General features: G+C 33.4%; 3 protein-coding genes and 1 long non-coding RNA gene across 4 annotated transcripts; all 4 read right to left on the bottom strand.

Moving 5' to 3' along the window:
* Positions 1 to 34,227: 34,227 nt before the first annotated feature.
* On the bottom strand, positions 34,228 to 35,719 carry LOC116030782 (guanine nucleotide-binding protein subunit beta-1-like). Its single transcript, XM_031273117.1, has 4 exons — positions 35,611 to 35,719; positions 35,384 to 35,526; positions 35,171 to 35,265; positions 34,228 to 34,607 (listed from the first exon to the last, which is right to left on the bottom strand). Exons 2-4 carry the CDS (start codon positions 35,487 to 35,489, stop codon positions 34,260 to 34,262), a joined length of 549 nt encoding a protein of 182 aa, XP_031128977.1. The 5' UTR covers positions 35,490 to 35,526; positions 35,611 to 35,719; the 3' UTR covers positions 34,228 to 34,259.
* Positions 35,720 to 36,106: 387 nt separating this feature from the next.
* On the bottom strand, positions 36,107 to 37,683 carry LOC116029839 (cyclase-associated protein 1-like). The gene is made up of 6 exons (XM_031271879.1): positions 37,675 to 37,683; positions 37,373 to 37,478; positions 37,186 to 37,241; positions 37,051 to 37,107; positions 36,753 to 36,899; positions 36,107 to 36,418 (listed from the first exon to the last, which is right to left on the bottom strand). Exons 1-6 carry the CDS (start codon positions 37,681 to 37,683, stop codon positions 36,329 to 36,331), a joined length of 465 nt encoding a protein of 154 aa, XP_031127739.1. The 3' UTR covers positions 36,107 to 36,328.
* A 317-nt stretch (positions 37,684 to 38,000) lies between these two features.
* LOC116030393 (cyclase-associated protein 1-like) lies at positions 38,001 to 43,249 on the bottom strand. The gene is made up of 12 exons (XM_031272629.1): positions 43,057 to 43,249; positions 42,782 to 42,884; positions 40,710 to 41,244; positions 40,356 to 40,524; positions 40,208 to 40,272; positions 39,673 to 39,940; positions 39,447 to 39,594; positions 39,267 to 39,376; positions 39,080 to 39,135; positions 38,945 to 39,001; positions 38,647 to 38,793; positions 38,001 to 38,312 (listed from the first exon to the last, which is right to left on the bottom strand). The coding sequence occupies exons 3-12, from the start codon at positions 41,127 to 41,129 to the stop codon at positions 38,223 to 38,225; spliced, it is 1,530 nt and encodes a 509-aa protein (XP_031128489.1). The 5' UTR covers positions 41,130 to 41,244; positions 42,782 to 42,884; positions 43,057 to 43,249; the 3' UTR covers positions 38,001 to 38,222.
* A 2,481-nt stretch (positions 43,250 to 45,730) lies between these two features.
* LOC116028363 lies at positions 45,731 to 52,217 on the bottom strand. The gene is made up of 3 exons (XR_004100135.1): positions 52,102 to 52,217; positions 51,826 to 51,929; positions 45,731 to 46,036 (listed from the first exon to the last, which is right to left on the bottom strand). It is a non-coding gene; the product is annotated as an uncharacterized LOC116028363 (long non-coding RNA).
* Between the last annotated feature and the right edge of the window lie 19,872 nt (positions 52,218 to 72,089).

Raw genomic sequence — 72,089 nt, 5'->3', positions numbered from 1 at the left:
TGTGTCTTTTCTTCGTATCAATTCTAGACCAGTAACTAATATTATGAGCGTTATGTGGTGGTTTTTTTTAGGTTTATTGGAACTATTGTTGGCATTGAAGATCGTGATCCCCACATGTGGCAGGAATCAAAATGGAGATGTCTAAAGGTAATACCCTTGTGTTTGAAAGGGAGGGGTTTGGTGATACATTTTTATTTGTGATGCCTAAAGTGATATGTATTGCTATCTTTAGGTGCAGTGGGATGAAACTTCAACGATTCCAAGGCCTGATCGGGTTTCACCTTGAAAAATAGAGCCAACTCTTTCTCCTTCTGCACTAAATCCACTAATTTGTACCAAGTTTTCCCCTCAAAATTTAGAGGCATTTATTATAAATTAATTTCTCTTAAATAATCATACTTTACTATGTGTTTATGTTTATTGGTTATAGTGTTATTTATAAACAAGAAAATTGCAAACTTTATTTGCAAAATTATGATCAAATAATGATTTTAGTCTCTAATTATCCATAATAATAATAATAATAATAATAATAATAATAATAATAATGTTATTACCTTAATTACTTTACTTTCTAAATTTTTGTAATGTCAACCATTTAGACAAAAATATTATTTAGAATTAATAATAATAATAATATTATATATATATATATATATATATATATATATATATATATATATATATATATATATATATATANTATATATATATATATATATATATATATATATATATATATATATATATATATATATATATATAGATATTAATGATAGATATATTTCACAATAATATTTTACATCATCAATTAAAAATGGAACGGAAATTAGGTAAATTGGAAAAGGAAATGAATATTAATAATTGATTGAAAATTAAAAATAGAAAAGAGAATAGAAATTATGTTGGAGGGGGCAGGTTCAAGTCTTAGTGGAGGCGAGGACAGATACTACATTGTAACCGAGTCGTGGCATTTAAATGGTTCATGGATTGTGTGCATGCTGCGACTATGTGGACAAAGCTAGGTATTACTACGACGAACTTTGGTCAAGGTACAGTGAGTGATTGGTTCTTTTATATGCTTACTATTTTGAATGAAGATATGAGATGCAAGTTTGTAATGGTATGTTGGGGGCTGTGGGGGAGCCGTAACAACATTATCTGGAATGGTGCTACCTTTGATTGCGATGATGTGATTCGTTCATGCCTTACCTTTATGAATAATTGGAAGGCAGTGCATACTCACACATTGATTCCGCAAGGCATGAATGAACTTTTAATGAAGTGGAATGCTCCGTTACCAGGACGATTGAAGATGAATACGGACGCTGCATTGGATGCTAATCATAATGTAATGGGCTTAGGCTGGGTTCTTCGAGATCACCTTGGTGTGTTTTTAGCTGCTAAGGCCATTCGTATAAGTGGTAATTACAGTGTCCAGGAGGCTGAGGCTATGTGTGTTCGTGAAGCGATGAGTTGGTTGCAAGGAACCGGGATGGGTAACGTAGATGTTGAAACTGATAGTCAACTCGTTTATTATGCTTTATCTTCGATTCCTTTTATTTCAGCTTTTGGTTTTCTTATTGACGATGTTAGAGAAGTTGCATCTACGATTGAGGGTGTAGACTTCTGTTTTGTTAAGCGATCTGCGAATCGTGCTGCCCACATTATTGCTCGGGAGGCCGTTTCTTTGTCAGGTTGCGGGGAGTGGTTTGATGCTCCTCCCCTTTTTCTTGTTGATTGTCTTTCATCTGATTTAATGAATTAAGTTCTTTTTCTCAAATTAATAATTGACTGGAAATAAAAAAAATATCCATAATTAATTAAAACAAAAAAGGAAATGGTCAAATCATTGCATTTTAATTTTTCACAATAATATTACACAGTAGAATAAATCAAATCACAATTAAATCGTAAATCTTTCACAAATTTAAACAATGGAGTGGAAATTAAAAATGAAACGAAAATATTTGAATTATAATATTCTACATCATCAATAGTAAAAGTAAATTAAAAATGGAAATGAAATATTTCAATAATAATAGTATACATCATCAATAGTAAAGACATATCTTAAATTTTAAACAATATTAAAGGTAAATTTAAAATGGAATGAAAATATTTCAATAATAATATTCTACATCATTAATTAAAAATAGAATAGAAATTAGGTAAAAATACCCGTGGATCTATTATTGTAATACCCCGTATTTTCCTAACATTATTATAAATATTTTCAAAAAGGGATTATTATTATTATTTTATATAAATCTAACTATTTTGTTATGGGCATTGGGTCAACTTATTTTTTTTTTTTTACTACTTAAATCCTTAAGCCCAAATGTGATTATTTCGTAATGTTCTGAACCTAACTTTAGCCCAATTTTATTGGCCCATTTATAATTCTCTAATTTTTCTACCGTAAAAATTTTAGGAGTATGTGTTCTGTCCCGATTTTCCTACGAAGTGGGTTATTAGGCACCATACCATTAACCTTGAATTTCCTATTTAATTAAATTAACCCGTAATAGTGAAAATTTATTTCGACCGTAACATCGCTGTATTTCGCGATGTACCGAACATTGCCCGATTTTAGAATTTAAGGTTAGAATTGAGTTCGGGATAATTTTGGTTTCGAATTTATCCCTACCGAAATTATTTCCTACCGAAACTATATCTGTTTTAACTCTTAACAGTCTAGTTAAAGATATTTTCTTTGAGTTACCATAGGGATTTGACACTTGGCAACTTCCTACACCACATGCTTGTATTAAAATAATTTAATTGTGCTATAAATGGAGACTTGATCTCCAAGTTTCTTCATTCTTATCCCATATGTCTTTCTCTTCAAGATTTGTCTTCCTTTCCCTTTTGCCTATAAATAGAGGGGTGGTGTGGTGAGGAAAAATCAGGAGAAGTGAGGAGAGAAATCATATTAGTGTGGGAGAAGAAGTGATGAAGTGAAAGTGTTGGTTATTAAGTAAGTTTTCTTGATTTCCATAGGAAAATATTTTCATTCTGATTTATAGCTTATTATGACCCGAATGTGTTTTGAATACAAGAGTGGCAGTGGTTTAATGGTAGAAGCTTGAGGTGTTTGATGGGAGTGGAAGGGTTTAAATCCTAGCTTAAGCTTAAATGTTTTAGGCAGTTTCTTTTGAGAAGATTTTGGTCTACAAGGGTAAGATTTCATGTTCACTAAAATTATTATTTACCCCATATATATGTATATTCGTATATGACTATGATATGCTATGAAAATTATGTGTTTTGCAAACTTATGTGCATTATAATGTCCATGTGATGACAAGTACATTTGCATATTGTGTATGATGATTCTTGAAATATCAAGAATTGATTTTTACGGGTCAAACCCGTGTGTTGAGTAAATACTTGGCTTGGAAAATTTTGATGTGATATATATATATATATATATATATATATATATATATATATATATATATATATCCGTACTATGAAATTATTTTATGAATTTATATGTGGAGAAAAATATATTATTTGCGAAATATTGGAGAAAATCGATTTATGAAGAAATGATGTATTTTTGGAAATTATATGTACATATTTGGTCTTGGAGGATAATGATGAAAAATTGGAAATCTCACAACTTACCTTTGGAATTGTACTCATGATGAAAAATTGATTGATTGATATTGGTGTGGGTTGAATCCCCCAATTTGGTTTATGAATTATGAAATTTGAGTATTGGTGTGGGTTGAATCCCCCAATTTGATTTTGGTTTGTCTTATGATGCCTAGTGGTGGACTGGTGGTTATGTAGAGAGCTTAAAGACTCTCCACTATGTATTTAATCCTTCTTGACAAATATGTTATTTTTGGAAGAAAATTATACCTCCAAATTATTTTGGAAAAGTATATTATTATGAAAGATTATGAAATAAATTATATATATACGATTTTGGAAAAGAAGATGAGATTTTGAAAATATAAAATCCAAGCCTATATTTTACGGGGTGAAATGGAACTTACTTAGCTTATGCTAATTTTGGGATATACACCCCTTTGTTTTTGTGTTAAAATGATTTTTGCAGGTGAACATGAATATGATGGAAGTTGAGGTTGAGATCTACTCTATCTTAGAATAGACACCCTGGAAGTTTTAGCATTTGGAGAAATACCCGGTTGTATTAAGTTTGAAATGGGGATGATGTATTAAGTGTTGTAAATTAGCCTTAGCGTTTGGGTATAGGAAAGATACCTGAGCGTGGCGGTAACACCCGTTTTCTTTTGGTTAGATGTATAAGCTTCCGCAATATATTATTAGTGATTTTGTAATAAATTTAAGATGTGAAAATTGGGGTGTTACAATTATTTTAATTGACTAATTAACTGAAAATAAAAAAAAAGAATAATCGACTAAAAATGAATCTGATATTACTAATTGACTGAATATATAAAAGGAAATGAATATTAATAATTGACTGCAAATAAACAATATCCATAATTGACTAAAATGAAAAAGGAAATGGTCAGATCATTGCATTTTAATAAAAAAAAAGGAAAACATTCTACATCATCAATAATAAAGGCATATTTTAAACAATATTAAAGGTACATTAAAAAAGGGAACAAAAATTAAAAATGAAACGGAAATATTTCAATAATAATATTCTACATCATCAATTAAGAATGGGACGAAAATTAGGTAAATATTACTACGTAATTCTTTTCATTTTTCCTAGATAAGGTTGCCTAATATTAATTTACACATAATAATCGGCACTAATAATTAAAAAAAAAAACTGCCGGAGACGTCTGTTTTTATTTTATTTTATTTTATTATTATTATTAGGCAACTATTATTATTATTATTTAATTATTTTAAATAAAATTATTTAAAAATTTTATTTTAAAATTAGTAATCGCCATGTCATCACAATTGTAGGTAAACGGGTCAATTTGGACTTCTTTTATTATTTTTTTTAAACATGTTAATTTTGTACTTCAGGGACTTCTTGTGTTAATTTTTTTTAAAAATTTTATTTTAAAATTAGTAATCGCCATGTCATCACAATTGCATGAGTTTATGTAGTTCAGGGATCCAACTGCAGTTACATTTCAACACAACTGCAGTTACATTTCGATATAACTACAGTTTCATTCGATAATATAAAACACAAATGTGAAACTGTTATTCAGTATCAATTCATATACACTGTAGTTACATTTCAACACAACTACAGTTACATTTCAATATAACTATAATTTCATTCGATAATATAAAAACAAATGTAAGGCAGTATCTTTTGAGATGAACTGTAGTATCAGTGACCACGGTCCACGGTATAACGACGGACCAGAAATTGTTTCACCATCAGCTGAAACACTGTCACCTAAGCTGACACCAATCAGACTTGAACAATGTTGTGTAAGCACATTATCTTTGCAAATCACTTTCAATTCCACTTGATCCTTCTTCATAAGGAAACGGAAAAACATTGACATGCCACGTAAAGATGCTAACTCTCGCAAATTATATGGTGGTCCACAATGCATTGTGGACCATGGTTATGGCTGATAGTGCAGTTGTGTTGAAAGGATATTGCAGTTGTGTTGAACTGATACTGCAGTTGTGTTAAAAGGAAACTGAGTTGCGCGAAACAGAGGTCGTTCATCCGTTCAACACCATAGCAGTATCCGTTCACCACAACTGCAGTATTCGTTCAACACAACTGCAGTTCCAGACGGATTAAACGTTCTCTGTTTCGTCGCAACTGCAGTTTCCTTTCAACACAACTGTAGTATCTGTTCAACACAACTGCAGTATCCTTTCAACACAAATGCAGTATCAGCCATGACCCAAGGTCCACAATGCATTATGGACCATCGTCCACTGTATAAGTACTGGCTAACTCTGGTGGAATAGATTTATTCCCCTACACAGAATGTAAAACCCAAACCAAATCAATAGTTACCAAACAATTTTAGGAAGGCTAGAATAAATACAACTACACACCTTAGGGAACTTAGCCTTTAAATCACCAGTTGACAAACCAACCAATTCTTCACACTCACGATCCCATTTGAGCATTGGAGCATCTCCACTCTCATCCGCAACACGAACTAAAACCTTATACCTAACAACTCCTTCATGCCAAGAACTCTTACAACCACCACAATACATCATTCCACCATTCTCAGTAACCTTTCTCTTGCAAGAGATGTAATGCCAATCAACTACACTCTCGATCTACACCAACAATTTGACCGGCCACCCAATACTCACCAAGCTGCTAAATAAAAAGACACATCAGAAAACATAGATGAAACAGAACACATTTATCTATGCCTGCTCAAAATGAACTTTTTAAAACTATTCTCTGTTCAATATTTCTAAAAATATGCACATTCTTTATATTTTTTTCCTGAAACATAGTTCATTTCTGTTAATTAGTTCAGATATTATTATTACATTGTATAGAATAACTGTAATGACATCCACTCCCTTATATAGATCATATTTTATTATCTGCTTATTTGTGAAATGCATGACTTCAGTGTTTTATATATACATCTAAATTTTCTATTTGACACTTAAATCTACATACATAACACAGTCTGCCAAAAATGATTTTATTTCCTTCTTTTTATGGGATACACAACTGTTACTTGTTTCTTATTAATTTTTTACTCCCATGATATCTTCATTCTTTACTGATTGTTATAATGTGTTCATTTGGTATTCTGATTTATATTTTCACTATGTTATGGTGGAAAATTTGTGTTTTTTGCTGTTTACTATCCCTGGGATGAATACATCCACACTTGTTTCAAATATTCTGCTATTAGGATATGTTATTCACACATCTGAAATGACTAATTCACACATAAATTAAGATACTTAACATAGGCACAAATAAAGATACAATTAATAGGACGGTAGAGAATATAGTTTAAAGAGTAAAGAATAGAAAAATTTGCACCCATTTTTTGGAATAAATTTCCTCAATAGAAGTAATCAGCGCATCATTAACCAGGTTAGCACCAAAGAGTCTAGAGGCAGAATTTATGCACCTTATTGGTGCAAGATTACTGTTATAGCTAGAACCAGAAAACAGGAATTTTTTTTTTCAATCTTCTGGAAAATAAAGAAGCTAACATTTAGAATAATTAAAACAGCAGACAATATTATCTTACCTCTTTTTTAGATCATGAAACTCCGTTGAAAAACAATTGAGTAGCATCAAAAGAGCTGCAGATGCGAACTTCTCCATCTGCAAAAAGGAAAAACATTCCTTACTTAAGACCAACTTTAGAAAAAAGTGAACATAAAGACTGTTCAAATTGTAGGCCAGAATGTGTAACTCACTGTCCATGAATTTAGCTCGGCATAGTTGAATCAATAGTATCAGTGGACGGACTTAGTGAAACCACATGATCATCAGACAGTGTACACTTAAGCTGTCTTTCACTATATAACATTTTAATTCAGCAGAAAATCATCTAAGACACATTTGAAAAACAAACCATAAACGGAAATAGAATAAGGAGACATACCTAATGTCTTCAAGAACAAAGTCAATTAGCCTAGTTAATTTTTCACCTATTAGCTTCTCCATTGGAGAATAAATCTGTACTACACGGCCAATGACATCTGCTTTTAAAAACTGAAGTATATTACTTAACAAATTTAGGTAGTAATCTTCCACCCTATAGTATTTTGAGCTATATTAAACTGTTGTTTACATATCAGTTATGGAAATTCTTACCTATCAACACTTTCTCATCAATTTCTTGTTTTGAAAGTATAGCTTCAAAACTCTTGAAGTGAAACATGGTTTTAGGAAAATTCATACGCTTATACTCCTTCACAAGTGCGTCATGTTTGAATTTGATCATGTAACGAAGCGTGCTTGTTTTGTATTTGAAAAAGTTAGTGATACATAGGAAATTCCTAATACCATATACTTTTCCTCAGGTGAATATGTTATTATATTTGGCCACAATGTCCTTAGGTATATGCACATGGATGAACATACCCTAGATTTAAAACACAAAGGGAAAAACATAATTAGATAGAATTAGATACAATGAATAAAGATAAAAAATCATTGCATGCTAACATATGAATAACCAACATGCTGATCATGGAAAACACACTCTTTGACTTCTAATGACTGTTTCTACCTTTTTTTTTAGTAACTACATAATTTCAGACACAACGCAATCAGATAACCTTACTGGTTTGCTATGGATTAAGCTGCACACCAACTATAAATTGGCCAGATATAGTGGGAACAGGAAGAAGAAAACAGCCACAGCCACTGGTTTTGAAATTTTTGCACAGTCTAATCACTGAAATTTTGAAAAGCTCTCGAACTTGTAACCTATTTCTCTAAGTTTTGTGTTTGTAAATAGTCAAGAAATATGCATGTATTTATAAGGGTAGAATCAGGTCGGTAAGAAATAAAATATTATATAGAAATTGTACTTGGACAACCTCCCATACCCCCAATCACACGCCACCTAAAAGAAATGAGACTGCTAAGTGTACAATAGCCCATGAATCATTACCCGGCCGGACAGGGTAATTTGAATTGGATTCCAAAATGTTGTGAAAAAAATAAACCGGCAAAATAAGCAAAGACAGGTGTAGATGTGGAGTTGTAGTAAAAAAGGTAACACAACTTTTATTATTTTTTAACAAGTGTCTAATGATTTGTCAAATGACTTTCAATGATTAGTTTAACTTTTATTATTTTTTACGGAATGTTGATGATTACTCTAATGATATAATTAATTAGCTTTCAATTATTAGTTAGTTATTAGAATGATTAGTTATTAATGATTAATTGATGATTAGATGGTTAATTGATTAGTTGTATGATTTTTTTAAATTATTTGGATTGATGATAATAAAATTATTATTTTATCATACTTGTGCAATAATTATTGTCGTGAGTTAAAGATAAGTTAGTAACGCTAAAACTTGTACGATAAATTTCGGTTTTAAATTAATACAATTCAACATATTTAATATACATCTGTAAAATAAAATAAAGCACCTGCTTCATCCAAAAATTTAGTGGTGTCCCCTGCAAGTTAAGTTAATGAAGTCTTGTTAAAAACAATAAATTCAATGACAATATAAATTAGGGAAATTGCATATATGTTTGTACCTGGGGTGGTAATGTCGCGAACCAGTTCCACATAATGTCAGGCGGCCGCGCATCGTTGATTGCCGTCGTTGTTGTTCTTGGACCGGCTGAGGGAGAAACTCATCCATTGTCGGTAATTGCAATTGCCTACCACCTTGATCAGATGGCTCTCCTCTGTGAAAGTCCTGTATTGGGTAGCTCGAAGGCATATTGTTGTATGTAGGACGAGGTTCATAATTATGCATGTGAGGTTGGGGTTGTTGATAGGATGACCCAGGTTGGGTGGGGTCGTACACTTCACTTGCTCGGGTCGTATAATTTGGATATTGAAATGAAGATGGAGCGAATGAAACAACCTCATATGGTGAGTACTACCCAAACTGGGTAGTAGTAGGGGTACCATACGAACTACTAGTAGTATGGGTACCATACGAACTACTAGAAGGCCCCGACTCATCCTCGTCAAAAGAGGAACTCATCGTAATAGGCAACAAATTGTCCCTCCTATCACAATCATCCATACCCTCATCCTCATCATCTTCCTCTTCATTAGCTTGACCGGCCCATGCATTTCCCTCAGCTTGTACGCTTGGATGCATAACACGGCCACGCCCACGCCTACCACCTTGTCCCGCACGCCCCCGCCGCTGCTCCATATTGCGACGAATACCCTGAATCGGTTCATCTGAGTTAGGTGCATTGTCAAGCATCTCATCAGGGACATGCTCTAAATATGCGTATGGGGTCGATTGTAACAAGTCGAAAGCCTGTCCGGTCATGTTCACAACGGTTTCATTATTTTCACTATCATCAATTGAGCGCCTCCCGGTAAGACCCAGGCCTCGCAACCCATATATCTACGCCACAAAAAATATATAACACATCAAAATCGTAACATAATAATCTTAAACGCATGAATATTTAAAAATAGCACATACTAACCACTTCAGTAAAATAGGCAGACTGTGACTGATAATCCTCACGTACAGTATAGGCAGGATTATCAATGATGCGGCGCCCACACTGGTGGTACCACCTCTGGTAGGCATTGCATACACTATGTTGACCCTGGGGCACTTGCATTTGGATAACACAGTTCGGTGCATCAGTCCATTGAACCAAATAATCAATATGTTTTTCTAGCCAATTTGAAACATATCTCCCTGACCGTCAGTCCAAATCGAGCAAGTCCTTACGGAATTGCACTGGACGAGGTACGCCTTGAAACCCATGAAATTGTCTGCAGAAGCGGTCATGGAAATGATATTCAACGAAATAATAAAATATTAGCGGTACTTCTGCAGTCCATATTCCTTCACCGCCTTGCAATAGTCGGGCAAAATTGCCATAACTTCGTCGTGCGGGATGAACACAAACTGCAAAAAATCATTTTATATATATATATATATATATATATATATATATATATATATATATATATATATATATATATATATACATACAATTTTATAATGATATTTGTTATGTAATCTAAAATCGTAATATAATGTAATAGTATAAATTAAACGCTATAGAAACTTACGTTGCGTTCGTACGTACGATCTAATTGGTCTCGATATGCTCGGACAACGTGTGTGGTCACATTGGAATAGCCATGTGAAGAGACCCATCTACAATTGCAAATACAAACTTAAGTTAAGGAAACACTAGATTATCAAATATAAATCGATTAACGTATTTAATACAACTAACCTCGCACCGAGCGGCAGATCACCCAACGGGTAAAACACCTTGTGGCCTAACCATGGGCAACCGCTCCCATGCCCATAACTGCAATAGAACCATGTAGCCGCATACTGCTGCAGTGTTGTAGTTAAAACCTCGGCATCTTTTTACTCCAACTGTAGCATGATCGATTGTGTGAGTTTCTCAATGATGCTAATGTCTTAGACGGACGACCGCTTCAAATTATAGTTGGAGATAGAAAGCTACGTATCAACTTCGATAAAACATTCTACATTGAACAATGGAGCAAATAACTGATCATTTTGAGATTAAGGTGGATGATGAGGTTGTATGCTTCAATATAAATGATAACATCGTGCTCATGCTAGTTATTGTTAAACGTTATCTTGAGAATATTTATCCGTGGTCAGTTACGTACATTATTAATGACAATGTGTACGACGAATTTGAACGATTAAATTCGACCAGTGAATAATACATATTATCTTTCACGTAGCTTTCTTGAATTTTGCATGACCAATAGAGATTTTAGAGATATGTTGCCATCAAAAAAGTTGTTCCATTGATAAATAATATGGGGCGTACGATAAAAAAAAATTGGAACATAGTCCATACGCCTTTTTATTTAGGCCACTACATAGAGGATTTTCTCAATTCTTTCTACTTCTTCCTGTTAGTGGAGAAGGCGGTGCTGGACTCGGATTTGCTGTAGGTTGATGAGGCTCGAGTTAGGCCGAAATCAGACGTAGTGAAGTAGATGAATCCTGGTTTTCTTGGAGGAGAGTCATCTCCCGTAGTTAGTGAGTCAGGATGCTCATTCACGGTTTTCTCAGCAGGCTTTGCCGATTCCACCTCTTCTTCAGAAATGCGGACGAGAGGACCACTAGGAGTGTCTCCAACTTCGTGACCTCCATTTGCAGCACGTCTGGCCCTTAGGATTTCTTGCCTTGTTATTTCTGCCAATCTCCTGGACTTGCGTTTTGGTGTGATCTTCCCATCTGGCTTCTTTGAATTCATGGTGTCCTGCAAAATAAACAATGGAGATACTCTAAACGAGTAGAGTGAGGAGATTTCCCAATATATGGATGGGAAAGGATGCCTTGGAACTTGAAGCTGTTGAAAAAGATGACATTAATTGCCTCTTTTTAAGGCTTTGGCGTTTTCCCAAGCTTCAAAAACCAATGCCTTTAATTCTCAAAAGTCATTTTCCTTCTTGCATGGTCAAAATGAGTGATTGACGATTGCATTCTGAACTTTCAAGCCCGCAATTGATGGTTTTCGGTTTTGCATTCCTATTATAGCAGTGTGTAAATATCGAAGGAAAGTCTACGACTTGTTCGACCAAAATCCTACAAATAAAAACTTAATGTTTAAATAATAAAAAAAAAAAAAAGCTACAACGGGTGACCAAGGCCCGTGGTAGCTTTTGTTTTTTTTTAAAAATTATTTAAACATTAAGTTTTTATTTGTAAGATTTCGGTCGAACAAGTCATAGACTTTCATTCGATATTTATACACTACTATAACAGGAATGCAAAATCGAAAACCGTCAATTGCGGGCTTGAAAGTTCAGAATGTAACTGTCAATTACTCCTTTTGACCATGCAAGAAGGAAAATGACTTTTGAGAATTAAAGGCATTGGTTTTTGAAGCTTGGGAAAACGCCAAAGCCTTAAAAAGAGGCAATTAATGTCATCTTTTTCAACAGCTTCAAGTTCCAAGGCATCCTTTCCCATCCATATATTTGGAACTCTCCTCACTCTACTCGTGTAGAGTATCTCCATTGTTTATTTTTCAGGACACCATGAATTCAAAGAAGCTAGATGGAAAAGATCACACCAAAACGCAAGTCCAAGAGATTGACAGAAATAACAAGGCAAGAAATGCTAAGGGCCAGACGTGCTACAAATGGAGGTCACGAAGTTGGAGACACTCCTAGTGATATTCTCGTCCTCATTTCTGAAGAAGAAGCGATGGAATCGGCAAAGCTTGCTGAGAAAACCGTGAATGAGCATCCTGACTCACTGACTACGGGAGATGACTCTCCTCCAAGAGAACCAGGATTCATCTACTTCACTACGTCTGAATCCGGCCCGTCAACTCGAGCCAGTCGAGCCTCATCAACCTACAGCAAATCCGAGTCCAGCACCGCCTTCTCCACCAACAGGAAGAAGTAGAAAGAATTGAGAAAATCCTCTATGTAGTGGCCTAAATAAAAAGGCATATGGACTATGTTCCAATTTTTTTTTATCGTACGCCCCATATTATTTATCAATGGAACAACTTTTCGGATGGCAACATATCTCTAAAATATCTATTGGTCATGCAAAATTCAAGAAAGCTACGTGAAAGATAATATGTATTATTCACTGGTTGAATTTAATCGTTCAAATTCGTCGTACACATTGTCATTAATAGTGTACGTAACTGACCATGGATAAATATTCTCAACATAACGTTTACCAATAACTAGCATGAGCACGACGTTGTCATTTATATTGAAGCATACAACCTCATCATCCACCTTAATCTCAAAATGATCAGTTATTTGCTCCCATTGTTGAATGTAGAATGTTTTATCGAAGTAGAGACGTAACTTTCTATCTCCAACTATAATTTGAAGCGGTCGTCTGTCTAAGACATTAGCATCGTTGAGAAACTTACACAATCGATCATGCTACAGTTGGAGTAAGAAGGTGTCGAGGTTTTAACTACAACACTGCAACAGTATGCGGCTACATGGTTCTATTGTAGTTATGGGCATGGGATCGGTTGCCCATGGTTAGGTCACAAGGTGTTTTACCCGTGGAGTCGTTGGGTGATCTGCCGCTCGGCGCGAGGTTAGTTGTATTAAATACGTTAATCGATTTATATTTGATAATCTAGTGTTTCCTTAACTTAAGTTTGTATTTGCAACTGTAGGTGAGTCTCTTCACATGGCTATTCCAATTTGACCGCACACGTTGTCCGAGCATATCGAGACCAATTAGATCGTACGTACGAACACAACGTAAGTTTCTATAGCATTTAATTTATACTATTACATTATATTACGATTTTAGATTACATAACAAATATCATTATAAAATTGTGATATATATATATATATATATATATATATATATATTACGATTTTTGGCAGTTTGTGTTTATCCTGTACGACGAAGTTATGGCAATTTTGACCAACTATTGTAAGGCACGTGAAGGAATATGGACTGCAGAAGTACCGCTGATATTTTATTATATCGTTGAATATCATTTCCCTGACCTCTTCTGTAGACAATTTCATGGGTTTCAAGACGTACCTCGTCTAGTGCAATTCCGTAAGGACTTGAACGATTTGGACGGACGGTCAGGGAGATATATTTCAAATTGGCTAGAAAAACATATGGATTATGTGGTTCAATGGATTGATGCACCGAACCGTGTCATCCAAATGCAAGTGCCCTAGGGTCACATAGTGTATGCAATGCCTACCAGAGGTGGTACCTGTAACACCCCGGCTCGGCTATACCAAACAACCGGAGTAGTTACCGCTACACCTAGACTGAATCCAATCACATGCAGATAGGATTCATTCTAGATGCACAGGCTAAAGGTAAGGAAACTGTACCATATCATCATAACCATCATGACTTTATATATATTTTATATCATCAGCAAAAGAGTAGCTGAATTAGCTACTAACATGTACCAGGGTTTAATTATAGCCCACCAAAAGAGTTTGAGCTAGACCCGACCTTACTAGCCATCTTAGAACTAGCATGGCTACAAAAGATATATACACAAAAAGGCCAGACTCGACTTTCTTCCCAAAGCACAACTAGTCTAACGAGTGGTACACCGGGCCAGTATACGTGCCCCAGACGAGGTGCCACTCACCCTCGAACCAGGTAATGTGGTCCAGGAACTTGCAAGTGTTGATGTACATCATCCACTCCTCATGATAATCCGGGGGACTCGGGTCCCACGGATAGGGATAGTGTACGACAAACTCAAGGGGGTCACTCTCAGGTAAAACCTCCATGGGATAAAACCCATAGCTCGCCTGAATGACATCCATAGGACACCACGGATCAACGGGGGCAGGAGACCAAACAGGTACCACTGGTGAGACAAGAATGGGAACGGGGTCAGGAGTACAAGCCAGAACTGGAGGGTCTGGAGCATAGACTGGAGCATACAGGTCACCATCTGATAGGTACTGTACATAGCTGTCATAGTATAAGACAGGGAACACGAACTCTGAAGGGTCATCAGAGTCCCCGGGGCTGCACGAGCCCACGCTAGATTGCATCTGATAAAGGACACAGTGAAGTGTAGTTAGCACGACGACTAAGTAAGGAAATCCATTGTCACTCAAAAGTAAACAAAGGTTTCGAAAAGCATAGTACTCAGAAAACTGTAAGCTTTACCCATAAGTTGAAATCTACCTGCAACCAGATTATCAACAAAGGAAAGTATAACATAGTATATGAGTGACATCAGCATATAATACTTTCATTTCCGAGAATTTCCATCATTTAACTCAAAATAGAGAGTTCAACAACACACACTTTACTGATTTAACTCAAAATAGAGAGTTCAACAACACACACTTTACTGCTTCAAAACTCAATAGAGAGTTCAACAACACACACTTTACTGCTTCAAAACTCATGACATTATATTCTTCAACGTAGTTACGGAGTAACTAGATTTTCATAGTTAGTAAATTTACTTAGTTTCCCCCTAGATAAGTGCAAGGCATTCTCAGAATATTTTCAAGAACCTCGGGCCACGGCATTCATGCCTCCCGCAGGTTGAACATCTCAACAACTTCGGGCCACGGCTCACAAGCCTCCCGCAAGTCAAACATCTCAACAACTTCGGGCCACGGCTCGCAAGCCTCCCGCAAGTCAAACATCTCAACAACTTCGGGCCACGGCTCACAAGCCTCCCGCAAGTCACACATTTCAACAACTTCGGGCCACGGCTCACAAGCCTCCCGCAAGTCACACGTCTCAACAACTTCGGGCCACGGCTCACAAGCCTCCCGCAAGTCACACGTCTCAACAACTTCGGGCCACGGTTCACAAGCCTCCCGTAAGTCACACATCTCAACAACTTCGGGCCACGGTTCACAAGCCTCCCGCAAGTCAAACATCTCAACAACTTTATCCAGAAACTAAGGTTTTCAAAACATTCTTTCTTTCCTTGATATTTAATTAGTATTTTTCACATGATGACTCAAAACAATTTTTCTTATCCAAATATGTTTCCAAAATACTCATGTTTGCCAATGACTTTTCACCATAAAATTCCCAAGTGATAAGGGTCACGCTTGTTTCTTAAAAACACGATTTTTCTCCAAATTGATGAACATAATTTACAAAATAATATTTGAACTTTCAAAAATTGACTCGGTTGCCCGTAGGCCTTCCAAACATCATAACATTCAGGAGCAAAAACATCGGAAGAAAGTTCGGTCGAAAACGAATTCGCGTCGCGCAGGCTCGCGGATGTCCGCACCGCCGGATGCACGGCGGACGCGCGCGTCCGGGCCGCGTCCGCCCGTTTGGCTTTGGTTCCGCGTTCTGGACGCCGATGGACGCGCGTCCACGGCCGCGTCCGCCCGATTCTGCCAACTTCGGGCAGCAAAACCGCGCTGTAACGCGTCGATTTTCCACTACTCTCACAAGTATAAGCCTATATGGACATAAATACAACATATACATGCATAAATTAGCTATGAACATGCATACAAAAATTACCAAAAATCAAAGTGTAGTTTCTTGAGCCAACTAGTAGATTCACAAACTTAACACATGATTTTCACATAAAATTCCTAATCTTATAATTTACTAGCATTTGTTCATTTTCAAGTGACTAAACCAACTTAAGGGATTCCTTACCTCTCAAGTAGTTTTACTACCGTAGACAAGTTGTGGTCTTCTCCTCTAAAATTTTCACCGAAGATCCTAAACAATAATCACCATAATAACAACATTTTCATGAATCCTTAGTTTAAACTTAAGTTCTAGGAAAGGATTCTAGCCATTTTAACCGAATAAAACCAAAGTTTTACATATTATGGAAGCACTTGTGTTGAAGGAAATAGCTATGGAGTTCTTGGATCCAAGAGGAAGATGATATTTTTTTTTCTTTTCTTTTTATTCCTTGATTTTTTCGAAAATGAGAGTGGAAGTGAGAGAGGAAGATAACTTGGAGCTTAAGCCAACTAGTATGATCATCCCATACTCTCATATGACAATTTAATATTTAATTACTATGTGGTAATTATTGTGACACTTGTCACAATTCTATGGTAGATCATGAAGAGTAGGATTTATCTTGCCATAAACCCTAAACCCTAAACCCTAAACCCTAAACCCTAAAAGTTCGGAGGAATACAACTTAATTCGGGAAAATCTTAATACCAAAATTATTCTAAAAATAATATCGTCATTAACCACTAAAATCAGGAATTTTTCCAGTATCTCGCGAAATACAGTGGTACGAAGGTCCGTAACAATTTCACTCTTACAGTCCGTTTAATTTTCACTTGACCTAAATAGGTAGTTCAGGCTTAATCGTATCATACTTAATAATCCATTCTCTAGGGAAATTCGAACTGTATATACATTCTTAAAAATTTTACGGTTCGTGACCGGTACGTAGATCGCAGCTTATTAATAACTAGTCTAAAAAAAAAAAAATTCTTTCGAAGTACCGAGAGATCTTTTCATAAATGTCGTAGCCTAAAAAAAAATTTCGAACCCTAAACTTATCGGAACAGCTGAGGGGTTACAGTACCACCAGTGTGGGCGCCGCATCATTGGTAATCCTGCCCATAGTGTACGTGAGGGTTATCAGTCACAGTCTGCCTATTTTATTGAAGTGGTTAGTATGTGCTGTTTTTAAGTATTCATGCGTTTAAGATTATTATGTTATGATTTTGATGTGTTATATATTTTTTGTGGCGTAGATATATGGGATGCGAGGCCTGGGTCTTACCGGGAGGCGCTCAATTTATGATGGTGAATGTAACACCCCGACTCGGCTATACCGAATAACCGGAGTAGTTACCGCCACACCTAGGCTAAACCCGATCATATTCAGATAGGATTCATTCTAGATGCACAGGCTAAGGATAAGGATACCGCATTCTATCAACATAACCATCAAAACAAAAATGCGTTTCATAGCATAGAGAAAAGTGTAGCTAAACAAACTACCAAAAGACTATGGTTTAAAAGTGCAACCCATTAGGAGAGTTTAGTACGACCCGGCCTAGACAGTCATTCTAGAGTTAGCACCGCTACAAAAGATATATGTACACAAAAGCACTGACTGAACTCCCACTCTAGACGCTAACTAGTCTAATGAGTGGTACACTGGGCCCGTGTAGGTGCCCCAGACAACGTGCCACTCCCCCTCGAACCACATAATGTGGTCCAGAAACCGACACGTGTTCATGTACATCATCCACTCGTCATGGTAATCCGGGGGACTCGGATCCCACGGGTACGGGTAATGGACCACGAACTCTAGAGGGTTGCTGCCGGATAGAATCTCTATGGGGTAGAACCCATAGCTGGCTTGAAGGGCGTCAAAGGGACACATTGGCTCAACGGGAACAGGGGACCACTCTGGTACCTTCGATGAGACAGGAGTGAGAGTGGACTCTGGAGTACAAGTCAGTGTAGGCGGATCAGGTGCGTAGCCCGGGGCGTAGGGATCTCCGTCTAGTAGATACTGTGCATAATCGTCGTAGTCATACACGGGGAACTCGAACTCAGAAGGGTCTGAGTCCGGTGGGCTACAGGAACCTATGCTAAATTCCATCTAATAAAGGACACAATGAAGTGTAGTTAGCACGACGACTAAGTAAGGTAATCCATTGTCACTCGAAAGTAAACAAAGGTTTCGAAAACAACATGATAATCAGAAAATGTAAACGTTACCCAACGGTTGCATTCTTCCTGCAATTATATTAACAGCAAAACAGTACAATACAGTATATAAGTAACATCAGCACATAACACTTCCATTTCCGAGAATTTCCACTTAATTCAAAGTGAGACTCACAACACACCCATTATTGCTCGGGACACAACATTTTTAATTCTCACTCATTCTCTCAGCGAATAGACTTCGCTCTGCAATATGAATTAATCATACAAAGAAATCTCGCCATTCATTCAGCGAATAGACTTCGCTCTGCAGTATGAATAAATCATACAAGACATCTCACCATTCACTCAGCGAATAGACTTCGCTCTGCAGTATGAATTAATCATACAAGACATCTCACCATTCACTCAGCGAATAGACTTCGCTCTGCAGTATGAATTAATCATACAAGACATCTCACATTAGCATATTCACATGACGACTCAAAACAATTATACTTATCCAAATATGTTTCCAAAATACACACATTTGTCAATGGCTTTTCACCACGAAATTTCCAAGTGACAAGAGTCACACTTGTTTCTTAAAAACACAATTCTTCTTCCAAATTGATTGTGACATTCCAAAATTTCGTTACTATTTTTATTACAACATATTTTTGTCAAAATTGTTCCTAACCATTCTTTTTCAGAAAATTCCAGCTTGGCGCAGTCCGAAAGATTGAGCCGGTAAAAATAGTTCCCGAACTCTTTTTCACTTGAAATTTTTATGGTAGAACCCCAACTTATAGTACTTGATGTCCATAAAAAGTTTTGGTCATTTTGATCCACGAATAAACACAAAAAATTCCATTTTTGCCCTTGGCAGTGTGCTGTCCAGAATTTCTCTCTCTGGACCAGTTTTGGAAAAAAATTCGAAAACCATACTTATACTACTCCGTTCATTATGAAATTTTATATGCGGGTTCTACACTTATTGAAATACATATCTGAGAAAAATGGAGTCAAAATACCTTACCAAATTTTCCCAATAAATCTCGGAAGTTACTGCCAGAATCTATCCTGATTTCCTTTCACTATTTTCACAAGTATAAGCCTATATGGGCATAAATACAACATATACATGCATAAATTAGCTATGAACATGTATACAAAAATTACCAAAAATCCAAAGTGTGGTTTCTTGAGTCAACTAGTAGATCCACAAACTTAACACATAATTTTCGCATAAAATTCCTAGTCACATAATTTACGAGCATTTTTTAACCTTCAAGTGACTAAACCAACTTAAGGGATTCCTCACCTCTAAGGGGTGTTCACCATAGACCACTCATCCCAATGATCCCACGGATAGGGATAAAAGACCACAAACTCTAAGGGGTCACTCCCCTCTAACACCTCGATGGGATAGAACCCAAACCTAGACTGGGCCCTATCTAGAAAAGTCGGCTCACTACTGCGAACCGGAATGCGAGAAGGTGTAGTCGGGTAAGCTGGAGGAGGACTGTACTGCGGAGAAGGAGGAACAGGAGCATAGATCGGGTCCAAAGCAGGATCATAGACCGGGTCCAAAGCAGGAACATAGACCGGGTCCGGAGCAAGAACCGAATCGGGAGTATAGACCGGAGCAGGAGGATCTGGAGCGAAGCCTGGGGCATACGGGTCATCACCCGTCAACAAGTGCACATAGCCGTCGTAGTCATAAAGGGGAAAGTAAAACTCTGAGGAACCACTAGAGTTCCCCGGGCTACAAGAGCACACACTAGACTCCATCTGGTAAAGGACACAATGAAGTGTAGTTAGCGCGACGGCTAAGTAAGGAAATCCATTGTCACTCGAAAGTAAATAAAGGTTTTGAACACAATATAATAATTAGAAAAAGATAACCGTTACCCAACGGTCGCAATCTACCTGCAAGTATTTAACAATAAAATAGTGCAGCGCAGTATATAAGTGACATCAGCACATAATACTTCTATTACTGAAAATTTTCATTTAATTCAAAGTGGGAACACAACACGCATTTTAAGGTTCGGGACACACGACCTTTTCATTCCCACTCAATCTCTCAGCGAATAGACTTCGCTCCGCAGTATGAATAAATCATACAAAATCTCACACTTCACTCAGCGAATAGACTTCACTCTGCAGTATGAATAAATCATACAAAATCTCACCATTCACTCAGCGAATAGACTTCGCTCTGCAGTATGAATAAATCATACAAAATCTCACCATTCACTCAGCGAATAGACTTCGCTCTGCAGTATGAACAATTCATACAGAACCCCTCACCATTCATTATATTCACACGACTCAAAAACTATCACACTTGCTCGAATATATTCCCCAAAATACACATATTAGTTAACGTTATTTCTATTACGAAAAGCCAAGTACGAGAGTCACGATAATTCTTAAAACACCATTTTTCTCTAAATTAGTAATTATAATGCACAAAAATAATATTTGAGTCTTAAAAAATTCACCCGATTGCCCGTAGGCCTTCAAAACATCGCAATACTCGGGATTAAAAACATCGGGGAAAAGTTTGGTAAAAAACAAGTTGAAAACGAGTCCGCGTCGCGCGGACTCGCGATTGGCCACACCAGCGGACGCACGGCGGACACAGGCGTCCGAGCCGCGTTCGCTGGTTCGGCGTTTCTCGCCGAAACTGGACGCCCACGGATGCGCAGCGGACGCGCGTCCGTGCCCGCGTCCACCCAAATCTGCCAGAAATTTCAGTTGGCGTAGTCCGAAAGATTGAGCCGGTAAAAATAGTTCCCGAACTCTTTTTCACTTGAAAGTTTTATGGTAGAACCCCAACTTATAGTACTTGATGTCCATAAAAAGTTTTGGTCATTTTGATCCACGAATAAACACAGAAAATTCCCTTTTTGCCCTTGGCAGTGTGCTGTCCAGAATATTTTTCTCTCTGGACCAGTGTTGGAAAAAAATTCGAAAACCGTACTTATACTACTCCGATCATTATGAAATTGTATATGCGGGTTCTACACTTATAGAACTACATGCCTAAAAAAAATAGGATCAAAATACCTTACCAATTTTTCCCAATAAATCTCGGAAGTTACTGCCAGAATCTATCCTGATTTCTTTTCACTATTTTCACAAGTATAAGCCTATATGGGCATAAATACAACATATACATGCATAAATTAGCTATGAACATGCATACAAAAATTACTAAACATTCAAAGTGTAGTTTCTTTGAGCCAACTTGTAGATCCATAACTTAACACATATTTTTCACGTAAAATTTCCTAGTCACGTAATTTACTAGCATTTGTTCACCTTCAAGTGATTGAGCCAACTTAAGGGATTCCTTACCTTTGTAGAAACCTTAAAACCCGTACAAGTTGATGATGCCTTCCTTGGATTCCTTCACCAAAGATCCTAACAAAACACCATAATACAATGTTTTCATAAATCTTAAGTCCAAGCTTAAGTCTTAGGAGGGATTGAACCGAACAAAACCGAAGTTCTTACCTATAGTAGAGTTCTTGGAGTTGAAGAAATGCCTAAGGAGTTCTTAGATCACAAATATGGAAGACTAATATTTTCCTCCTCTTCTTCCTTGTGTGTTCGAAAGTGAGAGAGAAAGATGAGTGTGATAGTGTAGATTATGTCTTGAAGATCAAGCAACAAAGTGCAACATTCCCATACCTCATTAATGCTAGCATTAAATGCTTCATTAATTGTGATCATCCTCTTGGGGTTATGCCACATGTCAATACCCTATGGCTCCTTGAAGAAGAAAAAATCTAATCTTTGCCAGTTCGGGTTCAAATCAGATAAAAGTTCGGAGGATCATGGCTTAATTCGGGAAAATTCTAAAAATAATCCCGTCGCTAATCCCTCAAATTGGGAATTTTTCGGTATCTCGCGAAATATAGGTACAAGGTTCGTAACAATTTTACCCCTTTCAGTCCATTTAAAATTTTACTTGAACTAACTAGAAGTTCAGGCTTAATCATATGATACTTAATAATCCAATTTCTAGGAAAATTCGAACTGAATATACATCCTTAAAAATTTTTCGATTCGTGACCAGTACGTAGATCGCAGCTTATTAATAACTAGTAAGAAAAAAAATTCTTTCGATCACCGAGAGACCTTCTCCTAAATGTCATAGCTTAAAAATATATATATTCTCGAACATTAACTTTGTCGGAAAAACCGAGGGGTTACAATTCTTCATTTCATTTAATAATTGTTTCATCATAAAATTTCAATTGAATCTAATTGAATTAAAACTTTCACTCACAGACAAGTTTTATGTCACTAGGTTCTTCGAGCTATTTGATGATTGAAATAAAATATTATCATAAGGGCTTTAATTGGATTTAATAGAATTAAAACTTTAACCATAGGCAAATTTTATGTCAATAAATTCCTAAACCCACTAGATAATAATTTTATCACAATCTCTTAGAATTTATAAATTTAGTTCAACTATAATTCTAAGTTTCATGGCTTGCATTGACAAAACATGTATTTATTTACTTCCTAGATTTAGCCACATTTAATAGTTCATCCACGAAGCTTGCTCAGTTATTTGGACTAATTGTAGGAAGTTTTGTGATATATATGATATACCTCTTTTGGATATCAAGAATAAAATGTATATTTTGAACCAAAATTCATCTTGGTTTTTAGAGATGTATTTTATTATTTTAGTATGTCCAACTATGGTGGACAGTTATGTCCTCATTAGTTATGCATTTAGTTGGATTATAATTGGAACCAAATATTGATTATTTAGTACGCCCAACTAATGGTGAGGACTTATATTTTCATTATTTAGTTGGTCAAATCAATTATGAGTATGTATACCATTAATTTCGCTGAAGAATATTTTAATCAATAGGAGTGATCATTTAGAAAAAGATCATTAAGATGCTCAACTAAAGATTCCACAAGTATTAATTTTGCACTATAAATTCATAAGTTCAAATTATTGAACATTTGGTTGTGCAAAATATATATGAAAATGTTGTAACAATATTAAGGATTTATTAGAACAAGTACATTTAACTTGTGATGCACTGTTATTTAAATAAATTCTTTAGCATTTAATTATAGAGTATATAGTTTCTTCAAAATTAATCCAGGGTCATTTTGGTTTGTAAGGCTCAAGACAATTTTGGGAGATATAAAAATAAAACTCATAATGTTCCGTTCATTTTGAGGTGGACCCTTGAGATTATTTGAGAAGTTATGGTGTATGTTTAAAATTCTAAATTTTTAGACTTAAATTTTGGTTTATTGTCTAAGTTGTTGGAATGCTTCTATCTAATCATTATTATATAATACATTATTATCTATTCATTAGCCAGGATAGATTATAATTACCATACTAAAATATTCCTGAATTATTACTACAAAATTTAATAATATACTGTTATCTAATTAATAATTAATAATTTAATATTATAATTAATGCCATCTAATTATTACCTAATAAATACTAATTATTACTAATTCAATAATTAATCAATATGACTAGTTAAAGATCTTGTGGTCAAGTGGCACCCAGTGTCTCAGTTAGCACTTTCACATGGATGATGAGAGTGGGTTCAAGCTTCAGTGGAGGCAATTGCTCCTTGGTATATTTCATTTTTTTTAATAAAGTCTAGAAATGGCATTCTTGGTAGCGTTTTTCCATTCTCAAAAAAGGCTACCAAGAATGTCTCTTTTCCTCATTTTTCCTCCTTTAAAAAACCATCACATTTTGGTATCAACTGCGAAAAAGAATCCTATTTGGGGATAAAGTATCCCATTTCGGTATCATAACTATTATTTTTCCAGTTTTTGGGTGAAAAAACACACCCCACCGCAGAGACTACTTTATCCTTCAAAACCTTGCTCTTCTCGCATCTGCATGGAGAAGCTCACTCATCCCGTCACTACTATTGTGATCTAAAGTGTTTTTGCACTAAATAACATTAATGCCTCAAAATATTTTTAAAATGTAATTGAATTTAATAAAAAAAATTTATATTTACATCATACTCATAAAATCAATATAAATGTATAAATTACCTTAAATTATACAAAGAAATCGCGACCGTAATGATGATTCCTAGCTTCCAAAATCTTTTAAGTTTAACCACATCCTTGAAATTGAAGAAATATTTACAAGAACCTGGATTCAATGAAAACCAAACAGTAAAAATACGAACAAGCTAAGAAAAGAAAAACCAAAATCAAAATGCAAAACACTGCAAATTTTAGATATCCAGAGGAAAAAAGATGAAAATGAAGAAAAACAGCAAGAGAAAATGTAGAGATGGAGAAGATATAAGGTCGAATCTTACCGATGAATTTTAGCGGCATTGGGTCAGTTCAAAGATTAGAGAGTCGTGTAGGGAGTTTGTGAGCAGAAGATGGAGAGCGGAAATAATGAGAGCTGAGTGTTTAAAGTTTGCAAAAATTGAGAATTTAAGAAAGAGAGTTTTTCCAAAAAAAAAACAAAAGAGTTAAAGTGTTGAAGACTGATAAAAGTGTTTGATATATGCGTGTCCAATCGTTATTGTGTGGATTACCATCTAAAAAACGACTTTGTTTTGGATAATGCTTTTTTTACGTGATCAACTGCAATATACATTTTTATAATTTATTATGTATATTATTCTAACACAAAGTATATTATTCTAACAAATAATATGTATTATTTTATCGTAGAAGTTTCAGTATTTTAACTCATAATGTATATTATTTTAACACATAAAGTACATTATTTTAACATATAATGTACATTATTCCAACACATAATATATTATTATGACTAATAATGTAGAATTATATTATTCTAACTCATAAAATTCAACAACGTCATTTTGGACCGTGATTTACACACCGAATAACTTGCCATGCGTCTTCAAATTGAACAAAGTTCACTAGAGGTTATTCCTTACTGCTACATTTCCATCTTTTCAAACAAAATAATTTCACCTACCCAAGTCACGGGTGAACTGCAAAAATAGTCTACTTGAATTGTCAAGTTGCAGGCAATGAACAGTGACGACTGAATTGTTAAGGCTGAGTGAACTGCATAAAGGAAATGAATTGTAAGGCTGGCAAGTGAATAGTTAAGATTCCACACCTCACTTTTTCCAATTTTTGCTTTTTCTTATTACAAATACTAGCATTTCACTCATGCTATCTGTGAATAATAATTATTAAAAATTGTAAATTGTATCAACAATATCAAACTTTGTTTATTCCAACAGTATTTTCTCTGCAATTCACTCACTATTCCTTTACATACCTTGAATTTCGGCTCACTTTCAATAATAATAATAATAATAATAATAATAATAATAATAATAATAATAATAATCTATACTATATATAAAAGTAAAATCCTCATATCTCATTTTTTTCCGTTTAAACTTTTATAGTCAATTAATTAAATATTTTATTGGTCAAATAATTAATTAAGCTTATTTGGTAAGAAAATATAAAATGAAAATTAACTAATATCTATTAATTGGTAATATTGTTTCTATATTCACGTATCAATACTATTATACTATTAATAAAAGTGAAACCTTCCCTTAAACTTTCCCGCACAAACTAATATTATTAGTTAATTGGTAAAAAAATTAATAAATTTTAATTGGTAACAATATTTTATTTACCAAATTCTGTCAATAATTAAACCATTATAATTATATTGTGAGAATAATAGAAACAAATTCTGCGTAATTTTATAAGAAAAAAATATTTATTAATTATTATTTACACCAATAATAATAATTCATATATATATATATATATATATATATATATATCAATGGTGTATAAGTATCACGTTTGAAGGGGCATCATGTTATCAAGAGTGTGTGCTATTTGAAGGTGGTGTGTATAAGTATCACGTTTGGAGGTCGGAGGTTGATATTATTAGGCATGAAGTGATTTTTAACATTAGAGAGTTAGATATTTGTTGCAGTTGCAAGTTGTTCACTGAAACCGGGATCCTATGTTGTCACTGTTTACGCATTTTAAACGTGCATTATGTGTCTGAAGTTCCCAAAAAATATATTCTGAAGAGATGGACTAAAAAGTTTTGGAAGTCGAGAATGCTGGTATTACCCCCTCATCTCAGTGCTATAATGTTCCCTCTTCTGTTTGGACTTTAGAGATCACTAGGAAATTTCAGAAGTTGGCTGTTTATTGCCAAGAAAACAGTGAAGCACGGAAAATTTGTGAGCAAGCAGTGTTAGATGCCAAGAGAAGAGTTGAAGCTGAGTATGGCCCTATTTTCTTCGAAGGTGAAGATTGTGAGGTCGAATCCTCAAGCGGTGTTATAAAGGATCCATCAAACAGACGGTTGAAAGGGTTACGTAATAGAAGGGTGAGTAGTGTAATTGAAAAGAAATACAAGAAAGCAAGGGGTCGAAAGCAGCTTGCTCATATAGCTGCATCTAAAACAAAATCGGTTGGGCAGTCTCAAGTTGAAGATGTTATTTCTAATATTGCTGGGAATGGATATCTGGTGCATCCAAGGTGTGGAGGTTCAATTTTTTGTCATTTTAGTTCAAATGCAAATCAAGAGGACAATCAGAGTGTGTCTTAATGTTTGTATGCATTCAATGATATAGGTTGATTTGTGAGTAGGTTTTTGTTTGTTATTTTTTTTTTTTTTGAGATCTGCAGTTGTACTATTTATACACAGAACTATTACAAGTAATACACAGAATGTTAGGATGCACAGAATTATTTACCACAGTAATAAAAACCATTTGATGTTATCTCTTATATTGCACTCTGTAATACACAGAGTGATACTATGTAATACACAGAATATGAACTGCAATCTATAACATGTTCAGAGTTAGAAGCCAGGGTTTAGCATTTCGGGTTTAAGGTTTAGGGTTTATGTTTTAGGGTTTAGGGTTTAGCACTCAGGACTATGTATACAAATATATTTTTGAATACACAGAGTTTAAATCAATAATACACAGAATATTACTCTGTAATACACAAAATATTACTTTGTGTTATGGTTTAGGTTTTACCATTTATGATTTAGTGTTAGAGCTTATGGGTTACCATTTACTGAATACACAGAAGGGCAGCATGTAATACACATAATGTTACTATGTAATACACAGAATATATAATTCAAGTCATACACAGAATAAATTTTGTAATATACAGAATAAACTTAATAGATATGGCACCCTATAATATACGATGTGACAAAAAGCTTTTTTCATTTCAGAATGAAAAGAGTTTCCATAATAGAGAACACAACACAAATATTTGTTTCAATTTCAGTTTACAAAAGATCAACATCTTTACAAATCACATGAAGTTTCATTTTGATTGTTTGTAGATTTCCTTGGCTGCCTTGGATACTTCTGGTAGCAAGGTATTAATTGGTGACATGAGTATGGTCGCTGCATATTTAGCTCTTAGTGATGTGAGGAATGTATACTGCAAACAACAGAATGCAAAATTAATTAGAAATGAAATGTTAAATATTTTAATATGGAAGAAAGTTGAAAGAATATTTTTGTACTTACATCTTCTTGGCCTCCACTGAGTCCTGCATCCCAGTCTGCTATTGACGTGCCTGTATAAGTCTGCATATGCCTCATGGAGTATATGGCACAATCTACAGCATTTTCTTCATTTTGCCAAGGCATCTCCATGTATTCCACTGTCATAGATTTCATCTTCTTTGCAAGTGGATTCTTCTTTAGGGTGAGGTACTTAGTGAAGGCAGCCAACTGTAGAATATCGATATAGTTGTGTGTAATTAGTATGTAGGTACAAAATACTCTTAAAAGCATATAATGTACATAATTATAAACAACGATACACATAGTCTATTGAATCAATACACATAATTTAATAGAGATATGATTTCTTATTAGTTTCTCTGGACATTCCTCATACTTGCCTTTAGCTTTAATTCCTTCAGGAGTAGGCCTGTTGTCAATTACTTGAAGTCTTGATGTCATAAAATTAAAGCACATCAAGTAGAAATGTTGGTGTCGGAGGATACTGAAGAAGACCTGTTAAGAGTAGTCAGAAAAAATAAATCAGTTTGTGTTATACGGACAATTCAAATGAATAATATACAGGATTTAAATAATTATGGTACAGTTATTTTGTACTTACAAGGTTGGCATCACTTATATCAAGAGAAATTGATTCCAGTTGATGATCAAGAGCTCGGCAGAAATTATTAAAAATAGCCCTTGAGGCTGCACTTTTACTCTTCTGCAAATTTGTTGCTTTTTCTAATGTCATCTGCAAAGATTTTTTTTTGTTATAACATTTTAATTCAGCAGAAAATCATCTAAGACACATTTGAAAAACAAACCATAAACGGAAATAGAATAAAGAGACATACCTAATGTCTTCAAGAACAAAGTCAATTAGCCTAGTCATTTTTCACCTATTACCTTCTCCATTGGAGAATAAATCTGCACTACACGGCCAATGATATCTGCATTTAAAAACTGAAGTATATTACTTCACAAATTTAGGTAGTAATCTTCCACCCTATAGTATTTTGAGCTAATATTAAACTGTTGTTTACATATCAGTTCTGGAAATTCTTACCTATCAACACTTTCTCATCAATTTCTTGTTTTGAAAGTATAGCTTCAAAACTCTTGAAGCGAAACATGGTTTTAGGAAAATTCATACGCTTATACTCCTTCACAAGTGCGTCATGTTTGAATTTGATCATGTAACGAAGCGTGCTTGTTTTGTATTTGAAAAAGTTAGTGATACATAGGAAATTTCTAATACCATAAACTTTGTTATTATATTTGGCCACAATGTCCTTAGGTATATGCACATGGATGAACATACCCTAGATTTAAAACACAAAGGGAAAAACATAATTAGATAGAATTAGATACAAGGAATAAAGATAAGAAATCATTTCATGCTAACATATGAATAACCAACATGCTGATCATGGAATTCACTTCTAATGATTGTTTCTACCTTTTTTTAGTAACTACATAATTCCGGACACAATGCAATCGGATAACCTTACTGGTTTGCTATGGATTAAGCTGCACACCAACTATAAATTGGCCAGATATAGTGGAAACATGAAGAAGAAAACAGCCACTGGTTTTGAAATGTTTGCACAATCTAATCACAGAAATTTTGAAAAGCTCTCAAACTTGTAACCTATTTCTCTAAGTTTTGTGTTTGTAAATAGTCAAGAAATATGCATGTATTTATAAGGGTAGAATCAGGTCTGTAAGAAATAAAATATTATAACAACCTCCCATACCCCTAGTAAACTGCAATCACACGCCACCTAAAAGAAATGAGACTGCTAAGTGTACAATAGCCCATGAATCATTACCCGGCCGGACAGGGTAAATTGAATTGGATTCCAAAATGTTGTGAAAAAAATAAACCGGCAAAATAAGCAAAGACGGGTGTAGATGTGGAGTTGTAGTCAAAAAGGTAACACTCCTCTTCATGAGGAGTGTTAGCTTTTATTATTTTTTAACAATTGTCTAATGATTTGTCTAATGATCACCTGACTTTCAATGACTAGTTTAGTTTTTATTATTTTTTACGGAATGTTGATGATTACTCTAATGATATAATTAATTAGCTTTCACTTATTAGTTAGTTATTAATGATTAGTTATTAATGATTAATTGATGATTAGATGGTTAATTGATTAGTTGTATGATTTTTTTTTAATTATTTGGATTGATGATAATAAAATTATTATTTTATCATACTTGTGCAATAATTATTGTCGTGAGCTAAAGATAATAGTAACGCTAAAACTTGTACGATAAATTTCGGTTTTAAATTAATACAATTCAACATATTTAATATACATCTGTAAAATAAAATAAAGCACCTGCTTCATCCAAAAATTTAGTGGTGTTCCCGGCAAGTTAAGTTAATGATGTTAAAAACAATAAATTCAATGGCAATATAAATTAGGGAAATTGCATATATGTTTGTACCTAAGGTGGTAATGTCGCGAACCAGTTCCACATAATGTCAGGCGGCCGCGCCTCGTTGATTACCGTCGTTGTTGTTCTTAGACCGGCTGAGGGAGAAACTCATCCATTGTCGGTAATTGCAATTGCCTACCACCTTGATCGGATGACTCTCCTCTGTGAAAGTCCTGTATTGGGTAGCTCGAAGGCATATTGTTGTATGTAGGACGAGGTTCATAATTATGCATGTGAGGTTGGGGTTGTTGATAGGATGACCCAGGTTGGGTGGGGTCGTACACTGCACTTGCTGGGGTTGTATAATTTGGATATTGAAATGAAGATGGAACGAATGAAACAACTCCATATGGTGAGTACTCCCCAAACTGTTGAAATGAAGATGAAGCGAATGAAACAACCCCAATTTACAAATGGATCTATTTTTAATTTTAAAAAAAAATATTGAATGACTTTACAAATGTTGGGTTTAAATGCACCTGAAACAACGATCTTTCTAAACGAGATAGATGCGCAAGAATATACTACGGTCATCTTCCTTACTCTACAATTAATTAATTATCCTTGTCGTAAGTGATTTTGTATTTGTAGATTTTTTAAGTCTATCATTTAGAACTATCTATTTACTATATAACGTGTTCATTTATGTTCTTCATTCTTTTTACTAGCTTGCGTTACTAACTAATCATCAATTAATTATTGCGTTACTATCTTATCTTTAACTCACAATAATAATTAGACAAATCATTAGCACTTGTTAAAAAATAATAAAAGCTAACACTCCTCATGAAGAGGAGTGTTACCTTTTTTATTACAACTCCACATCTACACCCGTCTTTTCTTATTTTGCCGGTTTATTTTTTCCGTAACATTTTGGAATCCATTTTAAAAATCATTGTCCGGCGAAGAAAGCACCCATAGGACATTACCCTATAATTCAGGCTAAAATGACACTAAATAGGCGGGATTACATGATTTTAAAATAGGTAATATAAATATTCCAAAAAAAAAAAACGACGTTGTTTAATCTGGGCGGGAAAATAGACTATCCTGATTGGCTAGATTCCGGTGTCTTTTATATATATATATATATATATATATATATATATATATATATATATATATATATATATATATATATATATATATATATATATAACATATATTTTTGGCTTGATATAGTTAGAATTTGTAAATTTAGTCTATTTCTCACAAAATTTGGTGTGATGTATTAAAGCATTTTGTCATGGATTTACAATTTGAAATTTTATAGTATATATCCATTTTTTCATTATTCAAAATGTTGGATCCCTTTGATTTGGACTCATATTAGCATTTGGATATTAATTCTATACTTTGAAAGTTTTTATTAATTTTTTTAAAGTTATACAATTTGTTTGAAATATATGAGTTTAATATTTAATTTGATGCATATTTTTCCTAAGCATAATATTCAGTTTTAAATTATACAATTTTATTATGCATTTAGCAATGCATAGTTTAGGATGAAATTATATTAGTTCATAATTAAGTTGGACTTATGCAAAACTTTAGTTGTAGTAGTGTCTGAATTTAAGTACATTTCGTCCGTTAATTTAGTCGACTATTTTTTAAGCTTTATACATAGGTGAACCTTACAGATTTATGGTGTATAATCCTACAGTGTTATAGGCTTATACCCCAAACAGTTACACATTAAGTACATATGAATTGGGGAGCCATAATAATTTTATGGTCATGACTTAAGAACATCTTGTGTCATTAGTCCCCTTAAATATTATATATTTTGATTTTTCCATCACAATCTGGTATAATCTGTTTGTTAAAATTTTAATTATTCTTTGCTAATGTGATTTGGTTTTAGTTCATTAAAGAATAGTCATAGCATCTTTAATTTACTGATTTCTATTAAGTTTCATCACATAAAGATCATGCAAGGAATTGATAATTGTCTAGTGATATTTTAATTTTAATCTGGTTGGGGAGTAGCCACAACATTTTTAATCAGTTAAAATTATATATTTAGCGGTTTATCTTGATCACATAAAGTTTTAGACATATAAGTTGTGATTAATTGTATGGAATTTAGTCCACAAGCAATTTCGTTATATTTGTACAATTAATTAGGATTAAATACTGGACTATGATCATAATTTAGCCCAAAGGCAATTATGTATCGGAATGTAGTTTAGTAATTTTATCAGCGATGATTGAACTAAATAAATTTATTTACTATATGATTATCTATAAATAATTTCCATCTCTATCATGAAGTTTAGTTTTATGATGTAAATTTTAGGTCATATTTCTTAATTTGCCCACAAGGATTAAGAAAAGAAATATGATTTCTTAATTATTTTTTTTTAGTTATCACAATGGTTGTAATGAAGCTTGTTGAATAAAACTTTAGTATACAAGCAAGTTTTTATGTCACTTGATTTTTCATTTAATTTAATAATTGTTTCATCATAAAATTTCAGTTGAATCTAATTGAATTAAAACTTTCGCTCACAGGCAAGTTTTATGTCACTAGGTTTTTCGGGCTATTTGATGTTTGAGATAAAATATTATCACAAGGGCTTTAATTGGATTTAATAGAATTAAAACTTTAGCCACAGACAAATTTTATGTCAATAAATTCCTCAACCCGCTAGATAATAATTTTATCACAATCTTTTAGAATTTATAAATTTAGTTCAACTATAATTCTAAATTTCATGGCTTGTATTGACAAAACATGTATTTAGTTACTTCCTAGATTTAGCAACATTTAATAGTTCATCCACGAAACTTGCTCAGTTATTTGGACTAACTGTAGGAAATTTCATGATATATATGATATACCTCTTTTGGAATAAAATGTATGTTTTGAACCAAAATTCATCTTGATTTTTAGAGATGTATTTTATTATTTTAGTATATCCAACTATGGTAGAGAGCTATGTCCTCATTAGTTATACATTTAGTTGGATTATAATTGGAACCAAATATTAATTATTTAGTACGCCCAACTAATGGTGAGGACTTATATTTTCATTATTTAGTTGGTCAAATCAATTATGAGTATGTATACCATTAATTTCGCAGAAGAATATTTTAATCAATAGGAGTGATCATTTAGAAAAAAAATCATTAAGATGCTCAACTAAAGATTCCACAAGTATTAATTTTGCACTTGTTCATATAAATTCATAAGTTCAAATTATTGAACATTTGGTTGTGCAAAATATATATGAAAATGTTGTAACAATATTAAGGATTTTATTAGAACAAATACATTTAACTTGTGATGCATTGTTATTTAAATAAATTCTTTAGCATTTAATAGAGTATATAGTTTCTTCAAAATTAATCCAGGACCATATTTGTTTGTAAGGCTCAAGACAATTTTGGGAGATAATAAAAATAAAACTCATAATATTCAGTTCATTTTGAGGTAGACCCTTGAGATTATTTGAGAAGTTATGGTGTATGTTTAAAATTCTAAATTTTTGGACTTATATTTTGGTTTATTGTCTAAGTTGAGCACTTGTTTTATCCACATGTTTTATCACCAGAACTTGTTATTAAGTGAGCATCCTCATTAGGAACATACTGGCATGAGGATACATAACCCTTATGCCCACTTAGTGTTCTTGATACTGTTGAATTTCCATCACTATCTGGAGGGGGGTTCAAATTGAAAATAGAGCAAACACTATCAAGCCCTCCACAAGCAACAGACTGCCCAGTTGGAGAGAAGGCACAGGTCATGACCCAAGCACACGGTAGCTTAATCGCATGAGTTTTCTGGCTTGTAAGAGCATTCCAAACAATTAACCTGCCATCTTGAGATGCACTGACAATGCGATTTTTTTCAGGAGTCCAGTCCAGTGAATACACCTGCCAAAAGATTTAAGGGATTGGAGCAATCAAGTATTAAAAGTAAATTTATAATGTGAAATAGTGATAAAGCAAATGCATGCATATTTTGGTCAAGCAAATTTTTAAGACAAGTTCAACTTATCAAAAAGGAGAGGGGGAAAAAGAAGAATAAAACTAACATATCTCATATCTGTGCAACCTCTATGCTGTTAGACAATTTTAATCTTTACCCATTCTGAAATACAGGAAGATCTTTAGCTAAAAGAAGAAAAAGAAAACCCTACAACTAGGGTTCTTTGCTTTTTTCCCTCTTTCCTGCAGGGTAATTCATTGCAGCTAGGCTACTAAAGCAATTGGTCTTTGGTTGCAGAGTTGCTAAATATGGAACTCAGAAACATTCAAGAAAATCAAACTCTCTCATCTGACTGATCAGAGCAATGAGCAAAAGCTTCTACCTATCTGGATAACATTTTAATAATTTACTATCAATTAAACCACAAGCTTACACCGAAGTACTAAAATATTTATTCTGCAAACTTTAGTAGCTGGTGAAATCCCATAGAGTGGAGAAAGAATTATACCTTGCCTGTGTGACCTTGCAAGTTTCTACAGCACACCAGATCTGTAGGGCCGAAGCTGATCGGAGTCTTACCTTGCGACCTTGCATACGTCGCAACTGCCATGAAGTCAACACGGATACGATCAGATACTAACCATCAATCATTTCCAGGAAAAAGAAACTCAACTTTTAGCAAAGTTCATTGACAAAAAGATTAGAAAAATAGAGAAATAACCATCGGTGTCGAGAAGAAGAAGACGTTTCTCCTTCAATCGTTCCCGAAGAGAATTTACAGTCTGCGTCGCTGCCATGTGCCGTTCTTTGAGCTCCGCTACTGACATTTTTGTTTTTCCTTTGAAAAATCCGCTCTTAAATCATCTTAGCACGAATTTTGATATGAAAAATCCGCTCTTAAATCATCTTAGCACGAATTTTGATAGTAAGACACCGCTCTTAAATCATCTTAGCACGAATTTTGATAGTAAGACAAAGGGATTAGTTCTAAAACTCCTGACAGAATTGTAGGGTTTAGAGTCGAACAATCTGAATCTGAAATCTGAAATTCGATTTTTTTTTTTTAAATGAAAAACGAGTTTTGAACGTTGGCTGATTCAGCGAGCCGCGGCCTCAACGGGGTCCATGGCTTCACGGTTCAGTCTTCAGAACAATTTTCAGATGGTGGGGGGTTCGTAGAATTGTTCTACGGCGAATGGAGACATTGACTGGAAGCCGCCGGGTCCACATGGAATTTCCGCAAATGGACCGCGTTGATTAAGATGGTAAACTGGAATTAAATTTAATTTTTCTTTCTTTTAATCCTATACTAGTTTAAGCTTATTCCGTTTGATATATTACTCCGTATTTTTCTTTCTTTACAACTTCCTTTCCAAATTTCTCCCTTTTTGCAAAAGTTTTGATACACTAAACAACATTATGAAAGAAGAAACAATTCTCATTATGACAACTAATAAATGTATAAAATTATATTTAAAACTCAAAAATTACAAAATTTTAATTCTTGTGCATATATAAGAAAGAAATGAAAACGAGAACTTCACGAGAAGCTCATTCAATAATAACCCGCCGGGGTGCATATGCTAGAGTATTTGAAATAAATAACAAATTAAAAGAATTTGATCAAACGTTTTAACAAGTCAAAATTAGTGTCACCGATTAACAGTTAACCACCACTGGAGTGGGTGACTGGAACAGTTTCAAATTGCCCATCCTTGTACACATGAGCAAACTGCTGCGGCAATGCATGCTCCTCCTGCATATATACATAAATTACAAAATTCTCAATATATAAATGTTTTCATTTTAACTATTTGTAGCAACCCTGCAACTTATTTGGTCTCTTTTTCGCTTAATGGTTTAAGCTGTAGCAGCTAAAACCATGAAATTTGAGTAGCTCAAATAAAAAGAAAAATTAAGTGTCTCAAGCATATCACATCAGATTATGTATAGGGTAGGATTGCCTGACACTTCAATAAAGAAAATATTAAAATTGATGGAAATTGTCTTTTTCTTTTTGAAATAAGGGTAGAAAATATCGCATTAAACATGGATTTATAGGTTTGGTATACTAGGAAGGAGAAGCATACCCAATCATAATCAAGCCCTTCTTTAGCAGGCACTGAAACGTTGATTTCAGTAGACTCAGCTGTCGTAATAGAAGCCTCCAATGAATTTTTACTCAAGTATAACTGGACCCCAGATGTATTATCCACTGAAATTGTTGGTGCAATACCCTAAAGAACCAATGTAGAACCAAAGAAATATAAACCCATGTCCCATAACACAAACAAGGAGGAAGAACAGATACTAACTTCTGAACTCTCAATGTCAATGGCAATGGAATAGAATAGTAAAGCTCTTTTCAGTAGAGTAAAAGCAAAATACCTGACATTGCACCTCTATACCTTTGCAATTAACAAGCTCAAAAGCTGCCACAACATCCTGTGAAGTTTTTGAATTAGCCCATTAATTTTTCATATTCAAAGGACATGTTCCATGTTCAAAAAGTTTCTCACTCACCGTGAATAAAACACCCATCTTACTGCATTTATCAAGGGTTATGTTGTTTACTTTTCCTGCAAAATATCATCGTTTGACACAAGTTAGCTCTTTCAAAGTTATTGCTCAAAAAAACAAAGAATTATTCTGCAGTTTATAACCGAGCTGACACTAGATCAGACTTTACTTTGCCAGAAGCAAAAGTTACCTTGGATCTGCAGAACAGAACCTTTGCACCCAAAGGCATATACAGACTGCTTGGGATCACAATCATCAATAACCAAATTCTTCTCGTCAATTTGATACNGTTTTTCCTTTGAAAAATCCGCTCTTAAATCATCTTAGCACGAATTTTGATAGTAAGACAAAGGGATTAGTTCTAAAACTCCTGACAGAATTGTAGGGTTTAGAGTCGAACAATCTGAATCTGAAATCTGAAATTCGATTTTTTTTTTTTAAATGAAAAACGAGTTTTGAACGTTGGCTGATTCAGCGAGCCGCGGCCTCAACGGGGTCCATGGCTTCACGGTTCAGTCTTCAGAACAATTTTCAGATGGTGGGGGGTTCGTAGAATTGTTCTACGGCGAATGGAGACATTGACTGGAAGCCGCCGGGTCCACATGGAATTTCCGCAAATGGACCGCGTTGATTAAGATGGTAAACTGGAATTAAATTTAATTTTTCTTTCTTTTAATCCTATACTAGTTTAAGCTTATTCCGTTTGATATATTACTCCGTATTTTTCTTTCTTTACAACTTCCTTTCCAAATTTCTCCCTTTTTGCAAAAGTTTTGATACACTAAACAACATTATGAAAGAAGAAACAATTCTCATTATGACAACTAATAAATGTATAAAATTATATTTAAAACTCAAAAATTACAAAATTTTAATTCTTGTGCATATATAAGAAAGAAATGAAAACGAGAACTTCACGAGAAGCTCATTCAATAATAACCCGCCGGGGTGCATATGCTAGAGTATTTGAAATAAATAACAAATTAAAAGAATTTGATCAAACGTTTTAACAAGTCAAAATTAGTGTCACCGATTAACAGTTAACCACCACTGGAGTGGGTGACTGGAACAGTTTCAAATTGCCCATCCTTGTACACATGAGCAAACTGCTGCGGCAATGCATGCTCCTCCTGCATATATACATAAATTACAAAATTCTCAATATATAAATGTTTTCATTTTAACTATTTGTAGCAACCCTGCAACTTATTTGGTCTCTTTTTCGCTTAATGGTTTAAGCTGTAGCAGCTAAAACCATGAAATTTGAGTAGCTCAAATAAAAAGAAAAATTAAGTGTCTCAAGCATATCACATCAGATTATGTATAGGGTAGGATTGCCTGACACTTCAATAAAGAAAATATTAAAATTGATGGAAATTGTCTTTTTCTTTTTGAAATAAGGGTAGAAAATATCGCATTAAACATGGATTTATAGGTTTGGTATACTAGGAAGGAGAAGCATACCCAATCATAATCAAGCCCTTCTTTAGCAGGCACTGAAACGTTGATTTCAGTAGACTCAGCTGTCGTAATAGAAGCCTCCAATGAATTTTTACTCAAGTATAACTGGACCCCAGATGTATTATCCACTGAAATTGTTGGTGCAATACCCTAAAGAACCAATGTAGAACCAAAGAAATATAAACCCATGTCCCATAACACAAACAAGGAGGAAGAACAGATACTAACTTCTGAACTCTCAATGTCAATGGCAATGGAATAGAATAGTAAAGCTCTTTTCAGTAGAGTAAAAGCAAAATACCTGACATTGCACCTCTATACCTTTGCAATTAACAAGCTCAAAAGCTGCCACAACATCCTGTGAAGTTTTTGAATTAGCCCATTAATTTTTCATATTCAAAGGACATGTTCCATGTTCAAAAAGTTTCTCACTCACCGTGAATAAAACACCCATCTTACTGCATTTATCAAGGGTTATGTTGTTTACTTTTCCTGCAAAATATCATCGTTTGACACAAGTTAGCTCTTTCAAAGTTATTGCTCAAAAAAACAAAGAATTATTCTGCAGTTTATAACCGAGCTGACACTAGATCAGACTTTACTTTGCCAGAAGCAAAAGTTACCTTGGATCTGCAGAACAGAACCTTTGCACCCAAAGGCATATACAGACTGCTTGGGATCACAATCATCAATAACCAAATTCTTCTCGTCAATTTGATACTCAACCACCCATCTGCAAGAAACACATTTCACAAATTTCATAATGATCAAACACGTATTAATCAGGAAATGTAGGTGCTTACTTGCGACCCATTTGGAGCTCTAGTTTTGGATTTCCTGCTCTAGAGGAAAATGCTGACTTAGCAGAGCCTTTCTTCCCAGTATCTCCAACAATGCTACTTCTATCTGCCCGGTTCTTTGATTTCATATCATCTGTTACCTTTCTCAAACCTAGACTAGAAAGAAAACAAAGATTACAACATAAAACTGAGATCAAATAAAAAAGAAGCTGCCAAGAACAAAAATTACCGGATGTTACCGGCTTTCCAGAATTTATTTCTGCAAAAACAGCAGACATTCCCTTTGAATTTGTTGATGAAGACTGATGAGATCCAGACGTGAAAAGTGAAGATGGAGCTGGAGGTGCAGATACAAAATGCTTCCCTGTAGCATTCCATACAGGACCCAATGGGTAGTGACTTTTCACATAATCTCTCAAGCCAGGTACATAAAGCTCCTTCAAAGCTTTTGCCCACTCAATGTGATTGGGATCATTGTTTTTATAGTCCACAAGAATCTATGATGCAATGAAAATTGGTTCAGGAATTAGAAATAGAAATGGCTTCATCTCACTCTGAAAAAGTAGTTGGCCAAAATGATGATCATGTAAAGCATCAATAAAATACCCAAGTTTTGCATTTCCCCATTTAGTCCTATTTTTTTTAATTTGACCTAATAATATCGTTGATTTCAATTTTTTGCCAAATTCAATCCCAGTTAAGAACTAAAATTGGCACCCAAAGAAAAAAAAGTTAAAGAATACAAAATGTCTAAACCATTGTACCTTGTTGGAGTAAAATTCAGCTGTCTGCCAGCTTTCTTCCACATGAGCAGTGGGCATGCTCATACCTATGAACAACTGTGACATAAGTAACCAGTTTGCATATACATACTTATTAACAAGTGAGATACAAAGCTTGGATGTGTCTCACCGCACTCTTTTCCTGTGTAAGCAATCCATGCCAGGGCTGTTAGACTTTCAGCTGTGGCCTTCAAGTGGTTGGAGAAATCAGATTTACTCCCCTCTGTCATTGATGAAGCCTTCATAATTACTTCGTTCAAGGGCTTCAAAAATTCTGGCATACTTTTCATATCGGGTTTCTAGGTAATCCATACATAATGTGAGTGTAAGATCTAAACAAATTTATCGATAACTGAACAGGACACATAGCATGATCTCAACATGAAAATGAAATGGAGGAACTGCGATTTTCAAATTAATTCAAAAATTTCCACCAAGTATGGAACAACAAGTTGATCTATGGATTTAATTAGAATAAATTAACCTGAGTTTCCTTGACTTTGATCAGAAGCTGCTTTTCAACAAAAAATGCTTCCTCTAAGATCATGGATGCATCCAAAACTTGTCCTCCAATCTTCTCCGCCGCGCTGGTAATCGCCCCGATGTACTGTGAAATCAGACCGTCGAATACAACTATCGACGGATCCGTCGCTGCATATCCGTCTACATTCAGCGACCTCGACGCCTGGAATCCGCCGGAACACAGCGCCTCCAGACGGTCCGCCACTGATTCCAACCGCTCTACTAACTTGGTTTCCATGGCCACCGAAACTGCACAAACCTCTCTACATTCAAATACTTCCGATCCGTATACAATTTCCTCCTTCTTGTAGATGATCGTTGAGTGCTTGTTGCGATGTTTCGCGATCAACTGATGCTCCATACCTGCGCGCGTTTGCTGCATGAATTTAGAATCTCTGTGAATTTCTAGGCGACACGTGTAGGATAGCTAGTAAATGATGGCCCTTTTTCTGCGTTGTGGCTAATTTGGATCGAAAAGGCCCATCTCATTTTGGGTCCTGCACACTTTAATATTAATACGGAATTGATTTACAATAATTTGTTTTAAGGTAAATTTAATAGAATTTTTTTTACTATACTTAACAACTTAATGCATAGTATTTTACAAATTTGGATACATTTATATTCATATTTTACCAGCCAAAGACCTTGTGGTCTAGTGGCACCCGTTGTCCCGGTTTACACTTCCACATCTCCGACGTGGAATTTCCGCAAATGGACCGCGTTGATTAAGATGGTAAACTGGAATTAAATTTAATTTTTCTTTCTTTTAATCCTATACTAGTTTAAGCTTATTCCGTTTGATATATTACTCCGTATTTTTCTTTCTTTACAACTTCCTTTCCAAATTTCTCCCTTTTTGCAAAAGTTTTGATACACTAAACAACATTATGAAAGAAGAAACAATTCTCATTATGACAACTAATAAATGTATAAAATTATATTTAAAACTCAAAAATTACAAAATTTTAATTCTTGTGCATATATAAGAAAGAAATGAAAACGAGAACTTCACGAGAAGCTCATTCAATAATAACCCGCCGGGGTGCATTCACGAGAACTTCTCTCCAACTGGGCAGACTGTTGCTTGTGGAGGGCTTGATAGTGTTTGCTCTATTTTCAATTTGAACCCCCCTCCAGATAGTGATGGAAATTTAACAGTATCAAGAACACTAAGTGGGCATAAGGGTTATGTATCCTCATGCCAGTATGTTCCTAATGAGGATGCTCACTTAATAACAAGTTCTGGTGATAAAACATGTTCCTAATGAGGATGCTCACTTAGTATGTATCCTCATGCCAGTATGATTATTTGAGAATGCTTCTATCTAATCATTATTATATAATACATTATTATCTATTCATTAGCCAGGATAGATTATAATTACCATACTAAAATATTCCTGAATTATTACTACAAAATTTAATAATATACTGTTATATAATTAATAATTAATAATTTAATATTATAATTAATGCCATCTAATTATTACCTAATAAATACTAATTATTTCTAATTCAATAATTAATTGACATGACCATAATCATTACAAACAAATCTTAATCAAATAACCACAGTACACCAGTATAATACCTTGGTATATTTCATTTTTTTTAATAAAGTCTAGAAATGGCATTCTTGGTAGCGTTTTTCCATTCTCAAAAAAGGCTACCAAGAATGTCTCTTTTCCTCATTTTTCCTCCTTTAAAAAACCATCACATTTTGGTATCAACTGCGAAAAAGAATCCTATTTGGGGATAAAGTATCCCATTTCGGTATCATAACTATTATTTTTCCAGTTTTTGGGTGAAAAAACACACCCCACCGCAGAGACTACTTTATCCTTCAAAACCTTGCTCTTCTCGCATCTGCATGGAGAAGCTCACTCATCCCGTCACTACTATTGTGATCTAAAGTGTTTTTGCACTAAATAACATTAATGCCTCAAAATATTTTTAAAATGTAATTGAATTTAATAAAAAAAATTTATATTTACATCATACTCATAAAATCAATATAAATGTATAAATTACCTTAAATTATACAAAGAAATCGCGACCGTAATGATGATTCCTAGCTTCCAAAATCTTTTAAGTTTAACCACATCCTTGAAATTGAAGAAATATTTACAAGAACCTGGATTCAATGAAAACCAAACAGTAAAAATACGAACAAGCTAAGAAAAGAAAAACCAAAATCAAAATGCAAAACACTGCAAATTTTAGATATCCAGAGGAAAAAAGATGAAAATGAAGAAAAACAGCAAGAGAAAATGTAGAGATGGAGAAGATATAAGGTCGAATCTTACCGATGAATTTTAGCGGCATTGGGTCAGTTCAAAGATTAGAGAGTCGTGTAGGGAGTTTGTGAGCAGAAGATGGAGAGCGGAAATAATGAGAGCTGAGTGTTTAAAGTTTGCAAAAATTGAGAATTTAAGAAAGAGAGTTTTTCCAAAAAAAAAACAAAAGAGTTAAAGTGTTGAAGACTGATAAAAGTGTTTGATATATGCGTGTCCAATCGTTATTGTGTGGATTACCATCTAAAAAACGACTTTGTTTTGGATAATGCTTTTTTTACGTGATCAACTGCAATATACATTTTTATAATTTATTATGTATATTATTCTAACACAAAGTATATTATTCTAACAAATAATATGTATTATTTTATCGTAGAAGTTTCAGTATTTTAACTCATAATGTATATTATTTTAACACATAAAGTACATTATTTTAACATATAATGTACATTATTCCAACACATAATATATTATTATGACTAATAATGTAGAATTATATTATTCTAACTCATAAAATTCAACAACGTCATTTTGGACCGTGATTTACACACCGAATAACTTGCCATGCGTCTTCAAATTGAACAAAGTTCACTAGAGGTTATTCCTTACTGCTACATTTCCATCTTTTCAAACAAAATAATTTCACCTACCCAAGTCACGGGTGAACTGCAAAAATAGTCTACTTGAATTGTCAAGTTGCAGGCAATGAACAGTGACGACTGAATTGTTAAGGCTGAGTGAACTGCATAAAGGAAATGATGGGTGATTGTAAGGCTGGCAAGTGAATAGTTAAGATTCCACACCTCACTTTTTCCAATTTTTGCTTTTTTTATTACAAATACTAGCATCTCACTCATGCTATCTGTGAATAATAATTATTAAAAATTGTAAATTGTATCAACAATATCTAAGCTTTGTTTATGGATGGTTAATCTTGAAGAAAAAGCAGTTTTTTTCTTTAATAAGAACTCTAGAGGACGGCTATCAGGAACGATCTCTATGGGATAGAACCCATGACTGGCCTGTAGGGCATCGAAGGGACACAGAGGCTCGACGGGAGCAGGGGTCCACACAGGTACCTCTGGCGAGACTGGAGCAGGAGTGGGGTCTGGAGTACAAATCAGCGTCGGCGGGTCAGGTGCATAGCCATGGGCATAGGGATCTCCATCTAATAGGTACTGTGCATAATCATCATAATCATATATAGGGAACTCGAACTCAGACGGATCTGAGTCCGAAGGGCTGCAAGAACCTGTACTAGATTGCATCTGATAAATGACACAATGAAGTGTAGTTAGCACGACGGCTAAGTAAGGGGATCCATGGTCACTCGAAAGTAAACAAAGGTTTTCGAAAACAACCATCAATAATAAATACAGTAAGATAAACATTACCCAACAATCGCAATCTACCTGCAAGCAATCTAACAACAAACAATTTCACATTATGTCGGTAACTTCGGCACATAACACAGCCATTAATTCACACGTGGGGTACACAACACCCACNCTTTTAAGTTTAACCACATCCTTGAAATTGAAGAAATATTTACAAGAACCTGGATTCAATGAAAACCAAACAGTAAAAATACGAACAAGCTAAGAAAAGAAAAACCAAAATCAAAATGCAAAACACTGCAAATTTTAGATATCCAGAGGAAAAAAGATGAAAATGAAGAAAAACAGCAAGAGAAAATGTAGAGATGGAGAAGATATAAGGTCGAATCTTACCGATGAATTTTAGCGGCATTGGGTCAGTTCAAAGATTAGAGAGTCGTGTAGGGAGTTTGTGAGCAGAAGATGGAGAGCGGAAATAATGAGAGCTGAGTGTTTAAAGTTTGCAAAAATTGAGAATTTAAGAAAGAGAGTTTTTCCAAAAAAAAAACAAAAGAGTTAAAGTGTTGAAGACTGATAAAAGTGTTTGATATATGCGTGTCCAATCGTTATTGTGTGGATTACCATCTAAAAAACGACTTTGTTTTGGATAATGCTTTTTTTACGTGATCAACTGCAATATACATTTTTATAATTTATTATGTATATTATTCTAACACAAAGTATATTATTCTAACAAATAATATGTATTATTTTATCGTAGAAGTTTCAGTATTTTAACTCATAATGTATATTATTTTAACACATAAAGTACATTATTTTAACATATAATGTACATTATTCCAACACATAATATATTATTATGACTAATAATGTAGAATTATATTATTCTAACTCATAAAATTCAACAACGTCATTTTGGACCGTGATTTACACACCGAATAACTTGCCATGCGTCTTCAAATTGAACAAAGTTCACTAGAGGTTATTCCTTACTGCTACATTTCCATCTTTTCAAACAAAATAATTTCACCTACCCAAGTCACGGGTGAACTGCAAAAATAGTCTACTTGAATTGTCAAGTTGCAGGCAATGAACAGTGACGACTGAATTGTTAAGGCTGAGTGAACTGCATAAAGGAAATGATGGGTGATTGTAAGGCTGGCAAGTGAATAGTTAAGATTCCACACCTCACTTTTTCCAATTTTTGCTTTTTTTATTACAAATACTAGCATCTCACTCATGCTATCTGTGAATAATAATTATTAAAAATTGTAAATTGTATCAACAATATCTAAGCTTTGTTTATGGATGGTTAATCTTGAAGAAAAAGCAGTTTTTTTCTTTAATAAGAACTCTAGAGGACGGCTATCAGGAACGATCTCTATGGGATAGAACCCATGACTGGCCTGTAGGGCATCGAAGGGACACAGAGGCTCGACGGGAGCAGGGGTCCACACAGGTACCTCTGGCGAGACTGGAGCAGGAGTGGGGTCTGGAGTACAAATCAGCGTCGGCGGGTCAGGTGCATAGCCATGGGCATAGGGATCTCCATCTAATAGGTACTGTGCATAATCATCATAATCATATATAGGGAACTCGAACTCAGACGGATCTGAGTCCGAAGGGCTGCAAGAACCTGTACTAGATTGCATCTGATAAATGACACAATGAAGTGTAGTTAGCACGACGGCTAAGTAAGGGGATCCATGGTCACTCGAAAGTAAACAAAGGTTTTCGAAAACAACCATCAATAATAAATACAGTAAGATAAACATTACCCAACAATCGCAATCTACCTGCAAGCAATCTAACAACAAACAATTTCACATTATGTCGGTAACTTCGGCACATAACACAGCCATTAATTCACACGTGGGGTACACAACCCCCACTCGTTAATTCACATGTGGGGTACACAACACCCACCGTTAATTCACACGTGGGGTACACAACCCCCACTCGTTAATTCACATGTGGGGTACACAACACCCACCGTTAATTCACACGTGGGGTACACAACCCCCACTCGTTAATTCACATGTGGGGTACACAACACCCACCGTTAATTCACACGTGGGGTACACAACACCCACTCGTTAATTCACACGTGGGGTACACAACACCCACCTTCCTGTCCCACAACACTCAGCGAATAGACTTCGCTCTGCAGTATAGATTAATCGTACAGACCCCTCACCATTTCACTCAGCGAAGGAACTTCGCTCTGCAGTACCAATTAATCATACAGACTCCCTCACCATTCATTATTATCACACAACTCCATAACCTTCACACTTGATCAAATATATTTCCCCAAAATACACACTTTGGTTAGTGTTAGTCTCGTTATGGAAATTCGAGTACAGGAGACACAATAATTTTCAAAACACAAGTACTTTCCAAGTTAATAAATATAGTGCACAAAAATAACATTTGGGCCTTCAAAAATTCACCCGGATGCCCGTAGGCTTTCAAAACATCGCAACACTCAGGGTTAAAAACATCGGGGAAAAACCGGGTCAAAAACATGTCGAAAACGAGTCCGCGTCAAATCTGCCAGAAATTTCAGTTGGCGCAGCCCGAAAGATTGAGCCGGTAAAAATAGTTCCCGAACTCTTTTTCACTTGAAATTTTTATGGTAGAACCCCAACTTATAGTAATTGATGTCCATAAAAAGTTTTGGTCATTTTGATCCACGAATAAACACAGAAAATTCCCTTTTTGCCCTTGGCAGTGTGCTGTCCAGAATATTTTTCTCTCTGGACCAGTTTTGGAAAAAATTCGAAAACCGTACTTATACTACTCCGATCATTATGAAATTTTATATGCGGGTTCTACACTTATAGAACTACATGCCTAAAAAAATAGGATCAAAATACCTTACCAATTTTTCCCAATAAATCTCGGAAGTTACTGCCAGAATCTATCCTGATTTCTTTTCACTATTTTCACAAGTATAAGCCTATATGGGCATAAATTCAACATATACATGCATAAATTGGCTATGAACATGTATACAAAAATTACCAAAAATCCAAAGTGTAGTTTCTTAGGCTAACTTGTAGATCCACGAACTTAACACATAATTTCACGTAAAATTTTCCTAGTCACGTAATTTACTAGCATTTGTTCACCTTCAAGTGATTGAGCCAACTTAAGGGATTCCTTACCTTGATGGAAGATTTTAAAACCGAAGAAGTGTTAGATCTTTTCCTTGAATTCAAAGTCCCTAAAAACATCACCACAATAACAATATTTTTCATGCACTAAACATTAACACTTAAGTTCAAGCTTAAGTCTTAAAAAGGAATATAACCGAACAAAAACCGAAGTTCTTACCTAGAGTAGAGTTCTTGGAGTTGAGGAATTGCCTAGGGTGTTCTTGGATCACAATAGAAGACTAAGATAATTTCCCTTCTTCCTTCCCTAAGTGTGTTTTTCGAAAGTGAGAGTGGAAGAGTGAGAGAGATGATCATGTGCTTAGTGTAGATTTAGTTCTTGAAGATCAAGTAACAAGCGCAACTAGGCCATACCTCATAAATGTCACATTTAATGCCCAATCTTAGTCTTAGATTTGCCTTGCCACTTGTCAACACCCCATGGAGTCCTTAAGAAGATCACAACTTAAGTGGCCAGTTTATGGTTAAATCAGATGAAAGTTCGGAGGATTATAACTTAATTCGGGAAAATTCTAATACCAGAATTATTCTAAAAATACTCCCGTCGCAAATCACCAAATTTGGGAATTTTTCGGTATTCCGCGAAATATAGGTACAGAGTCCGTAACAATTTATCCCTTACAGTCCATTTAAAATTTTTCTTGAACTAACTAGAAATTCAGGCTTAATCGCATGATACTTAATAATCCAAATTCTAGAAGATTCGAACTGAATCTATATCCTTAAAATTTTCTCGGTTCGTGATCGGTACGTAGTTCGCAGCTTATCGATAACTAATCCTAAAAAAAATTATTTCGAGCACCGAACAGTCTTCTCTTAAACGTCATAGCTTAAAAAAAAATTTTACATCAATATTCTCGAATCTTAACTTTGTCGGAAAAACCGAGGGGTTACAACAAATGCATTTAACTTGTGATGCACTGTTATTTAAATAAATTCTTTAGCATTTAATAGAGTATATACTATATAGTTTCTTCAAAATTAATCCAGGGCCATTTTGGTTTGTAAGGCTCAAGACAATTTTGGGAGATATAAAAATAAGACTCATAATGTTCAGTTCATTTTTAGGTGGACTCTTGAGATTATTTGAGAAGTTATGGTGTATGTTTAAAATTCTAAATTTTTGGACTTAGATTTTGGTTTATTGTCTAAGTCGTTGGAATGCTTCTATCTAATCATTATTATATAATACATTAGCCAGGATAGATTATAATTACCATACTAAAATATTCCTGAATTATTACTACAAAATTTAATAATATACTGTTTTCTAATTAATAATTAATAATTAATAATTTAATATNTCATACAAAATCCTCACATGTTCGCTCAGCGAATAGACTTCGCTCTGCAGTATAGATTAATCGTACAGACCCCTCACCATTTCACTCAGCGAAGGAACTTCGCTCTGCAGTACCAATTAATCATACAGACTCCCTCACCATTCATTATTATCACACAACTCCATAACCTTCACACTTGATCAAATATATTTCCCCAAAATACACACTTTGGTTAGTGTTAGTCTCGTTATGGAAATTCGAGTACAGGAGACACAATAATTTTCAAAACACAAGTACTTTCCAAGTTAATAAATATAGTGCACAAAAATAACATTTGGGCCTTCAAAAATTCACCCGGATGCCCGTAGGCTTTCAAAACATCGCAACACTCAGGGTTAAAAACATCGGGGAAAAACCGGGTCAAAAACATGTCGAAAACGAGTCCGCGTCAAATCTGCCAGAAATTTCAGTTGGCGCAGCCCGAAAGATTGAGCCGGTAAAAATAGTTCCCGAACTCTTTTTCACTTGAAATTTTTATGGTAGAACCCCAACTTATAGTAATTGATGTCCATAAAAAGTTTTGGTCATTTTGATCCACGAATAAACACAGAAAATTCCCTTTTTGCCCTTGGCAGTGTGCTGTCCAGAATATTTTTCTCTCTGGACCAGTTTTGGAAAAAATTCGAAAACCGTACTTATACTACTCCGATCATTATGAAATTTTATATGCGGGTTCTACACTTATAGAACTACATGCCTAAAAAAATAGGATCAAAATACCTTACCAATTTTTCCCAATAAATCTCGGAAGTTACTGCCAGAATCTATCCTGATTTCTTTTCACTATTTTCACAAGTATAAGCCTATATGGGCATAAATTCAACATATACATGCATAAATTGGCTATGAACATGTATACAAAAATTACCAAAAATCCAAAGTGTAGTTTCTTAGGCTAACTTGTAGATCCACGAACTTAACACATAATTTCACGTAAAATTTTCCTAGTCACGTAATTTACTAGCATTTGTTCACCTTCAAGTGATTGAGCCAACTTAAGGGATTCCTTACCTTGATGGAAGATTTTAAAACCGAAGAAGTGTTAGATCTTTTCCTTGAATTCAAAGTCCCTAAAAACATCACCACAATAACAATATTTTTCATGCACTAAACATTAACACTTAAGTTCAAGCTTAAGTCTTAAAAAGGAATATAACCGAACAAAAACCGAAGTTCTTACCTAGAGTAGAGTTCTTGGAGTTGAGGAATTGCCTAGGGTGTTCTTGGATCACAATAGAAGACTAAGATAATTTCCCTTCTTCCTTCCCTAAGTGTGTTTTTCGAAAGTGAGAGTGGAAGAGTGAGAGAGATGATCATGTGCTTAGTGTAGATTTAGTTCTTGAAGATCAAGTAACAAGCGCAACTAGGCCATACCTCATAAATGTCACATTTAATGCCCAATCTTAGTCTTAGATTTGCCTTGCCACTTGTCAACACCCCATGGAGTCCTTAAGAAGATCACAACTTAAGTGGCCAGTTTATGGTTAAATCAGATGAAAGTTCGGAGGATTATAACTTAATTCGGGAAAATTCTAATACCAGAATTATTCTAAAAATACTCCCGTCGCAAATCACCAAATTTGGGAATTTTTCGGTATTCCGCGAAATATAGGTACAGAGTCCGTAACAATTTATCCCTTACAGTCCATTTAAAATTTTTCTTGAACTAACTAGAAATTCAGGCTTAATCGCATGATACTTAATAATCCAAATTCTAGAAGATTCGAACTGAATCTATATCCTTAAAATTTTCTCGGTTCGTGATCGGTACGTAGTTCGCAGCTTATCGATAACTAATCCTAAAAAAAATTATTTCGAGCACCGAACAGTCTTCTCTTAAACGTCATAGCTTAAAAAAAAATTTTACATCAATATTCTCGAATCTTAACTTTGTCGGAAAAACCGAGGGGTTACAACAAATGCATTTAACTTGTGATGCACTGTTATTTAAATAAATTCTTTAGCATTTAATAGAGTATATACTATATAGTTTCTTCAAAATTAATCCAGGGCCATTTTGGTTTGTAAGGCTCAAGACAATTTTGGGAGATATAAAAATAAGACTCATAATGTTCAGTTCATTTTTAGGTGGACTCTTGAGATTATTTGAGAAGTTATGGTGTATGTTTAAAATTCTAAATTTTTGGACTTAGATTTTGGTTTATTGTCTAAGTCGTTGGAATGCTTCTATCTAATCATTATTATATAATACATTAGCCAGGATAGATTATAATTACCATACTAAAATATTCCTGAATTATTACTACAAAATTTAATAATATACTGTTTTCTAATTAATAATTAATAATTAATAATTTAATATTATAATTAATGCCATCTAATTATTACCTGATAAATACTAATTATTACTAATTCAATAATTAATCGACATGACCATAATCATTACAAACAAATCTTAATCAAATAACCACAGTACACCAGTATAATACCTTGGTTTATTTCATTTTTTTAATAAAGTCTAGAAATGGCATTCTTGGTAGCGTTTTTCCATTCTAAAAAAGGCTACCAAGAATGTCTCTTTTCCTCATTTTTCCTCCTCTAAAAAACCATCACATTTTGGTATCAGCTGCGAAAAAGAATCCTATTTGGGGATAAAGTATCCAATTTCCGTCTATTCTCATAGTTTCACACTCAAGTATGGTATCATAACTATTATTTTTTCGTTTTTTGGGTGAAAAAACACACTGCACCGCAGAGACTACTTTATCCTTCGAAACCTTACTCTTCTCGCATCTGCATGGAGAAGCTCACTCATCCCGTCACTACTATTGTGATCTAAAGTGTTTTTGCACTAAATAACATTAATGCCTCAAAATATTTTTAAAATGTAATTGAATTTAATAAAAAATTATTATATTTACATCATACTCATAAAATCAATATAAATGTATAAATTACCTTAAATTATACAAAGAAATCGCGACCGTAAATGATGATTCCTAGCTTCCAAAATCTTTTAAGTTTAACCACATCCTTGAAATTGAAGAAATATTTACAAGAACCTGGATTCAATGAAAACCAAACAGTAAAAATACGAACAAGCTAAGAAAAGAAAAACCAAAATCAAAATGCAAAACACTGCAAATTTTAGATATCCAGAGAAAAAAAGATGAAAATGAAGAAAAACAGCGAGAGAAAATGTAGAGATGGAGAAGATATAAGGTCGAATCTTACCGATGAATTTTAGCGGCATTGGGTCAGTTCAAAGATTAGAGAATCGTGTAGGGAGTTTGTGAGCAGAAGATGGAGAGTGGAAATAATGAGAGCTGAGTGTTTACAGTTTGGAGAGATTGAGAATTTAAGAAAGAGAGTTTTTCCAAAAAAAAAAAAAAAAAAGAGTTAAAGTGTTGAAGACTGATAAAAGTGTTTGATATATGCGTGTCCAATCGTTATTGTGTGGATTACCATCTAAAAAACGACTTTGTTTTGGGTAATGCTTTTTTTTACGTGATCAACTGCAATATACATTTTTATAATTTATTATGTACATTATTCTAACACAAAGTATATTATTCTAACAAATAATATGCATTATTTTACCGTAGAAGTTTCAATATTTTAACTCATAATGTATATTATTTTAACACATAAAGTACATTATTTTAACATATAATGTACATTATTCCAACACGTAATATATTATTATGACTAATAATGTAGAATTATATTATTCTAACTCATAAAATTCAACAACGTCATTTTAGACCGTGATTTACACACCGAATAACTTGCCATGCGTCTTCAAATTGAACAAAGTTCACTAGAGGTTATTCCTTACTGCTACATTTCCATCTTTTCAAACAAAATAATTTCACCTACCCAAGTCACGGGTGAACTGCAAAAATAGTCCACTTGAATTGTCAAGTTGCAGGCAATGAACAGTGACGACTGAATTGTTAAGGCTGAGTGAACTGCATAAAGGAAATGATGGGTGATTGTAAGGCTGGCAAGTGAATAGTTAAGATTCCACACCTCACTTTTTCCAATTTTTGCTTTTTCTTATTACAAATACTAGCATTTCACTCATGCTATCCGTGAATAATAATTATTAAAAATTGTAAATTGTATCAACAATATCTAAGCTTTGTTTATGGATGGTTAATCTTGAAGAAAAAGCAGTTTTTTTCTTTAATAAGAAAAAGCAGCATTTTTGTATCCAATTTTCTGTTGTTGATATCATAACTTAAACACTCTAAAGATTAACAGGGATTTTGGTTGGGGGCACCTTTCTGGGATGCATCCATTATTAGAGACTTTGCCCGAGATATGCACAGTGAGCATACCATCCTTTGCCAAACTAAAGAGGTATCGTTCATAAAACGTTTTAATTTTACACTCATAAAGTGATGAATGCGTGGAAATTTATTGTAGCATGCAACCCAATGCGTATTTTTTTTCTACTCGAATAGATATTATTAGTCGATCACAATCTCCAATGTTCACCTTTTCAACGCTCACCGATATTAATTAAATGCATCCTTCAATTGTTGAAATCTAGAAAACGTTAATTGTAGAAATTTTTAGTCATCTCCCTACTGAGCTCCTAACATAGGTGAATCAGTGAATCACTGTAATTGCTCTTTCGATCCTAGCCTACATTTCAGGTAAATGAAAATATGCTCCAAATTAAACTCTATTTATTTGATTTATATCTTATCTTATTTGTTAGTCGAGTAGCATGGATCCTTAAGCTTGAACAACCTAGCTTCATTCTCAAAAAAGTAGTAGAGGCTTCCGTTTTCAATCCTAAACCCGCGGTGCCTCTTGAAGGTTAGTGACGCTGACAAATTATTGAATAGTACATCATATGATTTTAAATTTCATCCTTCTTTTATAGTTTCAATTATATAATCAATTACTGACACTCTAATCTTATCAAAAATGCATTTTGTCTGGGTACAACAAAAACTCTCGTGCACAAGTTTTCAAAAAAAAAAAAAGCTAATTGTTTTTTAACTGCAAGGGAAGCAGAAAGAACAAACCAATTGGATGCAAAACGTGAAAGGAGGTAAGAATTATTATAACATTGGTAGTTTTACTCAATTTATATATTTGTAGTGAAGAAAAACAACAAAAGGAATATGGATGGTCAATCTTGAAGAAAAAGCAGGTTTTTTTTATAAGAAAAAGCAGCTTTTTTGTATCCAATTTGCTGGTGTTGATATCATAACTTAAACACTCTAAAGATTAACAGGAATTTTGCTTGGGCGCACCTCTCTGGGATGCATCAATTGTTAGAGACTTTGCCCGAGATATGCACAGTGAGCATATCATCCTTTGCCAAACTAAAGAGGGATCACTCATTAAAGGTTTTAATTTTACACTCATATAGTGATGAATGCGTGGAAATTTATTGTAGCATGCAACCCGATGCGTATTTTTTCAACTCGAATAGATATTATTAGTCGATCACAATCTCCAATGTTCACCTTTTCAACGCCCACAAATATTAATTAAATGCATCCTTCAATTGTTGAAATCTAGAAAACGTTAATTGTAGAAATTTTTAGTCATCTCCCTACTGAGCTCCTAACATAACTGAATCACTGAATCACTGTAATTGCTCTTTCGATCCTAGCCTACATTTCAGGTAAATTGAAAAATTGCTCCAAATTAAACTCTATTTATTTGATTTATATCTTATCTTATTTGTTAGTCGAGTAGCATGGATCCTTAAGCTTCAACAACTAGCTTCATTCTCAAAAAAGTAGTAGAGGCTTCCGTTTTCAATCCTAAACCCGCGGTGCCTCTTGAAGGTTAGTGACGCTGACAAATTATTGAATAGGTGCCTCTTGAAGGTTAGTGACGCTGACAAATTATTGAATAGTACATCATATGATTTTAAATTTCATCCTTCTTTTATAGTTTCAATTATATAATCAATTACTGACACTCTAATCTTATCAAAAATGCATTTTGTCTGGGTACAACAAAAACTCTCGTGCACAAGTTTTCAAAAAAAAAAAAAGCTAATTGTTTTTTAACTGCAAGGGAAGCAGAAAGAACAAACCAATTGGATGCAAAACGTGAAAGGAGGTAAGAATTATTATAACATTGGTAGTTTTACTCAATTTATATATTTGTAGTGAAGAAAAACAACAAAAGGAATATGGATGGTCAATCTTGAAGAAAAAGCAGGTTTTTTTTATAAGAAAAAGCAGCTTTTTTGTATCCAATTTGCTGGTGTTGATATCATAACTTAAACACTCTAAAGATTAACAGGAATTTTGCTTGGGCGCACCTCTCTGGGATGCATCAATTGTTAGAGACTTTGCCCGAGATATGCACAGTGAGCATATCATCCTTTGCCAAACTAAAGAGGGATCACTCATTAAAGGTTTTAATTTTACACTCATATAGTGATGAATGCGTGGAAATTTATTGTAGCATGCAACCCGATGCGTATTTTTTCAACTCGAATAGATATTATTAGTCGATCACAATCTCCAATGTTCACCTTTTCAACGCCCACAAATATTAATTAAATGCATCCTTCAATTGTTGAAATCTAGAAAACGTTAATTGTAGAAATTTTTAGTCATCTCCCTACTGAGCTCCTAACATAACTGAATCACTGAATCACTGTAATTGCTCTTTCGATCCTAGCCTACATTTCAGGTAAATTGAAAAATTGCTCCAAATTAAACTCTATTTATTTGATTTATATCTTATCTTATTTGTTAGTCGAGTAGCATGGATCCTTAAGCTTCAACAACTAGCTTCATTCTCAAAAAAGTAGTAGAGGCTTCCGTTTTCAATCCTAAACCCGCGGTGCCTCTTGAAGGTTAGTGACGCTGACAAATTATTGAATAGTACATCATATGATTTTAAATTTCATCCTTCTTTTATAGTTTCAATTATATAATCAATTACTGACACTCTGATCTTCTAAAAAATGCATGTTGTCCGGGTACAACAAAAACTCTCGTGCACAAGTTTTCAAAAAAAAAAAAGCTAATTGTTTTTTAACTTCAAGGGAAGCAGAAAGAACTAACCAATTGGATGCAAAACGTGAGAGGAGGTAAGAATTATTATAACAATGGTAGTTTTACTCAATTTATATATTTGTAGTGAAGAAAAGCAGCAAAAGGAATATGGATGGTCAATCTTGAAGAAAAAGCAGGTTTTTTTTTTAATAAGAAAAAACAGCTTTTTTGTATCCAATTTGCTGTTGTTGATATCATAACTTAAACACTCTAAAGATTAACAGGGATTTTCGTTAGGGGCACCTCTCTGGGATGCATCCATTATTAAAGACTTTGCACGAGATATGCACAGTGAGCATATCATCCTTTGCAAAACTAAAGAGCGATTGCTCAAAAAACTTTTTAAGTTTACACTGATATGCTGATGAATGCGTGGAAATTTATTGTAGCAAGCAACCCGATGTGTATTTTTTCTACTCAATTGTATCTAATTTGCTGTTGTTGATATCATAACTTAAACACTCTAAAGATTAATAGGGATTTTCGTTGGGGGCACCTCTCTGCTGGGATGCATCCATTATTAGAGACGTTGCACGAGATATGCACAGTGAGCATACCAACCTTTGCCAAACTAAAGAAGGATCGCTCATAAAAGGTTTTAATTTTACACTCATATAGTGATGAATGCGTGGAAATTTATTGTAGCATGCAACCGGATGCGTATTTTTTCAACTCGAATAGATGTTATTAGTCGATCACAATCTCCAATGTTCACCTTTTCAACGCCCACCGATATTAATTAAATGCATCCTTCAATTGTTGAAATCTAGAAAATGTTAATTGTAGAAATTTTTAATCATATCCCTACTTATTTCCTTACACAACTGAATCAGTGAACTAATGTAATTGCTTTTCCGAACGTAGCCTAGATTTTAGGTAAAATTGATCTATGGTATTTGAAAAACTCTATTTATTTGATTTATACCTTATCTTATTTGTTAGTCGAGTAGCATGGATCCTTAAGCTTCAACAACCTAGCCTCTTTCTCTAAAATGGAGTAGAGGCTTCCGTTTTCAATCCTAAACCCGTGGTGCCTCTTAGAAGGTCAGTGGTGCTGACAAATTATTGAATCGAAAACATATGATTTTAAATTTCATCCTTCTTTTTATAGTTTCAATTATATAATCAATTACTGACACTCTAATCTTCTAAAAAATGCATGTTGTCCGGGTACAACAAAAACTCTCGTGCACAAGTTTTCAATATAAAAAAGCTAATTGTTTTTTAACTTCAGAGGAAGCCGAAAGAACTAACCAAATGGATGCAAAACGTGAAAGGAGGTAAGGATTATTATAACATTGGTAGTTTTACTCAATTTATATATTTGTAGTGAAGAAAAGTAGCAAAAGGAATATGGATGGCCAATCTTGTAGAAAAAACAGCTTTTTTTTTAAATCCAATTTGCTGTTGTTGATATCATAACTTAAACACTCTAAAGATTAACAATGTTTTTGGTTGGGTGCACCATTCTGGGATGCATTCATTATTCCAGGCTGTGCTCGAGATATGCACTTTGACCATACCTTCCTTTGCCAATAGCACTTTAGTTGATGTTGTCGCTACAAGGCACTAAATCCAATTATACAATCATCTAGTTAAAAGTGCATAGAAGTTTATTGTAGCACGCTCTCTAATACTCATCTTTTTCTCACGGATGGATATTAATTACATCCGTTTCCAATCCAAAACCTGTGGTGCCTCTTAAAAGTTAGTTGTGCTAAACAAATTGAGTAGTACAACATATGATTTTAAAATTCATCATTCTTTTTATAGTGAATTCTTTTAATTATAAAATTCGTTACTGACACCATCATCCTCTAAAAAACGCATGTTGTCCAGCTACACAGAAACTCCAGTGCAGAACTTTTTAATACAAAAAGTTAATTATAAATTTGTTAATTGCTTATATTAAAATTTAAAATCAAAATATAAAACTTACCAGCTTCAAAGAAAATATTGTAAGACCATTGCTTGTCAAGGTGCCCATGATCAAATAGGGGCGGAGCTGAATTCGGCATAAAAGATTAAATCCAATCTTCTAGCACGTTGAATACAAGATATTATAAACATCTGACTTCTTTCTCTAATATTTAAATGTGGGACACTAAAACATAAGTTAAGATTGAGGTAATTCGTTTAGGTTAAATTCAATTATACACCTACACCGTGATATAGTTAAAAACACATGAATATTTATTACAATGCACTCTTTAATGCGTAACTTTACTATAGAAATGTCGCTCACTTTTGAAATCTAAAAAGAAAAAAAGTTAATAGTTGGAATTTTGTAATTGGTTGTAATAAATTTAGAATTAAAATAAAGATTTACTTGGTTTGAAGAGAATTATATATGCCACATTTGAAAGAATATACCTAAGCAATAGCATATCCATATTTACTTATATTTATATTGGTTCCCAATCAAATCAAGTCTAAAAGGTTAAATCCAAACTGTGCCCGAGATTTACACATTGAGCATACCATCCGTTTTCCAATAGCTCTTTAGCTTATGCTACTCTGCTGCTGCATTCATCTAGTAAAAAATGCATGGAAATTTATTGTAACACGCATATTAATTACATTATAGTCTCCGATATTGAACTTTTCAACACAAATCGATATTCATTAAAACACACACTTCAATATTTTGCTTTTCAACAGAAAGGTGCCTCAGTTGCAAAAATCTAGAAAACGTCAATTATAGAAACTTTTAATCATCTCTCTATTGAGCGCCTAAGACATCTTAATGACAAAATTTTAAAATAGTCATTACTAGAAGTTTTTAATTACTTGTTTTAAATTTAAATAAAAATAAAGATTAACTTGGTTAAAATAAAATTATGACATTTCCATATGGCCTTACATGAACCAATTTTAATTTGCTTAGCAATAACACCTTATATTTCCTCTATGGACTTAAGTTCTTTGTATTGTCTTGAAAGCTAAACATTTATTTTTTAACTACAGCGGAAGCATAACTCACTCACCAAATGGATGCAAAACGTAAAAGGAGGTTAGAATTGTTATAACTAACATTACATTGGTTGTTTTACACCATTTATATAACATTGGAATCCAATTTGGTTTTAACTATTGATATCATCATTAAACACTCTAAAGATTAAGGTTGTTAATAGTTGATCAGATTGGAGAATGAATATTTTATTTTAAGAAGGTTGCTAGACAATAAAGAATTGGCATTCAAGAAGGAGAAAGCAGGAGCATTTGAAAGAATTGGAGACACATACAGGTATCTAGTTTTATTAATTGAAAGTTGAAAACTCGAGACCGTTTCACTAACATACATGTTCATTTTGACCTCTTTGCGTATCTGAAAACTAAACATATACTCTACTTCTTGTAGGTGGAGATTGTTGAGAAAAACAATTCAAAGAATTACAGGGATGCATTCATTATTCAAAATTGTGCCCGAGATATGCACATTGAGCATATCATCCATTCGCATTTGCTCTCTCTTTAGCTGATGCTCTGGCAGCCATAAGACATAAATTCGATTACACTCATATAGTAAAAAATGCGTGGAATTTTATTGTAGCGCACTCTCCGATGCTCATCTTTTCAACACGGATGGACATTAATGCTTCACAGTCTCCAATGCTCAGCTTTTCAACATGCACCATTATTCAATTAAACACACCCTTTAATTGCTGAAACCTAGAAAACGTCAATTTTAGAAATTGTTAATATTCTCCCCTTTAATGCACCTTTCTGATTAACATTTCTACCATTGACGTTATATATATATATATATATATATATATATATATATATATATATATATATATATATTTTGAGGGACCTTTCTGGGATGCATTGATTATTAGAGACTCTGCCCGAGATATGCACATTGAGCATACCATCCTTGAGCATCATAAAAGAATTTTTGCATAAAACTGTTAAAAGTACATTTCCTTGCCCTATCTTTCTTCTTCAGGGTAATTGATTCGTGCTTGGAAAGCACGACCTCTTTTCCTTTGCTCCCAAGATCACATGAGGTGATCTCTTCATGGTTCTCCTTCATTTAAAATTGACCAAAAATATAGGACGATTTGCATCCGGAGTTGAAACTCTGGACGCGTAAAGTGCCGCGGTGGTATTTTTATAATTAAATTGTCCACTATTTAATAATTTTTTTCTTTTTATTAAAAAAATTTGACCAACTGCGTCCGAAGTGGGAGCTTCCCCACACCTCCATTGCCGTCGCCGTTGCTGTGCCTCCGGTCGACACACCCACCGGCGCCGTCAACAGCCACCGTCGCCGCTGATCCTTGCCGCCTGACGCAACCGCCGCACCACCTCGTTGCCGGACGCAACTGCTGCACCACCTCGCCGCCGGTGGCCTCCCCAGCTCTTCGCCCTGTGCTCACCGGGATCTGAGGTACGTACGCACACTTTATTTATTTTATTTATTTGTTTTATATTTAAGAAATATTTATTATTGTTTAATTTAATTTTGATTAATTATTGTGTGTTATTGTATATGTTAGGTATTAATATTGTGATAGTTTAATTAAAAATATTGTGTATTATGTATATCTATATACTTGCTATTATGTGTTAAAATGTTCAATAATATATTTTAGAAATTTTCTTGTATATTATGTATTATGTGTTATGTATATGCATATAAAAATTGTGTATTGTGTATTATGTGTTATGTATGTATATATATATATATATATATATATATTTTCTTAACCATATGTGATATATATATATATATATATATATATAAAAATTGAAAGTGAAAAATTAAAAAGAATAATATAAATATTAGTATAAAAGTAAATAAAATAATTATCAATAAAGTACGTAATCAAAATTAAGAAAGTGTGTCTTACAGCTGGGAAAGAAGAATCCAGGAACATATACCCAGTCTGTGCTCTCATTCCTGATCCAAGTGAAGGATGCAAAAGAAATGAACATGGACAGATTTTGTGTTCAAAATGCTCTCTTTTGTCTAAGTTTGTAAAGAAATCTCAAAATCTTTTAAATGGACATAATTCAAATTCATATGTGCGATAAATATGTTATTGTGTAGGTTTTTACCTTAGAACTAATTATTTGGCCTATTCTTAAGCTTCAAACTTTGCAATGTTTAGAAACTGTTAAATTAGTAATTCTTTAACCCATTCTTTGAAATTTAACCCATTCTTTGAAATTATAAATATATATATTTATAGTATAATGTCTTTAGATGCATATTAATACAACATATGGATTATGCATTTAATGTTACAACTCATTCACAACAAGCTTAATTTTAGGGGCCAGGAAACATTGGCCTTAGCTTAATATTTGAGTGTTTCATTCCAAAAGATTGCTTATCTCCTCTTTCTGCTGCTCTGTCTATGTCTCTATGTACTTTTTCTTTTGACTGTCACCTAGTGGTTGATTTCATTTGGTATGCTTGACAGAATTTTGAGAATCTGAGTTCCCTTATTCTTTTAAATGGCTATCAAGCTTCTCGATCAGGCAGAGCACAAAGAGATGCTGCTGCCCGTGCTATGCAAGGATGGCATGAGCAACGCCTTCTTCGTTATGGACTTATGGTGAAGTTTGGTATGGTGAAACTCTAAAGAGGGCCTAGAATTCTTTCTTTAATTATTATGATTGTTTTAAAAATTTATTAAATTCTATCCAGGTTTGATAACATTTTACCAATTTTTAAAAAAATTCTGATTTGCTAACACTGCAGCTTTGACAAAAATCTGGAACAAAGATGGTTTTTCCAGGAGTGAAGAAGCCACAAGAGCGCGCTGACCTCATTGCATATCTGAAAGAGTCCACAGCGTAATGAATGATTTTGCCTAAGCTAAGCTAAGTTGACCTCCGATGCATGGAAATTATTTGTAGCACGGCTTCCGATGCTTATCTTTTCAACATGGATGGACATTAATGCATCACAGTTTCCAATGTTCAGCTTTTCAACATGCACCGTTATTCAATTAAACAAACTCTTTAATTGCAGAAATCTAGAAAACGTCAATTCTAGAAATTTTTAATATTCTCCCCTTCGATGCACATTTCTGATTAAAAATTTTTACAATTGACGTTTTTTTTTATATTTTTTATATTGAGGCACCTTTCTGGGATGCATTCATTATTAGAGACTTTGTCCGAGATATGCACATTGAGCGTACCATCCTTTGCCAATAGCTCTTTAGCTGATCTGATGGTACTCTGCCACTACAAGACACTAAATTCGATTATACACTCATCTAGTAAAAAATGCATGAAAATTTAATTTATTATAGCACACTCTCCGATGCTCATCTTTTCAACACGAATGGACATTTATGCATCACAGACTCCAATGCTCAGCTTTTCAACATGCACCGTTATTCAATTAAACACACCCTTTAATTGTAGAAATCTAGAAAACATCTATTGTAGAAATTTTTAAAATTCTCTCCTTGGATGCACCTTTCTGATTAAAAATTCCACAATTGACGTTTTCTATATTTTTGAAATTGAGGCACCCTTCTGGGATGCATACATTATTAGAGAATGTGCCAGAGATATGAACATTGAGCATACCATCCTTTAAAAATAGCTTTTTAGCTTATCTGATGGTACTCTATCGCTGCAAGACACTAAATTCGATTATACACTCATCTAGTAAAAAATGCGTGAAAATTTATTATAGCACTCTCTCCGATAGATACTCATTTTTTCAACACGTATGGATATGAATTACATCATAATTTTCAATATTCAAGCTTTACAACATGCTTCTATATTAATTAAAACACACCCTTCAATGTTTTGCTTTTAAACATGCAACTATAATTTCTCTTCTGAATGCAGCCTACATTTCAAGTAAAATGGAAATGTGGTATTTGAAAAATTCTATTTATTTGCTTTATATCTTATCTTATTTGTTAGTACAGTGGAACAACATCATCCATCCTCAAGCTTCAACAACATTTTTGCTCAGAAAAGTATTAGATGCTTCCGTTTTCAATCTTAAACATGTCATGCCTCTTGAAGGTTAGTGCTGATAGAAAATTATTGAATAGTACAACATATGATTTTAAAATTCATCATTCTTTTTTATAGTGAATTCTTTTAATTATAATATCAATTTCTCTCAGTCTCATCTTCTAAAAAGACGCATGTTGTCCGACTAGTAATCAATTTGCTAGTTAATGAAACTGCAGACTCGAAAGGTTCTTTTATTGGGAAAAATTTTTTGACGACTCAGTTTTTCCATGTGGAGTAACTAGTGTAGAATGTCTCTGCATCCCTTACTGTGAATGTGCAGCTTCTTTCCTTTACAAACCAAAATTCAATGGCTGGAAATAATTTTTACACATGAAAAAAAAAGTTAAAAACCTTCTTTAGCTATATTAATATTATAAATTTAAAATAATTATAATGTAATTAAAAATTTATATATTTTACTTACAATTTATATTTATATTTTTTAAAATTAGTTGCATATATATAAAATTAGAAAGAAAAAAAAAAGAACAAAGAGGTATCAGCGATACTTTTCAATTATAAAAAAAATTAAAATTATTTTATGTTTGACTAAAACCCCTTAACGGGTGTTGCGGAAAGCCTATACTTTTCCAGTCACCCTCATCCGCTACATTTGTACAGGTGTAGTTGATGTGCTCCTTTGTACTAGTGAAGGAAGTTTAAAGGCTTTGAAATTTTTCAAAAAGTAGAACCATGAAAAGGAAATGGATTGCCCGCACGGTTTAGTTCACTAGTTTAGTAGACAACATTTGGGAGAAGAGACAAATGTTCGAAACTCGGTCCAAACTGGACAAATCCCTTGTGTGCACCAATGAGTTACTGTAGTTTACGTTGTCCTAAATGCTCTATTAAGCCTGGGTATGGGAACCTTTTGAGAGAAGGATAGGGAAGTGGATATGCTTAAAACATGTGTAAATGAATTTCAAAATTTACCCTGATTATTAAATGCTTTTGAAAAATTAAGGTTTGAGGGTATATTATATTGGCTTGAAAGCATTTATTTCTATTAGTAACAAATAATTAAATGTTGACATTTAAAAACATTTCCCAAACTATGCATTTAATCCAAAACATGCTAGAGTACAGTACTTGACGTGAATTTTGATTTTCTCGTGTATGAGTAGTAGACCTTTTTCAAACATTTGTTCTCCAACCTTTGCTACTCCTAGTTTATGTATTTTTTACATTTGCTGTCTTCCCAAACTCTTATTACGGTTCCTTTGAACACCTTATGTTACTTTTTTTTTTTTTTTTTTTTTTTTTTTTGAGGAAACACCTTATGTTACTTAGTTGTGCTCTTCCTGATGAAATCGTTTTTGGGTTTATTAACAGACACTAATACTTTTTCGAGCCAGAAGGTTGTTGAAACTTGATGAGGATCCATGTTATTCCACTAACAAATAAGATATAATTCAAATAAATAGAGTTTATCAAATACCACATTTTCATTTTACCTGAAATGTAGAAGGTCAATAGGGAGACTATTAAAAATTTCTACAATTGAAGTTTTCTAGATTTTTACAATTGAGGTACCTTTCTTTTGAAATGCAAAACATTGAAGGATGTGTTTTAATTAATATCGATGCCTATTGAAAAGTTCATTATTAAAATGGTAATTCTATTTGTACCACCCAAAATTCTAATTACACCACCATTTAATAGGTTTGATATCTTTATAGGTGGTGTAAATAGAATTTGCTATTTACACCACCTTCATTAAAGTTGGTCAAACATTATGTTTTCTATTTAAAATATTTATTATTTATTTATTTATTTATTATTTATTTATATTTTTAATTGTGATAGAATAATAATTTTTTTTTTATAATATTTTGTAATTAAATATTTAAAATATTTATTTTTATTATTTCAAATTGTGATAGTATAATAATTTTGTGTATAATAATTTTTAATTATTTTTTGTAGTATCTAATGTTTAATAAATTTTCGTGATATTCTTTATAACTTAAATTTTTTGTATGTATTATTTTACCTTATTATAATAATATAATAAATTAATTTTCAGTAGCTAAAAATAGTAAAAACACATTAACATCAAAATAAAATATAAAAGGAAAATTTTCATTCTATTTCAATCCATTAAAAAAAAAGGTATTGAAATTAAAAATATTATTTAATTAAATTAAAATAAATATCTATTTAAAAATTAAAAAAAAAAAAACAAAAACAAAAACGGAGCAATCCCTCCGGCGAGGGGTTGCTCTGTTTTGTTTTGTTTTGTTTTTTTTTGTTTATATATATAGTTTTTAAAATTTTAAATTGTTATTCAATTTAATTTTGTTTAAATAATATTCATTCCATTCTAATACCTTTAAAAAAAAAAACTCTAATTCCAACACCTTTTTTTTAAAAAAAAAAAACTCTGATTCCAATACCTTTTTCTTTGTGTAATTAATACAGTTGACCATGGTGGTATAAATAGCTATATTTATACATTATTGCTATTTAAACCACCTATAAAGTTATTGAAATTTGCAATCTGTTGTGAATTTCAATGTTATTTGCACCATGGGTGGTAGGAATAGCAACACCCTATTAAAAACTGTAATGTAATTAATATCCATCCATGTTGAAAGCATGAGCATCGGGAAGCGTGTTATAATCAATTTCCACGCATTTTTAACAAGATGAGTGCAACAGCAGAGTAGGATCAGCTAAAGAGCTATTGGCAAAGGATGGTATGCTCAATGTGCATATCTCGTGCATAGTTTAGATTTAACCTTTTAGGCTTGATTTGATTGGGCACCACTATTATAGGTAAATATAGATAGGGAAAATGACACTTTTTCCCCCTATGTTATGTGTTTATAGTACTTTTTTCCCCCTGTGTTATTAAAGCGGCAGTTTTTCCCTCTGAAATGTTAAATTGACATTGTTACCCTTAAAAATAATTATTTAAATTATTTTTCTTCTCCAACAAATTGTTACTTATAGGTATGGATGATCACGATTCAGTTCGAACTAACCAAACACTTTTGCAATCATACCGAAATAGTATGGACGGTTCTGGTTACGATTCATAACCGAAAAAAATAAAATTAAATAATTGTTGAACCGTGAACCGGAACTTAACCACAGTCATATATAGTAAAAATGATCAAACACTTATTTTGATAAATCGGTACGGTTCGGTTCCAATTTCGATTTTGAACCGCCAATCAAAACTTATTTATTTATTTATTTTTATAATTTTATTTCTAATTTAAAAATAGTCTAAATTCAACAATTATTTTATTTTATTTTTTCGGTTCTGAATCGTAACCGTAACCGTCTATACTATTTAAGTTCAATTGCTACAGTGTTCGATTAGGTTCGTATCGAACTGTGATCTTCCATACATATTAGTAATAATTGGTTGGAGAATAAAAATAAATGAAATGGTTATTTTTAAGGGAAAAAATGTCAATTTAATATTACAAGGGAGAAAACTACCACTTTTAAAAATAACTGAGGGGGAAAAACTGTTACTTTAATAACACAGGGGGAAAAAGTGTTATAAGCACATAACATAGGGGGAAAAAGTGCCATGCTACTGCTTAGCTAAATTATTTCAAAAGTGGCAAAAATTTCTTTAAACCAAGTAAATCTTTATTTTAATTTTAAATTTAGTACAATCAATTAAAAAATTCAAACTATTAACTTTTTTCTTTTTAGATTTCACAATTGAGAGACGTTTGTATGGAAAAGTTAAGCATTAGAACAGTGCATTGTAATCAATATTCACGCGTTTTTAACTATATGACGATTTAAGTATATAATTGAATTTAATGTAAACAAATTACCTCAATCTTAACCTTTGTTGTATTTTTTCGTATGGTACTTTTTTTTTTTCAACAAAAACAAAGAAGAAAATTCGGATTAAAATATGTATACTTTTTAATTTCTTTTTTAAAAAAATTATAAGAGTAGAAAATTATAGAAAACGTCAAATTGTAGAAATTTTTAATCATCTCCCTATTGAGAACATCTTAATGACAAAATTTAATAAAAAACCATTACTAGAAATTTTTAATTAGTTGTTTTAAATTTAAATACAAATAAAGATTAACATGGTCTAAATAAAATTATGACATTTCAATAAGGCCTTACATGAACCAATTTTAATTTGCTTAGCAATAACACCTTATATTTCCTCTATGGACTTAAGTTCTTTGTATTGTCTTGAAAGGTAAACATTTGTTTTTTTTAACAGCAGCGGAAGCAGAACTCACTCACGAAATAGATGCAAAACGTGAAAGGAGGTTAGAATTGTTATAACTAACATTACATTGGTTGTTTTACTCCATTTATATAACGTTCTCTGATGCTCATCTTTTCAACATGGATAGACATTAATGCATCACAGTCTCCCATGCTCAGCTTTTCAACATGTACCATTATTCAATTAAACACAGACTTTAATTGCAGAAATCTAGAAAACGTCAATTGTAGAAATTTTTAATATTCTCCTCTTGGATACACCTTTCTGATTAACATTTTCTACAGTTTTTTTTTAATTATATTTTTTATATTGAGGCGCCTTTCTGGGATGCATTCATTATTAGAGACTGTGCCCGAGATATGCACATTGAGCGTACCATCCTTTTCCAATAGCTCTTTAGCTGATCTGATTGGGTACTCTGCCCCTACATGACACTAAATTTGAATATACATTCATCTAGTAAAAAAATGCATCGAAATTATTTGTAGCACGGCCTCCGATGCATGCTCATCTTTTCAACAATGAATATGATGGTCATTAATGCATCATAATCTCCAATGTTCAGCTTTTCAACATGCATCGTTATTTAATTAAATAAACTCTTTAATTGTTGAAATCTAAAAAACATCAATTGTAGAAATTTTTAATATTCTCCCCTTGGATGCAGCTTTCTAATTAAAAATTTCTACAATTGAAGTTTTTTTTTATATTTTTTATATTGAGGCACCTTTCTGGGATGCATTCGTTATTAGAGACTTTGCCCGAGATATGCACATTGAGCATACCATCCTTTTCCAAACTAAAGAGCGATTGCTCAAAAAACGTTTTTATTTTACACTCATATTGTGATGAATGCGTGGAAATTTATTGTAGCACGCAACTCGATGCGTAATTTTTCAACTCGAATGGACATTAGTCGATCATAATCTCCAATGTTCACCTTTTCAATGCTCACTGATATTAATTAAATGTATCCTTCAATTGTTGAAATCTAGAAAACGTTAATCGTAGAAATTTTTAATCATATCACTACTTAGCTCCTAACGCAATTGAATCAGTGAATCAATGTAATTGCTTTTTCGAACCTAGCCTAGATTTCAGGTAAAATTGAAATATAGTATTTGGAAAACTCTTTTTATTTGATTTATACCGTATCTTATGTAGAGATGACAATACTTGGAAATTAGGGATTTTTTTCAAGTGACATGTCTCCCCTACCCTTCTTTATTTCAAATTTCATTGTCTTGCTCTTTTTTATTAAAACAACCACTAATTTAAAATGAAAAGGTCCACTTTACATCTTTATTAAAAAACAGAATTATATGTTTCAACACGCGTTGGTATGATTACAGTGTGCAATTACAAAGTATACCCGTTTGCACCCATTTCAGTTTCCGTGTGCATTGTGCATACTCTACCAACACTAGTACAAATAAGCAAATCCGCTACATCTGTAAATGAGTATCCGCTACACCTGTAGTGGTGTAGTGGATTAAGGTGACTCTGAAAGTCTGCATTTTCCGCGTCACCGTAAAGGGTGACGCGAAAAGTATGTTTATTTTTTTTAATAATCGTTTTCCGCATCACCCACCCCACTGTTGGTGACGCTGAAAACCTTTTTTTATGTTTTTTAATAATGGTTTTCAGCGTCACCCACCTCACTGTGGGTGAAGCAGATACCTTTTTTCAAAATTAAAATATATATATATAACAGTTACAAACTACACATGTTTTGAATTTTGATACAGAGTATTACACTGGTTTTGATATCAAGTTTCGAATTCAAGACACAGCAGGCACAAACTACACATCTACACATAAAAGAGAGAATTTTGAATTCTTGATGCCTCACTTGAAGTTTTACCAAAAGCTCATCTTTTGAAGCTAAGGTTCGAAGCTTATTCCCGGCATCTACAAGCTGCTTGATCAACTGTTGCTCAGCAAAACCGATACAAAAATATAATATAAAATAAAATAAATATTTAAGACTGAATATCATTTTGGTAAAAGAAGAAGAAAAATTGTAATCATAGAGGGGAGATTCAAGATTTTGAATTTCTAGAACCTTTTCTGTTAAATCACCTCAACAACCTAACCACTCAATGAATGATTGATGAACTTTATAGGATTAAGAAGTCTCAACTTGTTCATATTTATTAAAGCAAATAAAAAGAAAATAGAGAATTTCAACTCACTAGATCATGCAGACGGTTCTTGGCATCATTTTGTAGTCTCTGAATTTGTTGAATGATGACCAACAGAATCCTTTGTACGATTGGAGGAAGAAGGGTTTTTTAGGATGTGAGGGTGTTGCGCAGATCTGGTAAGCAACCCTGGGGTATTAATTTGGCTGATTTTCCGTGGCACCATCAAGGGTGGGTGCCGCGGAAGGTTTTATATTATTTTAATATATAGCTTTTCGCGGCACCTGCTTGGTGTGGGTGCTGCGGAAGATTTAATATTAAAATAATATTTAATTTTTCGCTACACCTTCTTTTTACAGGTGTAGTGGATTCTTATGTATATATTTACATTATTGTCACTATTTTGTTTTTTACTACTTTTCACTACATCTATATCAAGAGGTGTAGTGTAAACATATGCTTATATGATCATTTTTGTAGTAGTGCAACTTACAGACTAACATAGATCTAGACACTCAGCTAGCAATCTAGCACAAACACTGCACATATTATCATCAAATAAGTTAAGCATCAAATTCCCACTCCTGAGTCCAACCCAATGTTAACAAACACAAAAATAAATATTTTGTTCCCACAAAAATCACATCTAAATTAGACGAACTGTAATCCTACAGAAATTTGTCCACTGCAATACACCAATACCAAAATAAAATCACATCCATTTCTTCTAACAAAACTTCAGTCTTGTCCTTCACTTACTCCATCTCTGATAATTACATACAAGCCCTCTATACTTTTTGACATGAGGCCAATCCATTGATGCAACAACCTAAAAACAATATATAGAATAAATGTTAGCTTCATAAAATGGAAAAGTCAAACCCAGATGTTGTTTTATTGGGAGAAATTTTTTGATGACTCAGTTTTTAGAGATTGTTTGGGGTGGTTTTTGCATGTGGAGTAACTAGTGTAGAATGTCTCTGCATCCCTTACTGTGATTGTGCAGCTTCTTTAGCTATATTAATATTCAATGGCTGGAAATAATTTTTACACATGAAAAACAAGTTAAAAACCTTCTTTAGCTATATTAATATTATAAATTTAAAATAATTATGATGTAATTAAAAATTTATTTATTTTACTTACAATTTATATTTATATTTTTTAAAATTAGTTGCATATATATATATAATTAAAAAAAAAACAAAGAGGTATCAGCTATACTTTTCAATTATAAAAAAAATTAAAATTATTTTATGTTTTCCACTAAAACCTCATAACAGGTGTTGCAGAAAGCCTATACTTTTCCAGTCACCCTCATCCGCTACATTTGTACAGGTGTAGCGGAAACACTTGTACATGTGTAGTTGATGTGCTCCTTTGTACTAGTGAAGGAAGTTTAAAGGCTTTGAAAATTTTCAAAAAGTAGAACCATGATAAGGAAATGGATTGCCCACACGGTTTAGCTCACTAGTTTAGTAGACAACATTTGGGAGATGAGACAAATGCTCGAAACTCGGTCCAAACTGGACAAATCCTTTGTGTGCAACAAGGAGTTACTGTAGTTTACGTTGTCCTAAATGCTCTATTAGGCCCGGGTGTGGGGCCGGATTTGGGATTCAACCTTTTGAGAGAAGGATAACGAAGTGGATAGGCTTAAAACATGTGTAAGTGAATTTCAAAATTTACCCTGATTATTAAATGCTTTTGAAAAATTAAGGTCTGAGGGTATATTGGCTTGAAAGCATTTATTTCTAATAATAACAAATTAAAATTATTTTATGTTTTCCACTAAAACCCCTTAACGGGTGTTGCGGAAAGCCTATACTTTTCCAGTCACCCTCATCCGTTACATTTGTATAGGTGTAGCGGAAACACTTGTACATTACTTATTTGTTAGTTTGTAATATTAAATCTACGAATTGAACGAAGGATTTATTGCGTAACATAGGTAGAAAAAATGGCGGTCAAATTATTTAATCAAATGGATGGTTCAGATTGTTTAGATTTATATTTTTCCTTGAGATTTCCTAATTCATCCTTAAGTATATAATTATCCGATAAGTTTTCCGTTAAATATTCTCTTTTCCATTAATATTCCGTTATAACTTACTCATTAATTTCTATAAGAAAGATCTAAGGTTCGAACCTCATCCCAATCAAATTTGGTATAATTAAGTTCCTCACTCTATTTTACTCTTATTAATTTAAATAAATTAGTAGCTACAACAAAAAATGATACAATGTATTTCTTTAATTTAGAATTATGTTTACATTCTCAAAAGAATTATGTTTACAATACCTTTATTTGAAAAAATTATTCATTATAAAAAAATTAAATTAAATAAGAGAAATAATTTCATTAGTTATATTGCCTTTATTTTCTCCCATGTAAAGATTCTTTACATTCAAATTTATCAATTGATATTCATTACATTGTCCATTATCTTATTTTTACAATATATTATAATTAAATATCAAAGTTATAATACAAAATAATGTTATATATTTATTTACCAAGTATTTTATTAATACCATGAAAAAAAATTTTTAAAAAATAATTTGAAGCTACTCGATTGACGATTAATACCAAGTATTCACAATGTTAATCAAAAGAAAATTAAGAATACTTAAAAAAATTCAAAGTAAAAGTAGTATTTATTTAGACTATCATTTTTAGACCAAGTAAGTATTTAGACTATCGATTTTATAAAGTTGCAAATATTTATTTTAGCGACAATTATAATTAATTTCATATATTATATTGGATTCATATACTTTGAGTTACATATTTAAATAAAT

Source organism: Ipomoea triloba, chromosome 9 (genome assembly GCF_003576645.1).
Source record: "Ipomoea triloba cultivar NCNSP0323 chromosome 9, ASM357664v1".
Taxonomy (NCBI): domain Eukaryota; kingdom Viridiplantae; phylum Streptophyta; class Magnoliopsida; order Solanales; family Convolvulaceae; genus Ipomoea; species Ipomoea triloba.
Note: the sequence above shows the minus strand (reverse complement) of the source record. Positions and strands in the feature narration are given on the sequence as shown.

Coding starts and splice junctions, on each gene's coding strand:
- LOC116030393 (XM_031272629.1), bottom strand. CDS start 41,129: ATGCAGCAAACGCGCGCAGGTATGGAGCATCAGTTGATCGCGAAACAT. Junction 40,525..40,709: donor TCAAAGTCAAGGAAACTCAG/GTTAATTTATTC, acceptor TGGATTACCTAG/AAACCCGATATGAAAAGTAT. Junction 38,794..38,944: donor GTATAGAGGTGCAATGTCAG/GTATTTTGCTTT, acceptor TTGGTTCTTTAG/GGTATTGCACCAACAATTTC.
- LOC116030782 (XM_031273117.1), bottom strand. CDS start 35,489: ATGTCAGTAGCGGAGCTCAAAGAACGGCACATGGCAGCGACGCAGACT. Junction 35,266..35,383: donor TCTTCTTCTCGACACCGATG/GTTATTTCTCTA, acceptor ACTTCATGGCAG/TTGCGACGTATGCAAGGTCG. Junction 34,608..35,170: donor TGCAAGGTCACACAGGCAAG/GTATAATTCTTT, acceptor ATCTTTTGGCAG/GTGTATTCACTGGACTGGAC.